The following is a 72,089-nucleotide window of genomic DNA, read 5'->3' as shown; positions in this document are numbered from 1 at the left end:
CGAGGAGGTGGAAGGAGAAACCAGACCAAACCTCAACTTTTTGGGATGTTTTATACCTGTGTTTAAATAACGTAACCTGCATGTTGGAATATGACGTTTTAAAAATACGACCAGGCCAAATGCTAACTGAAGTTTATTATGTTTTATATTAATATATCTCGTCTATGTAAATGTATTATCCACATGTGCGGAATCATGTTGTGCTTAGTCAGTAAGGCCTATTACAGATACTTCTTGACAATTTTTGATGGAATTTAAAAAAAATGCCCTTGGGGTAAATCACAAATATGAAAATATAAATATGTCAAAGCTGATAGAACACTGATGATAGAACGCTTCAGTGTAAATGATATTTACACCCACCAAAAAATATATTTTCCAGATAAGCAACTTTTTACTTAAGGCTTTACAGTATGTCGAGCCCTTGTTGTAATATGTAACATGCATTAATGTAGCTATAATAAAGTATTTCTTTGAGGATAAGATTGTAAAATGGCCTGCTTTGACAGATTTTACATATTATACAGAGACAATTTCTGACACAGAAAGTAGGCCCATTCAGACTGAATATTTTTCCTATTTTTTCTTTCTTTTTTATTTGGTTTCATGTTTTATCTGTTAATGTTATTTTCAGGAGCATGCCTTCAAACTTTCAAGGCTGCAAAGATGCTAGAGTTAAGGCTGATTTATACTTCTGCATCGGACCTACGCCGGAGCCTCTACGCTGTAGGCTACGCATTGGTTTTCAAATACTTCTGAGTCATTGTCCGCGTTGACGCGTAACTACTCATGCAGAGGGAGCATGTGAAAGCTGATGGAGCAGTTCTAGCAGAAAAATCACAGCGCTTGTGTCCGCATAGAATTGATGAGTAGATAAATTTTTGGAGAGGTGCATGTCAGGGTACGCCGAAGGGTACGCGTGCTACACACAGCTTACGACGTAGCTACGGCGTGAGTTCGACGCAGAAGTATAAATTGGGCAATAGAGGGAGAAGTGGCAGTGGAGTTTTTAAAGCATGCCCCATGCCCGTGGAGGACCAAAAAACTCAGGGTACTTATCTGCATGCAATATGACTAAGAAGTAATAGGACAGTAAAACCTGTAGTCACACCTATACGAAAAAAGTACATTACCAGTCTTAACCCCCTGGGGTCGACAATCGCGCCGGCGCGATAGGCTAGCTTTTTTTCTTATCAGTGCAAAAGAGACTCAAAATACTCTGTTGACTTTGATCTTGCATACAAGTTTCATACATCAATCAATCCTGTTAAGTGTGTATTTTTTTGTGTATACTCACAATAAAAACAAAGTGATGTGCTTTTTGCCAAATAAAGAAAAATAAACATATGCAAGTTCTGCTTTCTCTGTCAGTGAATTCCATTCTGAAACGCGTCCGAACAGCGCTCGTGTCCGCATAGAATTGATGAGTAGTTACATTTTTGGAGAGGTGCATGTCAGGGTACACCGAAGGGTACGCGTGCTACACACAGCTTACGACGTAGCTACGGCGTGAGTTCGACGCAGAAGTATAAATTAGGCAACAGAGGGAGAAGTGGCAGTGGAGTTTTTAAAGCATGCCCCATGCCCGTGGAGGACCAAAAAACTCAGGGTACTTATCTGCATGCAATATGACCAAGAAGTAATAGGATACTCACAATAAATACAAAGTGATGTGCTTTTTGCCAAATAAAGAAAAATAAACATATGCGAGTTCTGCTTTCTCTGCCAGTGAATTCCATTCTGAAACGCGTCCGAAAATGAACTGTAACTCAGCGAATACTCAGTAAAACAGGCATACAGACACACAGGCATGAAGCTTGAATTCTCTTCTTTTAAATGAAGTAATTTTTATAAAAAATATTCTCAGTTTATGTAATATGTATGAAAAGAGAGAGATGTCAGTCGTTCTCATCTCAGCTCATTATGTTTTAATGTGACCCCGCCCACGGAGAGCGCGCGCTATTCAAACGCAAATGATCTGAGGCGATCCATGCAAACCTGTGAAACGCCCACATCAGCTGGATAACACACCGTGAGTTCACTTTCAGACTCATGTACTTTACGACGCTGTGAGAAATAATACTATTGTAAGGCGTGGGGTTGAACTGTCCGTGGATTAATCTCAAGAATGACGATGGACTTGAAATATTGACGGCTAACAACTTTTATTGAGCAGAGTGTTAGAACCGGGGAGCAGAGCAACACCACACTTATCTCCCGCACAAAACTCCTCGACTCCCCCAAAACTCCTCCCCTCTCATTTCCCCATCCTCTTTCTCTGAGGACTCAACACCAAAATAAAAGTCGACCTAACGGTCTAGAGTCTAGAACAGCCTGTGGAGCCACAGCAGTAGGACAGCCCCCTTTTGAGGTTACAGTGTCCATATTATCAGACTGAGGGACATGAAACTGTCCAGTGTTTTGAGTTACGCTCAGTGATGACTGTCCCACAAACAATGACCTAGTTGGATTGGGGACTTCTCCAGTAAAGACAACAGAAGGCAAGTTCTATCGGACAGCAAGCATAGAAGAATTAGAAGTGCTAGGGGGTACTTCCTTTTCAACAGTCTGTGTAATGGGAGACGATGCATCTGATGCTGTATGCCCCAGCTTATATGTGGAAGGCAGGTAGGGTTTAAGACGGTTATGATGTACCACTTTTGATGTCTTTTCAGGAAAACCTTTTGGCTGAATAGCATACAGCACAGGATAACCATCGGCAGGCTGGACAGTTTGTGTTACAACGTAGGGTCCTTGCCAGCGTGGGGCCAGTTTACATCAGGAATGAGCAGGATCATTCAGCCAAACCAAGTCTCCCACACTGTACGTGGTGAATTTGGCCTTTTTGTCATATTGAGCTTTTTGCTGTTTTTTTTTTTTTGCTTTTTGCATGTTCCTGATTCTCCTGACGCAACTTGAATGCAAACTGCAGTTTCCTGTAGACCGATGTAGCATACTCTGCCAGGGTGCCAGCAGAGGCAGTAGAAGCTTCAGTAGGACAAGGAAAGAGTAAATGAACAGGCAGTCTGGCTTCACGCCCATGAACAAGGAAAAAAAGGGGTGTATCCAGTTCTGCTGTGCACACTGGTATTGTAAGAGAACTGGATTGACCTCAACATGGTATCCCATGGCTCTGTTTGCTGATACAGACATTTACTCAATTGGTCTTTCAGGGTGCGATTGAATCTTTCAATTAAACCATCTCCCTCAGGATGATAAGGAGAAGTCCTAGTTTTGGTGACAACCAACTTGGAACACAACTCCTTGATTAAATCTGCCTCAAACTGGCGGCCTTGATCTGTATGAAGGCATTCAGGAACACCATGCTCTGTGACGTACTGTTCAAAAATACAGTTTGCCACCGTTACAGCTCTTTGGTCCTTCATGGGGTACAAATTCACGTACTTGGTGAAATAGTCTTGAAGAACAAGGACATATCTATGGCCTGATGGTGTCACCGGAAGCTCAGTAATGTCAGCTGCCACCTTTTCAAAAGGATGATTGTCATGAATAGTCTGTAAGGGAGCTACTCGATGTGGGACTGGCATAGATCTAGACTGGCATGAAACACACTGTTGGCAGTAGTTCTCTATGTCTCTAGCCATATATGGCCAATAGAAATGCTCCCTGCCCCTTGCAAGTGTGTTTTTATAGCCAAGGTGACCTACAGTGGAATGACCATGTAAAAACCGTAATACCTGGGGGACAGCTTTACTGGGAATGACTACATGAAGAGAGGGTGACTCTTTTGGTTTGTTACAGGCAAAACGGTAGATTGTTCCATCTTGCAAATGCAGTCTATCAAACTGTCGGCAGTAAACTTTGAGCTCTGTTGAACCTTTCTTTAGAACCCAGGCTGGGGGTCTCCTTTCTTCCTTCAACCATTCACTCACTGTCCTCAGTGTGACATCATCTTTCTGACACTGTGCAAGATCGACTGACAAAGTCTGAGAAAGGTCTATGACAGCATGAGCTGTCAGAGGGGCGGTGTCTACTGAAGGTTCTGGTTTGTCTGACATTGCAGGAACAGAAGGAAGAGTATCACTGTGACTCGGGCGTCTAGATAGCGAATCTGCATTTGTGTGCTTTACGCCATTCCTGTGTTTTATGACCCAATTGTACACGTCAAGCTCCAATACCCAACGTGCCCTACGTCCTGTTGGATCTCGATCAATAGGCATTGTCTTTAACCCTAACAAGGGGCGATGGTCTGTAACAATCACAAAGGGGCATCCTTGCAAGTAGTGTGAAAAATGTCGAACAGACCAAACAATAGCCCACCATTCTCTGTCAAAGGTGGACCAGTTACGCTCTGTTGTGTTTAGCACATGACTAGCATAGGCTACTACCTTTTCAACACCCTGTTGCTGTTGTGCAAGCAGGGAGCCAATCGCATGGTGAGATGCGTCCGTATAGAGAATAAAAGACTTGCTGAATATATATATATATATACAAGGATAGATGTAAACAAAGGGCCCTATCTTGCACCCAGCGCAATTGACTTTGTACACCGACGCATGTATCATTCCTATTTTGCACCCGCGCAAAGCGCGTTTTTCCCTCCACAGAAGCACGTCGCTAAACTAGGGAATGAACTTGCGCTCATTGGGCGGTTCAGCGCAAAAAAGGAGGTGTGTTCCGGCGCAAATGTTCCTTCATGTTATTTTGCAGGTTTAGAAAACAATTGCGCCACTAACCAGGAAAAAATAGTTTAAAGTCAGTGGCGCGTTGCGCATGTTATTCATATGCTATTTTAAGGGCGCATGCTTGGCCATAATCAATGAAGCGTGTGCACAACGCGCATACACTTTGATTCTCTCATCTACACAGAAGCAGCAGTTTTCATTTCTGCAAATCATACATTATTACGATAGATAGATAGATAGATAGATAGATAGATAGACAATTTATTATAAAAGCATACATCTAGCTTACACATTTACCCAAATTATCATACGCCTTTTTAACCGAAGTTAATTTGGGTGGGTTTCTCCATTCCCATACAATGTCACTTTTTACGGCCGTGACGAGAGCGTTGCTCTCCTTGGCTGTGAACCGCTCTTGGCGCGCGCCTGGCAAATCCGCCGTTATAATAGGAATCCGCTTTAGAACAAACGCGCCTGCTCTTAAAGGGAATGTGAGATGACGCTCTGATTGGTTTATTTCACGTTACGCCCAAACCACACCTATGAATAATGAAGCTGCTTCAGACCAACCCATTTTAGATTTGCGCCTGGCGCAAGAGTCATTTATCCCGCCGGGAAAATAGCAACAGCGCCAAGACCCGCCCACAAAGTTACTTGCGCTTTGCGTTTTGACACTTGCGTTTCAGATCGTTAAAATAGGGCCCAAGATCTTAAAAGGTTAATATAAGCCTTCTCTTTAAATAATTTTAATTGTGTTTTATTAGTGACACATTTGGGTAGAGAATATATTCCAAATCTGAAAATACAGTATGAGAACATTTAACTGCACAATTACTAGAAATGTTTACCTTGGATATTATACAATTTGCAAGCACAATTTGTGAAAAAAAAAAAAACAACAGCTGTGAACCAATTATATATATATATATATATATATATATATATTGTCCTTGCATTCTTTCTTGTGGCTCAGTCACACACCTGAATGAAAGGCTCATCATGCATGCAGCCACATTATATGGGTCGTTGTCTTCTCAGGTGTGAATCACGCCCACTCGCATATTGCCTTTCCAAACAAAAAGTGTCTTACAAAATTTATATCAATGTATTGTTTTATGTGAATGATTAGGCAGGATGATTTTCACATCATTTTGAAGAAAAAACTCTAGGCGACAAAATGCATTATTCAGAAGTCTTGTGGACACATATTTAGTATGTGTTTTGTGGCCTTATTTCAGAAACTTTAATTTTTAGTTTTTTCAATAACCATGCATAAACATTATTTTCTCAAAAATACAAACATGTTGCTCACATATTATGGTAGCCCTGTTTGTGCTAAATAGTGTAATTATACCTTTGCCATTAATATGTTTATAAGCAACTGAAAAAAGCACAAATGTCAGGGCATGTCAGAACATCTCAAGGACCCCAAAAACACCTTAGACCCCAGAGGGTTAAAATCCCTTTAAGACCTTTGCTGTCACGAATACCGTAAAACAGGCGTAATGCTAGATAGTGATTTCAGACAAGGCCTACTTACCCTTACGAAAAAGAAGTATACTTCAGGTTAATTTTATGAAGTATACTTAAGTAATGTTCAAGTTTATTTTTAAGTAAACTTTATGTAGTAAGTATACTAATATCAATGTGTACTTGTAGTAAACTTGTAAGTGTACTATTTTAATACTGCTTGGGACTAAATTGGCCCACTTTTAGTATATAAAAGTATACGTTTAAGTGTACTATAAGTGTAAGAGTAGTAAACTACTAAGTTTACTATTTTAATACAAGTAGTAAATTTTTTTGTTTATGAAAGTACACACTGAAGTGTACTCTCAGTAAACTACTAGTTTAGTTGTTTTACTGCAAGTATACTTGTAAGTTTTCTTTAAGTGAACATAATATTATACTTATAGTTTACTATTTATATGTTATTTTTGCACTTGCGGTATACTACTATATGTTCAAATGTAAATATTATTTTTTATAATAATATAGAAATACCTTTAACTGTACTTTAAATTTAAAAACATTTTATTAGCTTCATGCATCCTTTTTTAATCAACACTTGAATGTCAGTAAGTTTCATAAAGAAAGGCAACATTTTAAATGATGTTTTATTAACAAAGTTTGGGAGAAGCACTTTCGGATAATTAACACGAGTGGAGAGCACTCAGCAATCAATGATAAGAGGTATATATAGATTCAGCAATCTCACCTCAATCCCTTGACAGTTTAGCAGCATCCCTCCACCACCCCTCCTCCACACTTCTAGTCCTAACCACTTACGACCACTTACGGGGGAGTACTCTTACGGGGGAGTACTCTGGGTTCGGGTCGAACTCTGAGCTCGGAGCCCTCCCCCCGGACAGCACGCCAAATACGCTTTAAACTTTACCCCCTCTAATTGTAAGTGTGAATTCGTGAAACAAAAAAGTTGAGAAAATCTTATTTTTGTCAAAGACTACGCCTTGATCAGATTCAGAACGATGATCAAAACAAAGATGGAGTAGATCGAGTCCAACAACCCCAAAGCTTCACAGTCGTTTTCCCTTCATGGGTTATGCTTCATTTCACTTGGTAATATTAAGCAGTTTTTATTTACACGCTGTTTAATGTTTGATGATCACGTTATTTTACATTTGAGTGAGCAATCTTCTATCACTTGTTTCTGCTTCTTCTTCTCCCGTGTTTTGATCCGGAGATTCTGTACTAGAAGATGTGTCAAAGCGCCCCCTACCCGTATAACAGTGAAAACATGGATAGCTGAAAAATTCAGTCAATGGTGGGGAAAATAGTAAATTCCTATATACCACCAGTGGACTAGCCTACACAAAAATTCAGATACGCAGAATTAGAAACATATCTGTTTTATATCAATATTCTAATCAATATTTTCAAACAATGTAAGTTTCATAAGACTGAATATGAAAAACTATGTAAAAAAGTATATTTAAAGGGATGGTTCGAAGTAAAATCAACCTAGGGTCCTTTGCACCATGACCTCAAGCCAGACACCCCCCAGAAGCCTTTTTTCCCTTGGTTGAACATTATTAAAGTTAGAGCTTATTTAGAGAAATCAGCCGGATGGCTTAGTGCAGGTGCTAATGGATCCTATGATGTATCTCATAAATTACCCCACTAATAATGCCCAGAATGGTATCAGACTTATACAGTAGAACAAATAGGTTATGTACTCATAAAATGAGGCATTGGAAAGTTTGTAAGTACATCAGGAGTTTATTTAAATAACACTTGCCTGATGGCTTATGCTACCGCTAACCCGAACGTCGACGTCACTTCAGTGGTTTGGGAAAAGCACAGAAAATTCCTGGCAGAAAGAGATGCATAAGGATGTAGTGTAACGCCCAGTTCCAGGAATGCACTAATATTTTGTTGGTAGTACCAGTTTGCAACAATTATTAGTTAACACTAAGTTGTTAACTGTCACAAGCTGGGCTCGAACTTGGGTCTCAGGTGTGGAGAGTTGAGTGTTCAACCACTTAGCCACAAGGTAATGTTGGACCCAAACGAAACACTCAAGGCAATACTCCAGGCAAAGTAGATTTATATATATAAATATAATATATGATTAATATATAATTTATATAATATATATAAAAAGTACTTTGCAAGTCAAAAAAATCCAACAAAAGTTCTTCTCAGAAAGAGGAATTACTAACAGAGATAATGCAAACAATAACAGGAGAGAAATAAAATAACTCCACGAGGGGAGAAAAACAAAATCAAATAACTTAGAATAGCTTACTTGGGATTGCTTGGATACTTGAAAGGACTTGGGAAAGGACAGCAGGAGACACATAGCCAAGACTCAAAAACCGAGTGATGAACAAGGGGAAAAAACACAGCTAAAATAAAGCGGAGAAGCAAGACAGGTTTTAGCAACGAAACATGAAAAGTGGGGTTAATTCTAAGAGAGCGAGGGAGAAACAAACGATAAGAAACAGGGTTAACTTTTTTTGCTATGCGAAAAGGGCCGATGTATTTCTAGGAAAGCTTCTTGGATTCGACCCGGAGGGGCAGGTTCTTAGTGGCTAACCAAACTCTTTGACCAGCTTGGAAATTAAGGGCCGTCCGGCGGCGGCGATTAGCCTGGCTTTGGTTTCTCTGGGAGGTCCGAAGGAGGGTACGCCTGGCCTTCTTCCAGGTTCGCCTACAGTGTAGTACTGTTCTGCCCTTTGGGTATTGTCCTTGTTAGAGTAATTAGGACCTCTAGCGGTCAAGTATGGTATTGCAGGCTGAATCAGGAAGTTAGTTTAAAAAAGCACATGGTGAAGATTGTTCCAGCTGCAATAATCCTGTTATGTTTCGATTTCTCCTTAGCAAGAACTGCCCGTAAGTTGTTTATATATTTTCTGCTTAACAGTATTTCTAATAATAAATTTGTGCTGATTTCATGTTGATTTAAAACCATATATGTGTATAAATCTTTGATTTCAATTCGTGAACTGATTGTTTACTGAGACATTATATTTAATTGTAATTAAGCTTTATTAGTACGAGTGACAATTTCACCTTAGTGTATTTTTTGTGCTTGTTTTCAGTTTCACTCCTTTGTTCATGTCTTCATGCTCAACAAGAGTCTCTATTAAACGGAGCTAAGAAGCTATATTCTGACTCTCATGTTTTTCATGACGGGAGTTTGGCTGGCTGTCTAATTTTGGTTAAGAACACCAATTGGAGGACAGTACAAGGACAAAGCGCTGGGCCAAGGGAACACCAACTTGCGCCTCTTCCTTGGGAAATAATGGAGGGGTGTGTCCGAACTGGCATTCGAAAGGGGACAATCCGGTGGCTGAGGACTGGTGGAGGGTGTTATACACAGGGTATGATATACACTCACCTAAAGGATTATTAGGAACACCATACTAATACTGTGTTTGACCCCCTTTCGCCTTCAGAACTGCCTTAATTCTATGTGGCATTGATTCAACAAGGTGCTGAAAGCATTCTTTAGAAATGTTGGCCCATATTGATAGGATAGCATCTTGCAGTTGATGGAGATTTGTGGGATGCACATTCAGGGCACGAAAGAAGTAGCCATCAGAGGATGGGTACATGGTGGTCATAAGGGGATGGACATGGTCAGAAACAATGCTCAGGTAGGCCGTGGCATTTAAACAATGTCCAATTGGCACTAAGGGACCTAAAGTGTGCCAAGAAAACATCCCCACACCATTACACCACCACCACCAGCCTGCACAGTGGTAACAAGGCATGATGGATCCATGTTCTCATTCTGTTTACGCCAAATTATGACTCTACCATCTGAATGTCTCAACAGAAATCGAGACTCATCAGACCAGGCAACATTTTTCCAGTCTTCAACTGTCCAATTTTGGTGAGCTCGTGCAAATTGTAGCCTCTTTTTCCTATTTGTAGTGGAGATGAGTGGTACCCGGTGGGGTCTTCTGCTGTTGTAGCCCATCTGCCTCAAGGTTGTGCGTGTTGTGGCTTCACAAATGCTTTGCTGCATACCTCGGTTGTAACGAGTGGTTATTTCAGTCAAAGTTGCTCTTCTATCAGCTTGAATCAGTCGGCCCATTCTCCTCTGACCTCTAGCATCAACAAGGCATTTTGGTAGTGATGTAGTACTCGAGTCCAGTCTCGAGACCGATTTCTGCTTTCTCGGACTCGACTTGGACTTGTTCCTTCAAAGACTCGGTCTTGACTCGGACTCGACCCTTCAAAGACTCGGTCTTGACTCGGACTCGGCATAGGTGGTCTCGTCCCCATCACTAGTCCACTAGAATACATACCACTAGAAAATTTTAATTTGCTCTGCATGTCCTAACTATGATTAAAAAAGTCAGGGTGGGCTTAACATGTTGATGACAGAGCAGCACTGTTGAAGCAGTTTAGAAAAATAGGCAGAAGATGATGCATGTGGTAGGGATTTTTTTAATGATAGTAAAAGCATAGTCCATATTAAGACGTTAAGACTGATCCTCTAAACAATTCCCAATCTAGCTTAGTCTGTAGGCCTAACTGTTGATTATTAACTGGGGTGATATTAAATCATGAATATGAAAACTGAAATGTTTTTATGGTCTTGGTCTCGACTCCTAAAGACTCGGTCTCGACTCGGACTTGCTTCCTCAAAGACTCGGTCTTGACTCGGACTCGACTGAATTTGAAAACCAACGGACTCGGTCTCGACTCGGACTCGACCCTTTAAAGACTCGGTCTTGACTTGAACTCGGCATAGGCGGTCTCGTCCCCATTACTACATTTTGGCCCACAGGACTGCCGCATACTGGATGTTTTTCCCTTTTCACACCATTCTTTGTAAACCCTAGAAATAGTTGTGCGTGAAAATCCCAGTAACTGAGCAGATTGTGAAATACTCAGACCGGCCCATCTGGCACCAAAAACCATGCCACGCTCAAAATTGCTTATCACCTTTCTTTCCCATTTTGACATTCAGTTTGGAGTTCAGGAGATTGTCTTGACCAGGACCACACCCCTAAATGCATTGAAGCAACTGTCATGTGATTGGTTGATTAGATAATTGCATTAATGATAAATTGAACAGGTGCTCCTAATAATCCTTTAGGTGAGTGTAGGTGGCCCAAGACATGGGATTACTGGCCGCCATACACCGCAAGGTGGTCTCCAGATCCTGATTTATCCGTTCCGTCTGGCCATTAGACTCTGGATGGAACCCAGACGATAGGCTGGAGGAAGTCCAGTGTACGAGCGCTTCCTGGATGGCATGTCAAGGGCGACTCATGACCCCTACTGCAAGACCCTTGCCTGAACAGAGAGAGGAACGTACAGGCGTCTGGTGGGACCACCGCCTGGATCGGGCTCATGGACAAGGGCCTCTCGTACCCCTTTTTCTAGTTCCCACTGAAGAGGTGCGACGATCCTAGACCTCGGAATAATCGGTGCCAAGGGCTTCTCTTGTATTTCAGGAGAGTAGGCTCGGAACAGGGCATCCAGCTTGACATTCTTGGTGCCAAGTCTGTAAGATAGGAGAAACTGGAATCGATTAAAAACAGGGACTATCGTGCTTGCCGAGGGTTCAACCGCTTTGCCTGCTGGAGAAATTCCAGGTTCTTGTGGTCTGTGAGAACCTGGAAAGGATGCTGAGCCCCCTCAAGCCAATGCCGCCACTCCTCCAAGGCCAGTTTTACCGCAAGCAACTCTCAATCCCCCACGTGGTAGTTGCGCTCGGTGAATCCCCAGTGAATCTTGGTCCCTCCTCCCTTGGTAAGCGCCATCAAGGGGGCTACCACAGAGCTGAAATTCTTAATAAACTTTCTATAGAAGTTAGAAAAGCCAATGAAACGTTGAACCTCCTTGACTGTGGCAGGTGTGGGCCAGTTGTGGACTGCTTTGGCCTTCTTGGGGTCCATCTCCAGGTGGCCAGGAATGACGATAAACCCGAGAAACTGAGTCTGGGAAACATGAAATTCACACTTCTCAGGTTTTACGTAGAGATGATTGTCAATGAGTCTCTGGAGAACCCTGCTAACATGTCCCTCATGCTCCTTCAGTGACCTCGAGAACATGAGGATATCGTCCAGGTATACGAAGACAAAAAAATTAAGCATGTTCCGGAGAACATCATTAATCAGGGCTTGGAATACTGCGGGGGCATTGGTGAGTCCGAACGGCATCACCAGATATTCATAGTGACCCGTGGGGGTGTTGAAGGCTGTCTTCCATTCATCTCCTTGCCGGATCCGCACGAGATGGTAAGCATTGCAGAGATCCAGTTTAGTAAAAATGGAAGCCCCTTGAAGCAGCTCAAAAGCAGTGGCCATGAGAGGAAGGGGGTATCGATTCCGAACTGTGATCTCGTTGAGGCCCCGGTAATCAATACAAGGCCTAAGACCCCCGTCTTTCTTTTCTACAAAAAAGAAGCCCGCCCCAGCTGGGGAAGTAGAGGCACGGATGATGCCGGCTGCCAAAGACTCCTTAATGTAGGTATCCATAGCTGAGTGCTCGGGGGAGGATAAGGAGAAGATCCGACCCCTAGGAGGGCAGGAACCAGGAGGTAGATCAATGGCACAGTCATAAGTGCGGTGAGGCGGTAAGGAAGTAGCACGGGACTTGCTGAACACTGCCTTGAACCGATGGTAGACACTGGGGACTCGGGAGAGGTCGACAGACTCTTGAAACTCGTTACTATGGGCTAAATCAGTTTTTAATGATTAACGTTATTTTCGTGAATTTTTTGAGTTTCGGGTGAAAGAACGTGGTAAAAAAGTGGTAAAAACGTATTGGCGACGTCAAAGACGAAAGAAGTTTCTGCAACGTTGTGAAAATATGTATTTATAACGTTGAAAAAACGTTGTGAATGTGGATGGACAAAAATGCTGATTTAATCTTTTCGTATAAATCTAATACGACTAAGCACAGTTTTTGCTTAAAATTTTTAAACAATCTAAAGTTTTTGAACAGACGCTGTTTAATAAAAATAATATTTTAGGTTAAATTTAAGCAAAATCATTTCTACCATCAGGCATCAAATGGATACAGTAATGTTCTAGGAAGATAAATTGAAGATAAGGTTTTTATAAAACTTTAAAGATTTAATGAATTAATTTTAATAAAATATAATATAGCGTTTAAGATTATGTTTTGAAATAAATTTAGTACGACCAAAATATTGACTCTGGAAAGGCGTTAGCTGACTAACTTTTTTTTTATTATGCAAGTACAAAGAAAAACAGAAATAGGGCAACATACAACCTGGTCAACCTGGTTTTCCATCCAAGTCCATCCAAGTATTAACCAGTACTAAACAATATCCTCTGTGCAATAGGGGAGAAAAAAAAAAAACCCTAATGCACATTCCCCTTCACTTTATACATACAGCACTCTTTTCTTTTCTTTTTTTTTACACACAAGACAAGGGACAGTAGACAAGACAAACATGACAAACCATTTAGACACATTCCGGACAAGTTACAACACACAGGACAAGTCACACTAACAAAAACAAAACAAACTAATCTACCAAAGTCATAATAATAATAATAATAATAATGATGTCTCATTCACGCACGCCCCCCCCCCCCCCCACACACACACACACACACAAATTACAACAGTTCAACTCTGTGTGGAAACCAATATTTGACGCTCTGTAATTAGCCCAACGCTAGTTCTGCTTAACTCAATTTGTATTTTATTTTATTTGTTTGTAAATCTAACATGGCAATGTTAAATTATTATTTTTTGTTTGTTTTTTTCTCTCAACAGTTCACTCAAGGAGCACCACCAGTGTAATTTGTGTGTGTGTAGGCGTTAGCAGACTAACTTAACATATGCTGTGACATGATTAACAGAGGCTCATCTGGTCTGTAACTCCTCCCATCTCTGTGAGGGTCTGAAGCATTAATTTCACTGTGTAGTTTATCCCTGGGTAGATCTAGGAGTGTGTTGTTTATAATACAACTTAAACTATTTGCATTTTTTTTTTCAGCTCTCTGAAAATGTAAGGTGCTTATATATATATATAATTTTTTTTATATATATATATTCATTTAGCTATATGTTTAAATTGTTTAAATACATTTTAGTAACATATTTGTTTTTGTTCATTGTCTTATATATTTTATTTATAATCATTTAATTTAAAATAGAGTTCCTTGTATAGAACGTCCTTGTTGCGTATGCAACCCACCGTTCCCTGAAGGAGGGAACGGAGGACGTAGTTGACGTCGACTGAATGGGATCACGCTAGGGAGCCAATTGTCTTCGAGCATGCGAGCACGAGCAAATTAAATTTGGCGTGCATGATTTGCATCACACACTCCGCCCCGCGGAGCGGGTATAAATATGGAAGTGGATGCTTTACTAGTTTACTAGTTGCTTTACGCTGAGGAGCCGTGTGAACTCGGTCAGCGGTGGTCCAGCTATAAGTCAAGTCAAGTCAAGTCAACTTTATTTATATAGCGCTTTTCACAATACAGATTGTATCAAAGCAGCTTCACAGTATTAAATAAAATAGTACATCAGTGTTTGTTTCTGGTGTAAAACATCCACGTTTGGTAATGCAGATCAATAGCACTGGTGAATCGATTAATCAATTTAAGCATCCCCAACTGAGCAAGCCAAAGGCAACAGTGGCAAGGAACCGAAAAACTCCATTAGGTGACCTAATGGAGAAAAAAAAACCTTGGGAGAACCCAGGCTCAGTCGGGGGCCAGTTCTCCTCTGGCGTTTATGAAGTAGAGACCGGATTTAACTGTAAGATTAAAATATTATATGAATGCCTGGCTGAAGAGATGCGTCTTTAATCTAGTTTTAAACTGGGAGAGCGAATCTGAGCAACGAACAGTATCAGGAAGGCTATTCCAGAGTTTTGGTGCTAAATGTGAAAATGCTCTCCCTCCTTTGGTGGATCTGGATATCCTAGGTATGACCAGAAGCCTCGAATTTAGTGATCTTAAAGAGCGCGATGGATTATAGGGCGATAGAAGATCCGTTAAATAAACTGGAGCTAAGCCGTTTAGGGCTTTATAAGTCAGTAGCAATACCTTGTAATTAATACGGAACTTTATAGGTAACCAATGTAGTGATGATAAAATTGGTGTTATATGGTCAAACTTTCTTGATCTAGTAAGAACTCTAGCGGCGGCATTTTGGACTAACTGTAGCTTGTTTATTGAGGATGCAGGACAACCAGCTAATAAAGCATTACAGTAATCTAGTCTCGAGGTCATGAATGCATGAACTAGCTTTTCTGCATCAGAAACAGATAGCATGTTACGTAATTTAGCAATATTTCTAAGGTGGAAAAATGCTGTTTTTGTAACATATGAAATATGATTTTCAAAAGACAAGTTACAATCTAATATAACACCCAGGTCTTTTACTGTAGAGGATAAAGTAACAGGACACCCTACTATGTTAAAGTTGTATTGTAAGAGGTTTTGTGGGCGGTTTTTTGAACCGATAAGTATTACCTCTGTCTTATCTGGATTTAATAAAAGAAAATTGTGCGTCATCCAATCTTTTATATCTTTAACACACTCTGTCAATTTGGATAATTTAGCGTTTTCATCCGGCCGTGATGAAATATATAGTTGAGTGTCATCAGCATAACAATGGAAACTAATTCCATGTTTCCTTATAATATTTCCAAGTGGCAGCATATATATTGAGAATAATAGAGGGCCTAACACAGATCCTTGCGGCACTCCATAGTTTACTGGAGTTATGATCGATTTTTCTCCGTTTAAATAGACAAAATGGTAGCGTTCAGATAGGTATGATCTGAACCAGCTTAATGCTTGTCCTTGAACACCGGTATAGTTTTGTAGCCGATCTAAGAGTATTGTGTGATCTATAGTATCGAACGCAGCACTAAGATCAAGTAAAACTAGTATTGAGATACAGCCTTGGTCAGAAGCTAAGAGTAAATCATTTGTGATTTTAACGAGCGCAGTTTCAGTGCTATGATGCGGCCTGAACCCAGACTGAAACTTTTCATAGGTGTCATTTTCTTGCAGGAAAGAGCCCAGTTGGGCAGACACAACTTTTTCTAATATTTTGGACATAAAAGGAAGATTTGAAATGGGTCTATAATTTGCTAGGTTATTTGGGTCTAATTGTGGTTTCTTAATGAGAGGTTTTATAACTGCCAATTTAAATGTTCTTGGAACATGACCTAAAGATAAAGACGAGTTAATAATATTGAGGAGAGGCTCTTCCACTATAGGTAACACTTCTTTCAATAGTTTAGTTGGTATGGGATCTAATAAACATGTTGTTGTTTTAGAGGAAATGATAAATTTATTTAACATTTATTTTGTATTTATTTAACATATATTTCATAAATTTATTTTGTTCTATAGTTGTAAAGCACTGTAATTGTTCTTGCGGGGTGATAATCGAGGCTGAATTATAAGGCGCGATTGAAGATTGAACGTTTACAATTGTGGATCTGATGTTTTCTATTTTCTCAGTGAAAAAATTCATGAAATCATTACTACTAAACTGTAACGGAATATTTTGTTCAGGAGACATCTGTTTATTTGTTAGTCTCGCCACGGTGTTAAATAAGAACCTAGGATTGTTTTGGTTATTTTCTATTAGTTTGCGGAGATGCTCAGCCCTGGCCGCTTTTAGGGCTATAGTGCTATAGTGGCAAAGGGACTACGTCCTCCGTTCCCTCTTTCTGGGAACAGTGGGTTGCATACGCAACCAGGACGTTCCCTTTCAGTCGAGAACGTCAGACGTAGACGACGTCGACTGAATGGGATCTTTAACCCTGGAAAACGCCACTAGAGCTACCACCTTCCAGTGCCTGGGTAAAAGCCTCAAGTCCCCCCGCAACTCTGAGGCGGAGAAGGGCGAGGCTTAGGCCAGGGAAGTCGACTGCTGTTCCACAGGACCACTGAGAAAGCGTACCCTGACAAGGAAGGAAGGGACGCTGCGGAAACCACATCCTGCCGAATATGGCATCGCCGAAGGGATCACAACATATGGACCCAGCCTAACACAGGTTCCACCAGTGCATACGAGTGATAGACCTGGCTTCGGACGCTCCACCACGTCCGAGGCCGAAGGGTATGGAGGAACTCAACAGGGTTCAGTTTAAGAGGGAACTCAACTGGAGCAAAATTGCGCACGTATCCAGTCCATAGGAGGGGAATGGCACAGCAAGCCAACACTTTTCTTACAGTGAAACTGGCTTCATGTGCAGGGAGCCCACGGGAAGCAACAGTTCGACACATGCTAGTTATCTAGCGAATGTGTATAGGTGTCGCCCAGCCCCCAAATCTATTCAACATGTGTTCAGCGAGGCACTGTATGCCAACGCCTAGGAGGGAGCAGTACTCTCATTTAGGAGGAGCTCACCGCCCAGGTGGGCACAAAGGCAACCACTTTGAAGTGGGCCAACCTCTGCTTGGAAACAGCCTTCCCTTCTGCTGTCCCATAACAGATAGAGCTGGTCTAAAGTCTAGGCTTTGCATTCTGATCACGTATAACCACACTGAGGCGGACGGACAGAGAAAGCCAGGGATGGGTCTGCCTCCTCCGGGGCAGCGCTTGCAGGCTCACTACCTGGTCCCATAGGAGAGGTAGGAACCTTGGGCACACATTCAGACCAGGGTCTCAACTTGTGAGAGTTAGCCGACCCGAATTCCAGGCACAACTCGTTGACCGAAAGCTAGCAAGTCCCTACCCTCTAGTGGAGACCATGCGAGCAGGAGAACTGTTTCTTAAAAAACAGATTTTTTTAACTTACTGCCTGCGATGGCTCAGGGGTGGTCTCTGCAGTGCAGTAGCACCAGAGAAGAAGACCCAAGAGGGTAAGGAGGGGACGCAAGGCAGATATATCTCTTGCTCGCCTCAGGGACCTGACGATCAAAACAAACTCCGCTTGGATTTGAATCCACTGCCTCATGATGTGCGCCAATGTAGAAGCCACAACATTTTGAGGTGGAGGGGACAGCCCTCACTCCAACCACAAGCAGTTTTTAAAGGGAGGACTGAAGTGACTGAACACCTTTGGGATCTCCTCACGGAGAGAAGACTCAGTTCAACGAACAGGTTCGACTTCTATTAGAGGAGCAAGTGTCTTTCTAGAGGGTGCTCACAGAAGTGATGGTCTCTACTGCATAACAATTCTTGCGGTAGACCAGACCTGGAACTTTCCAAGGTCTAGACGCGAGTGCCATCGTGCCCCGTCCCTGAGAATGTGCTCAGAGGAAGGTGTCAGGAAGGCTGTCGAGAGGAGGTTGGTTGGCCAATGAGGGGCAACTAACAAAACCTGTTCCATCTCTTCCTGATTTTAGCACCATAGTGCAAGAAGGCTCACTGGGGAACGCATTTCTGCAGGGCCCAGGGCCAGCTGTGGCCAGAGTCTTTGTCGAGGGATACTCAGACAAGAGAAGAAACAACTGGCGTAGGACGAGTCCGCAGGGGCAACAGACGTGGCTGTGCGGCCCCGAAGTGGTCCGAAACAGCTGGAAAGCTGGGTCAAGTCAAGTCATCTTCATTTATATAGCGCTTTTAACAATGTAGATTGTTTCAAAGCAGCTTTACAGAGATAAGCGTATAATTTAAGGTAACAGAGATTGTTTTGGCTTTATAGCAGAGTTAAGTCATTTTCCATCTAAAGTTAGTTTTGATTGATTTGCTTCCGTCGCAACGATCATTTGTTATTAAATTAGGGGCCGCTAAGACGACACCATTCCCTCTACACAGACTTTAAACTCGAACCTGTGAGAAACGCTGATGGCGTTCACATGCGCATTTAGAATGGGTTCTATAGTTATGTGCGTTTGAAAATACGCAGGTTTGGAATTCCCTACAAGCCAAGCCTAAACAAAGTACTTGTCTTTCCTTATAAATTTTGATGAAGAATTTTATTTTCTTTTGTTGCTTTGGGGTAGGAACGTGAAACGAATTTTCCCGACAATGCCTTATCTGTATAGTGGTAGAGGGATCCTCCATAGGGAGAGACTAGTTGGCACTTCAGCACTGCGTTGTCATCAGTCCAGGCGAAGGTCCTTCGTCAGATCTGGATACGGCCTGGATCCGGCAGGTTGCAGGAAAACCTCGGGATAAACACAGACACTAAAATTAGCGTAGATGCCATTCTTCTCATGATGTAACGAGTACATCAGGATTTATGGGAAGTGTTCCCGGTTCCGGCTGACCTAATCTATGCAGCCTAACATTAAATTATAGAAGTCTATAATGTATTATGTGAATGCTAGGTCAAAGAGATGTGTCTTTAATCTGGCTTTGAACTGACAGAGTGTGTCTGCTTCCCGGACAATGGTAGGAAGACTGTTCCAGAGTTTTGGTGCTAAATAGGAAAAGGATCTACCGCCAGCAGTCGATTTTGATATTCTAGGTATTAGTAACTGGCCGGAATTTTGAGATCGCAATAGACGTGACGGACTATAATGCGTTAAGAGCTCGCTCAAGTACTGCGGAGCTAAACCATTTAGTGCTTTGTACGTGATCAGCAATATTTTAAAATTTATGCGATGTTTAATAGGGAGCCAATGCAGTTTTGACAGAACTGGGCTAATATGGTCATACTTCCTGGTTCTAGTAAGAACTCGAGCTGCTGCGTTTTGTACCAGCTGTAGTTTGTTTATTAAGCGTGCAGGGCAACCACCCAGTAGAGCATTACAATAATCTAGCCTTGAGGTCATGAACGCATGAACTAATTGTTCCGGATTTGTCAATGAGAGCATATGATGTAATTTAGATATATTTTTAAGATGGAAAAATGCAGTTTTACAGATACTAGACACGTGACTTTCAAATGAAAGATTGGTATCAAAGAGCACACCCAGGTTCCTAACCGACGACGAAGACTTAACAGAGCAGCCATCGAGTGTTAGACAGTATTCTAGGTTATTACGTGAGGAAGTTTTTTGTCCAATAATTAGAAACTCTGTTTTTGCAGAAGTAGGAAATTACGAGTCATCCAATTTTTTATATCAGCTATGCATTCCGTTAATTTTGTGAATTGGTAAGTTTCGTTAGGTTTTGAAGAAATATACAGCTGAGTATCGTCAGCATAACAGTGAAAGCTAATTCCATGTTTCCTAATGATATCTCCTAATGGTAGCATGTACAGAGTGAACAGCAGCGGTCCTAGTACTGAGCCTTGTGGTACGCCATACTGAACTTGTGATCGATGAGGCATCTCATCATTTACTGCTACAAACTGATAACGGTCAGATAAGTATGATTTAAACCATGCTAGTGCATTTCCCGTAATGCCAACATAATGTTCTAATCTATTTAAAAGAACGTTGTGGTCAATGGTGTCAAATGCAGCACTAAGATCGAGTAACACTAATAGAGAGATACAACCACGATCGGATGATAAGAGCAAATCATTTGTGACTCTAACGAGAGCTGTCTCGGTACTATGGTACGGTCTAAATCCGGACTGGAAATCCTCGCAGATATAATTTCTTTCAAGAAAGGAACACAGTTGTGAGGATACTGCCTTTTCTAATATCTTTGACAGAAAAGGTAGATTTGAGATCGGCCTGTAATTGACTAATTCTGTAGGATCAAGTTGCGTTTTTTTAACAAGCGGTTTAATCATAGCCAGCTTAAAGTTTTTTGGTACGTATCCTAGAGACAAAGATGAATTAATGATATTAAGAAGAGGATCTAGGACCTCTGGAAGCATCTCTTTCAGTAGCTTAGTCGGTATAGGGTCTAACATACATGTTGTAGATTTAGATGATTTAACGAGTTTAGTAAATTCTTCCTCTCCTATAGCAACGAATGAATCAAATTTTTCCTCAGGGAGACTACAATGCACTGCCTGATGCGATACTGTAGTGGGCGGTTGCATAGTTGTAATCTTCTCCCTGATATTATCAATCTTATAAGTGAAGAAGTTCATAAAATCATTACTGCTGTGTTGCTTGGAAACTTCTGGGCTTGAAGCTTTATTTTTCGTTAGTTTAGCCACCGTTTCAAATAAATACCTAGGATTGTTTATTTTCTTCTAATAGGTTTGAAAAATAAGCAGATCTAGCAGCTTTTAAAGCCTCTCTGTACGTAATTGAGCTCTCCTTCCATGAAATGCGAAATACCTCTAGTTTTGTTTTCTTCCATTTGCGCTCCATTTTTCTGGCTGCTCTCTTAAGGGCCAGAGTGTGCTCGTTGTACCACGGCGTTGGACTATTTTCTTTAATCTTCTTTAAGCGTAACGGAGCAACTGTGTCTAAAGTGCTGGAAAAGAGAGAGTTAAATGTTTCTGTTGTAATATCTAGTTCTTCTAAGCTATCTGGAATGCTGAGATGATGAAACTGATCAGGAAGATTATTAATAAAGCAATCTTTAGTAGCAGAAGTGATAGGTCTCACATATTTGAAACACTGAGTCGGCTTTGCAGCCTTGGCTAAATGCAAATTACACTAGACTAGGTAATGATCTGAGATGTCATCGCTCTGCTGCAGAATTTCAACGGCATCAACATCTATTCCGTGTGATAATATTAGATCTAGAGTATGATTACGACGATGAGTAGGTCCTGACACGTGTTGTCTAACTCCAATTGAATTTACAATGTCTTTAAATGCCAATTCCAATGCATCTTTTTCATTATCGATGTGTATATTAAAATCACCAACAATTGGTACTTTATCTGCAGTCAATATTAATTCTGATAGAAAGTCCGCAAATTCTTTGATAAAGTCTGTATGGTGCCCTGGTGGCCTGTATACAGTAGCCAGCACAAATATCAAACGTGATTTATCGTTTACACTATATATTTTTACATTAAGCACCAATGCTTCAAAAGTATTATATTTAAAACTTGATTTCTTAGTGGTTTTGAAACTATTACTATAAATTACAGCAACACCACCCCCTTTGCGTTTCAGACGAGGCTCATGTTTATAACAGTATTCTTGCGGGGTTGATTCATTTAAAGTAATGTAATCGTTTGGTTTTAGCCAGGTTTCTGTCAAACACAGCACATCTAGGTTATTATCTGAAATCATATCGTTAACAACGAGTGCTTTTGAAGTAAGCGATCGAATATTCAGCAACCCAAGCTTTAGCATTTGCTCATCTGTATTATAGCTGTTTTTTATTTGTTGAACATCAATTAAATTTTTAACCTTAGTTGGGTTTAAACGTTTATTGGATTTCCAAATTCGGGGAACAGACACAGTCTCTATATGATGATAGCTAGATGAAAGAGGCTCTATGTGATAGGATTTATCTGACCTTGGTGACGCGAGGCCGCTAGCAGATGGTCGGTTAAGCCAGTCTGTCTGCTTCCTGACCTGAGCCCCAGATTGTCATGTTTGAGCTCTAAGACTATGAGCCATATTACTAGAGAGAAGAGCAGCACCATCCCAGGAGGGATGAATACCATCTCTTTTCAACAGGTCAGGTTTGCCCCAAAAACTTTTCCAATTGTCTATGAATTCTATATTATTAAGCGGACACCACCGAGACAGCCAACCGTTAAGCGAACATAATCTACTAACTATCTCATCACTCCTGCGAACAGGAAGGGGGCCAGAGCAAATTACAGTCCTTGACATTGTACTTGCAAGTTCACACACCTCTTTAATATTAATTTTGGTGATCTCCGACTGGCGGAGTCGAACATCATTAGTGCCGACATGAATAATGATCTTAGAGAATTTACGATTAGCATTAGCCAGCACTTTTAAATTTGCTTTGATGTCAGGCGCTCTGGCTCCCGGCAAACATGTGACTATGGTGGTTGGTGTCTCTATTTTCACGTTCCGTGTAATAGAATCGCCAATAACTAGGGCACAATCATTCTCAGTGGGTGTTTCACTGAGCGGGGCAAATCGATTTGTTATGGTAATCGGAACGGAAGAGTGGTTTTTAGATCCGCGACTAGAGCGATCCCTCACTGTCACCCATTTGCCCGGCTGCACGGGCTCTACTTCAGCCAGAACCGACTCATGTAAAGTGTTCACTATTCTATGCGCATCCAAAACATCTAAAGCACTAGCACTCTTACTATCCTCAATCAAAGTTTGGATGCGTGTTTCTAATTCTGAAATCTTCTCTGTCAACCTAACTGTCTCCTTACATTTATCACATATAAATCCTATATTGTCGACAGAGAAGGCTATACTAAACATGTGACATGAAGTGCAAATGACAATAACAGGACAAGACATTACTCACCGTGTTTGTTGACTGATTCTTACTCACCTGAGCTTTTTATGAACTCAAAGGCGCGGACGCGCGAGAGAAAAATAAATAAATAAAATAGCTGAGCGCACGGGTGGCGCGTTAACAGGCTAGCGAATTACTAGCGTTTTGTGCTAGTAGTACTAATAACAAAAGCTAGCGATGTCAGGTTAATCTGAGATGTTGGGTAAAATGTAGCAGTATAAACAACTAGAAATGGTAGTAAAATGATGGTTCAAAACAAAGAAATATAAGGCTAAGACGGAGCTTACCGCACCGAAGCACACAAACACACTCACAGCAGGCAGCGAGGCAGACAGGAGCAATCGATCAGCGGCAATCGACAGGAGCAATCGACGGCAATCCAAGTGTAAACAGTTTATGTGTGAGTTTCTGCGGGATGACCGTATTGAAGGCGGAGCTATAATCAATAAACAGCATCCGAATATATGTATCCTTATCTTCCAGATGAGAAAGTGAAATATGAAGAGCATCGGAAATTATATCTGAAGTGGATCTGTTTGAGCGATATGCATACTGCATGGGGTCCAATGTCTCCGGCATACTGCTCTGAATGTGGGCCAGCACCACTCTCTCAAAGCACTTCATAATGATTGATGTAAGTGCTACTGGTCTATAGTCATTCGGGCAGGTTGGCGAGCACTTCTTAGAAACGGGGACAATAGTTGTGGTTTTAAAGCAAGTAGGAACAATTCTCTGACAGAGGGAAAAGTTAAAAATTGATTTAAAAACATCCGTCAACTCTGTGGCACAAGCTCTGAGGGTCCGCCCAGGGATGTTGTCCGGTTCTGCTGCCTTGCGAGGATTAATCCTCCTCAGTGCTTTGAGTACCACAGTTGATGAAACCGTAAAAGAGGGAGAGGAGTGTTGAGTTGTCTGGATGTGTGGATGACTCCACTCTGTGTGAACACTAGAAGTCTCAAAACGAGTAAAAAAAAGGTTTAGTTCATCCGGCAAGCTGTCCGTAGAGCTGATAGTACCCGTGATGGTCTTATAGTCTGTGATATGCTGCAGGCCCTGCCACATCCGTCCAGAATCAGCAGTAGAGTAGAAACTATCCAGCTTCTCTATGTAATTTCTTTTGGCTGCTATTGTGGCTCTTCTCAGTCCATACTTTGCAGCTTTATACTCTGTATCATTGCCAGATGCAAATGCAGAAGACCGTGCATGCAGCATGTTTCGTACCTGGCCATTTATCCAAGGCTTCTGATTTGGGAACTTCCTGACTTTTATGGTGGGTATGATGTTATCAGCACAAGTGCTAATATACCCAGTCACATACTCGGTATAATCTTGGATGTTGACAAGCTCATCGAAAGCTCATTGAAAGCTTAGAATCTCAGCTTTTTAAAGCATCCAACCACTTCGACCAACTCTGAACGAGTGCTGACTAGTCGCTCTAAACCGGAGTGTACCGCCCGTGGGCGCCACCTAGCTGTGAAAATATTCATTATCATATTTTTCAAAAATATTGCCTCGATTAACACAAAATTGTTGTCATTTGAAAGCTTAGAGTCTGAACTTTACAGTGAATGTAGCCAATTTGAAAAAACTCCTAAGTACTGCTGAGTTATTTGCTGATAAATAGATTTTTTTTTTCATAATCTATAAAATACTTTTTTGTACTATGTACTGCAATGTGTCAAAAAAAATCATCCATCTCATGAAACATTCAAAAATCGTTGAAAATGGCACTTCATTTTTTACAGCATATTAATACAATTAAAATGAGCCCAAAATTAACTTAATCTATTGCTTTTATGACAAGATATTCTTCATGGTGAAACAATATAAAAAATGCCCATGAGGGGGCATCAAAGACTGAACAATTTGGTTCCAAATGCTGTATCTTTTGATTCCTTTATCCAATCACCAAAACATCTGATCCAAATGCAGCTCATATGTAGAGGGACTTCCCCAAAAAAGAATTTTCCTCCTACTGTATTTCCTTCCTGAGTTATTCCATGTCAAATAAGAAAGATATGCATTATCATTATAAAAATGATATATATTTCCTGTCTTTTATCAGCAGTTTCTCGGCAGGAGAATGTCCAATGTAATGTAATTTATATTTTCAAAAAATTTGAAAAGTGTTCTATCAAACGATACCTACCTTTTGACTCTCCTTGTTATAGTTTTGGAGTTATGAGTCTTTAGTTTTGTGTGTGTGTCACTCAGACAAAACTCTAAAAATGCCTTAGTTTTTTGTTCATAATTGCTGTTGCCAATTTTGAATAAGAGTTACTGTTTATTGAATTGTACAAAAAATAATTTTAATGAAAATGTTTATTATAGAAGGTTAATAAAAAAAATGTTATGACTGAAAGAATTGCATTTTTATTAAGTTAGAATTAAAACAATGGGAAACAAAATGGTTTCCATTTGTTCTCTTTCTAATGCAATGTTCAGGTTTGACTGTATTATAAAGTAAAACTGGCACTTCAAATTACCATTTAAACCAACCAACCAAACAAAAAACTTGACAAAAATAGTCTTTGAGAATCTCTTATTATATATTAAAATCCACAACCTGAAAAAAATAGGCAAATATGTGCAAAAACAACTAGAATTCACAAGCCTTTCTACAGAGAGCTGTAAATCCGTCTAGTGGTTAAAATATGATATTGCACGATAATTATGCTCACTACATCCACCAGATGGCACCAATCTCACTTAAAAAATTGTTTTCTATAGGCCTAGTCTCTACTTTAAACTGAAATACAGCATTAATAATAATAATAATAAAAAAAAATTCTATTATATTCAATGGATCATAATTATTGCATAAATATTAATTATTATCATAAAATTCTCTCAAAACACCACAGAAAAAAAGAAAAAATATTATTGAACAAAAATACATTTCATTGATTTTACTGGCAAAAAAAATATCTGAATCCCGCCCTCTGGGTCATTTTAGACCCGAAGACCCCAAGTGTGACAAAAAAATGAGGAACCCCAGAGGGTTAATAAAACATAAAACATAGAAACACAATGCTCACGTGCGTGCGTGTGTGTGTGTTGATTTTCTTAAAGATACAACTTAAACTAAGATCATTGTTGAGTCTCTGTTTGAGGTGAACAAGGAGCCACTAGAATAAGCCTGTTATGCCTCTCCTGCACTCGTCTCAGGACGGACCAAAGGAGTGGAATTGGGGGAAAAGCATAGAGGAGAAGCTCTGGCCATTCGTGGTGCCCTCCTCCTACTCCTGCGCTGAAAACCATAGAGGACAATGAGTCGCTGTCCTGTTGGCGAAAAGGTCCACGGTCGCTATTCTGTAGCTCCTTCAAATTGACTGAACAACTTCCTTGTTCAGACACCGTTCCCCCGGTCTCGGCTCAGAACTGGAAAGTGCGTCCGCTACACTGTTGCAGCGACCGGGGATGTGAGTTTCTCTGACTGAAAGAAAGTGCTTGTTTGCCCACAACAGAAGCCTTCTTGTCAACTGGAGACAGGGTAGGGACCTGGTGTCCCCTTGTTGATTGATTTAAAATACCACTGTGGTATTGTCCGTCCTTACCAGAACGTGTCTCCCTGAAAGTTCCTGCTTGAAATGTCTCAGGGTGAAAAATGCTGCCCACAGTTCCAGTAGATTGATATGAACTGCCCTCAACTGTGGTTCCCAACTGCCCCGAATACCTTGGTGCTGCCAAAGTCCTCCCCACCCACTGAAGGAGGCATCCGTGGTTACCACCTCCCTGCATGTTGGATGCAGCCCAATTGGCATTCTGAAAAAATTGGTCCCTTCTCCAAAATCTCAGAGAGGCTGCATAACTGGTCGTGACCCTAAACAGCGTGTGTCGATTGTGAACCGGTGACAAACATTTGGGTGAGTAGGGTTAGGGCAAGTTGGAGGCCTGAACTGAGAATGGGGTACTTCTCTTCTTGATGGCAAACAAGGCTGATAACCCTGTTGTGTTGGCCTGTAAGATTACCCTTGTCTACGCTGCTGCGAAATGCAATGACGAACAGACACCCGTTGTGCAGCCAGTGCAGGGTAACTCGCACTGTGCACAAAATGCTTGGATCGGGATTCTGCCACTCGTGCCCTACATTCAAGAGCCTCCTGAGCCCCTGGGCTAGAGACCTGACCAGGTACTAGAGGTAATTGACGAAGGTTGTTGTGACATAGCTTGGACTGAGCTTGCCATCTAGCCTGCGTAACAAGCCCAAGAGCCTTTCCACTAGAGAAGGCTACTGATCCCAATGCCTGCAGAGAAGCATCAAGTTCCAATGCAGTATTATCTGGTGCTGCTGTAGATAGGGTCGAATGAAGTGCCAGCAGAAGATGAGTCACTGAATTTCCAACACGAGTCAAATCTGACACAGTGTTATACACACAAACCAATAGTCACTTTTATTTATATAGCGCTTTTTACAATAATACTATTGTAATAATACTAATATTAGCGTTGACGCCATCCTTCTTATGATGTAACAAGTACATCAGGATTTATGTAGCCTGGCAAGCCAGACCTACATCAAGATGTTAGGTCTGGAAACTCACCATAGTCACGGCTCAATCCGAGGGGCGGGATAAACGGCTGTCTTTCAAATTCCTTCTGCACGCAATAGGACAGCGCTTCAACCAACAAGAGCGTTTTCCCAACAGCGGAGATTAGTTGATAGATTCAACTTTTGCCATATCTGGCCGGCAAAACGACGAACACATCTTCCTTTTTTTAAGAATGACTTAAGTGCCGTTCTTTGCTCTTTTCTCAAAGAAAAACTTAACTCCAAGTCCTCCAGAGTCGCGGCCAAAGCCGATTCGAAAGACCGTTGTTCTCCATCAGCAGCCGCCATTCTTTGTTTTCAAGTAGCAGCAGCCAGGTAACCGTCGCAACTCTGTCGTGTATGTTAAGCCCGCCCCCGCCTACTCTATACACAACGTGATTGGCCTGACCCAATCTGGGTTTTTGCAGCGAGAAGGTTTATTGAGAGTTGCTAGACTACCCTGGCTGCGAAATACATTTTGCTGCCGCTAGGGTGCGTCTAGATTTCTAGGCTAGGATTTATGGGGAGTGTTCCCGGTTCCGGCTGACCTAAACTATGCAACCGAACATTGAATTATAGAAGTCTATAACAATAAATCATCAGTACGCCTGCATCCCGGGTTGGGGCAGCGTAACTGCTGCTTAACCCCCTGGGGTCGGCGGTCACGCCGGCGATACCAGCTCGCTTTTTTTCTTATCAGTGCATAAGAAAAAAAAAACATGATGCGAGTTCTGCCTTCTCTCGGTCTGGAAGAAGGGGCAGAGCGAAATGCTGAGAAAACAACATCAGTAAAGTCAGGACAGCTAGGAATCAGGAAATCCTCTGGTCAGAAAACCGGACGACGCAAGAGGTTTGAAGGCCCCAGTAATGGAGAAGGTAGGTCCAAATTCAACTTAGCAAGGGCCATCTTGATTGTGTCTTGCAATGAAAATGCCACTGAAGAACCAGCAACTTGAATTCATTCATTCATTCATTTTCATTTTATTGTCCACAATGTGGAAATTTGCCTTCGGTCTCATATAAACAACAATCAAACCAACAACAACAAAAACAACAAGAACAACAAGACTAACACACAGACATCTTCAGGGCAAAATGCAGTACAGCAGTAGCAATTACATTACAATACATCAACGGGATGTGTTGTTCAGCGTCCGAATTGCATTAGGAATAAAATAATTTTTAAAAATATTACGATTTGCCCTAGGTACTTTGTAACATCTGCCAGAGGGAAAAAGTTCAAACTCCCTATTGAGTGGATGAGAGGGATCGTTTGCTATTTTAAAAGCTTTTTTCCTGAGAACTTCCTCGTACGTGGAACTTAATTGTTTCTGACTTGTCCCTATGATTTGAACCCTCATGAATGCTTGAACCCTCATCACTATGAGAGTGCTGAGACTGGGCATGCACAGCAGAAGTCTCCTCCAAGGGTGTATAATGGTCCTGCTCATCAGCGACTAATGAATCTGAGGCTGCCAGAGAAAATGTGTCCAGTTCATCCCTAGAACATTCAGCTGCTGGTTCGAACCTGGAGATCTGCAAAAATGAATTAGAATGAATTCCAAATATGTGCTGGTCATAGGTAATTTTCTTCCCCTGGAGGATACCCATGGTCAAAGGTGACACCAGCCTGGGTGGTCAAGGTCGTTGGTAGGGCACGACTTGGGTGGTCCGGGTTGGGGCATGGCAAGGTCAAGAGTCACCATCAATCATTTTGACACATGGTGGACCCTAATCACTACTCAGGAACCATTCATCGAGGCGGCTGTGAACGGGTTCTTCCGGAGCCGACCAACTTACTCACTGCCTTGGTAAGGACGCGGATGAGTTTCGAGTCCTGCTGAGGCCCAGCTGAGTCTGTTTCTTTAAGCGGCGGGTGGGCAGAGTCATTGCTGGAGTCTGCCCAGCCCTCAGCATCAGATGACACCAGAGACATCACATCGTCACAATCCTCCTCAGAGCCGCCGAACCATACCGCTCGCGCCAGAAGAAGGACAAACACCGCTTTACGCTTTTAGAATGGAAATAAGCTCTTTTGGAATCGACTTGTGTGAACCGTATCGAAAGGGAACGCATTATTAGCACTGTAGAAACTAATATTAATTAGCAAGAAACTCAGATTAACGAATTAATAAGTAATATCACTTGAATGAGGTAGTTCACTATTAGCTAGTCAAAAACTACTATTTTTTTCATACCTCCCTGTGGACTAAGTACTACTAGGCTATATAGGCCTACAGGTTTATTGTTAATATGAATAATACATTCTTTTTTACTTATAAGTCAAAAGTTTACAATGACTTTTGTCAATATTAGAGAGTTATCATGCTTTTCATATTAGAATACTGATTCAAATAATTAGTAATTCCTGCTGAAGGATTTGGTAACACTTGAGTAACTACTAGTGGGTTACCATGATCTTTACTTTAGTATTAACTAGATGTACCGCATGGCGGTACAAAATATGACCGCCACTCAGGCCTGCACTGGCTTTCCACAAAAATAAATGACGTGGAGCAATTTGGCTGTATTGCGTGTTTATGTATATAAGTTGTATATTTTAAAAGACTGTCTGGAGTATTCCTGTGGATCATGGATAATTTAGAGTTTTGTAATTATTTGCCATTACTATTTAAGTTTTATATCAAAAGTCATTAGTTTAGACACTTAACATCCATAATGTGAAAACGTCACATCCATAACAGTGGTTTTCCCTACATAATGTATTACAAAAATGAGTTTCAAAAACACACTTATTGTGTTCAAGCAAGTCTTTTTCATGCTACATCGGCAGTTTGTTTAATAATTCACAGACAATTTCTACAAACCTCTACCAAACGGTTGAGGTGCCTGTTGATGGTAAAAGTCAGTTATCTGACTTTGGCATGGGTTTGTTGTGTTTTACTGAAATAAAAAACATTTTTTCCCCAAAAAAGTGGTTTTATCTTGTAGCCCTGGTCCCAATGTTAACAAAATTAAACTCATTCCCACTGTACCTAGTAGAACACTTAAGTAAATGTCCCATTGAAATTAATGGGATTTTATGGATTTAGGTGAAGAAATTAATGGGATTTTATGGATTTAGGTGAAGAAAGTGTACACATAATACATTTTGGTCTGTACCATGAAGAGAAAACTGATTCAACTATATAAACTATGGCTGTGTCCAAATTCAGGGTCTACATCCTCCTTAGGATCCTTCCTACCCGGTTGAAGGAGGAGGGGTCCTCCGACGACCGCAAAGCCCGGAAGTCGGTGTTTGTGAATTTGGACAGCCTACCCTTCTTTCACATATTTTCAGAGGAGAAAGGCCGCGAAATTTAAAAATACTACTGTTACTGTGTCACGAAATGTAGTTTTAAGAGTTTTTCAGTCGACAATGTAGTTGTGTAAAGCTCAAATCTGTGGTTTATTTATAAAGAGAGCGCCATTTTAAAAATGTTATCTGACGGTTTCGGAGTTGTGAGATCCAGGGATCACCGGGCGCTCAGCGCTCATGTACCCCGCCGAGAACAGCCTTGCCTCGGCTAGAGCTTCTAGACGTTCGCCGCTGTCAGTCTAGTGAGAATAATTCGTCTTGTGTTTATCTAACAGGCGATCTTTGGTTTCATTAATCTATAATTTGTTCCTTGGCAGATTGTTGTGGCTGAGGGCAAAGTGAAGTTTCATAACTTTATATATTTAGGCTTATTTAACTTTAACGGTGTAGCCTGCTGTATGTTTGACTGAATCGTTTATTTATTTCTTGACTTGTAGCTTCTTATACCTTTTAAAAACTGAAATTTAACAAAAAGAGACAGGGTTGCGTCATTTTATTTTATATAGCCTATGTAATAATATGTTAAAATGTATAAATTTACATTATTTATTATTGTTATTATAATAATATACCACTTGCGATTATCAATCTATTATAGTTATGCTGTTAAATTATTTTACTATTCATAGTAACTAACTATTTAACTTATTATTTTTATTGTCTATTCTGTAATTGATATTTCATATTCTATTGCTATTATTATAGTATTATAAATAAACTATATGCTATTATCAATATATTATTATTATATTAGTACTTATGATATTATATAATTATACTTTTCATTACTATTTTATTTGCTGTATGTTTGTTTATTTTATTGACTAAACTATTTACTATTAGCCTACCTCTCACTTTATCTTATATTTACTATTTGCATTGCACTGTAGTTGTACCATATCATATGTATTACCATAAAGGATCCCACAATAAGAAAACTTTATTTAATTTAATGTGAAAATTAAATTATATCTCAGTATGGGGGTGTTCACAATTCTTATTCAAGAATGAAGAGTTAAATACATGACAAGCCTGAGCTTTGGCCATTCCTTATTAAAAAAATAAAATAAAAAATTCAACCACTGAAAAAAAATATTTTTTTGAAAAGCCAGTTTTTAAAAAACTTACATCGAAAAGCATACTCCTCTCCCACTCCACTACCGCTCGCTTCGTCCGCCATTACGCTCTGCCGAAAAGAATTATGGGATAGGTACGACGGGAAAGGATCCACCACACCCATCCTTCCAATTCGGGGAAAAGGAGGACGTATTTGTGGGCCGCATTTGAAGGATCCTACGAATTTGGACAGCCTTCGTCGCGGCGCTGTGACGTAACATCCTTCAAATGAGTACTCCGAAGGATGTAGACCCTGAATTTGGACACAGCCTATATATTTTCTGAAAGCGTAGACTCTCAGGATGTGATCTAACATGGCATGAAACATGTCCAACCCACCTCATTAGTATACTGCCCAAGCATAACACATTGGGTATTGGTAAATCGGGTATATGGCTGATACCTAAAAAAAATAGTAGTATGTGCATGTCTGTCTGTGTGTGTGTGTGTGTATGTGTGTGTGTTTGTGTATGTGTGTGTCTGTGTGTGTGTGTGTGTGTGTGTGTGTCTGTGCGTGTATGTATGCGTGCGTACATGTGTGTGCGCGTGTGTGTTTGTGTGTGTGTGCCTGTGCATGTGGATTTGTATGTGTGTGTATGGGTGTGTGTCTGTGCGTGTGGATGTCAGTGTGTGTGCATGCTTGCGTTTGTTTGTATTCCTGCATGTGTGTGTGTGACAGTATCATCCTAAACCAGCAACCCTTCGCTCAACAGTACCATCTACAGGCCGATGAGTGTACAGTCACTAAATGTGCACATAAATGAATTTATTTTATAACCCCCATGGATGAAATTCTACGAAACTTAGCATACCCCCAGAGGATGTCAAGTTAATCATACACATGAAATATGGTGCAGTTCTGAACATCTCAACTGAAGATAGGGGCGATTAAAGCAGAATAATATTGCATTTTCATTTTTTTATGGGAAGGGGCACAAATCACAAATGAGTGATTATGGGCTAGGTTGATGTGGGCCCTTAAGACCAACATACCATAAAAATTTATTCATCCTTGGTGCCACGGTTCAGGTAGTTATTTAGGAAAAACTGCATTTTTTGGGTTTGGGGGGGCCCAGTGCGGGGGGGGGGAGTGGCCCCCGGGGACCAAACGAAATTTTTCCGTAAAAGTCTAGTGGGGCTACATGCCCACCAAATTTCATGTTCCCCGGTGTTTCGGTGTCCCTGGTATCGTTGACGAAAAATTCAGTAGATGACAAAAAAAAAAAAAAACTTTGACAATCCCTATATTATACATTAGGCATTATTCATGTTAATTATGAACCTGTGTATAGTAGTTCTTAGTAGTCCTCTGGAGGTATGCAAAACCAAATAGTAGTTACAGATGATCTAATAGTGAACTACCACATTCAACTGAGCGCTATCACTTTGACTGTACTCATTCGTTAATCAGAGTTTCTTATTAATAGTTACTAGAATGTTAATTTTTCCTGTGTAGTTATAATGACTGAACAGTATTCTAAAGTGTTACAGAATTTTTGATAAGCTCAGTAGAAAAAGTAAAATCTTTTCTATTTGGTATTTCACTCCCACTTCGGTAAGTTTTTACCTTCGCTCACAATAAATGTTGTGGGAGTCTGTAATTATTTACAATTATTTTGTCATCAAAGCACAGTACATCTGGGTTTTCCAAAAGTCTCCACTATCAAACATCACTGCTCTTTACCTTTTAAAATTAATAAATGTAACGCCATTCTCGAACTAAGCTATTGTAATGCGATTTTTACTGTTGGCTATCAAAAAGGTTTTAAGTTAGGACACCAGCGTTATCCTAAAGTTAAGTTTTTTTTTTTTTTTTTTTGAGATAGGTTTCTTCTGTAATCACCTTTTCTTATCTGATAATATTAAACTTGTTGGTCAGTTATATAATAAATATAATATAATATAATATATAAAAATATAATAAATATAAAGTTTCTCTTATATAAAGAATTTCTCTTGTTTTAAAATACCAGTTTCTCAAAAAGAGTTTTCTATTGTTATTGGTTCAATTCCATTGGGTACTCATATGTTATTTAAGGGTGCATTTGAATACTTTTTCTATGAGTTGACCTCATTTGATGTTTTTTAAACCTTTGCTGGCAAAATTTGTTTTTCATTAACCTCCAAAAGTATTAATAGAGTAATTCGCACTCTTTTTTAAAAAAAAGTTGTTACTATACCATGGCCCGTTTTCATAGAAAAGTACCACCACACAACCCTGTACAAAAGTTTACCTTTTTTTTTTTTTTTTAAATGACCTACCCTGTGATTCTTCTTACATTATTATGCTGTCTGGCTTTGCTCATTGCTGATCACCATAGTGATTAAATTGCAGGAAGGAAAAGGCAGAGTACAGCCCTGATAAGCTTTCCTGTATATATATTTTTTTCCAGTTTGTGGACATCCTGCAGTTCTGACCTGAAGCTTTGTCATGTTTAACCAACCTTAAAAATACCAGGCATCTTGAGACGGTGAGTGCTGCCTTTCTCAGTTTCTCTTTGTTTTTTGATAAGCCACTGGGTTTAGGCAGATGTGTCTGACAACATCAATGTACCATGTACAATTTGTGCTTCTTGTTAATTTAGTTTTTTTGGGTGGGAGGGGGGGTGGGGGTGGGGTTGTGCTTTTGTTCTGTCTGTGCTGAAAATAATTGTATTTGATATATATTTGGCAAGCATATATTTACCAACTTTATTTTTTAGCTTGTTGTTCATGTTATTGTCTTTTCCCAGACTTTCCTGTGCACATACGACAACTGATACAATGGGTAGTTTGTGGTTTCCTGCATTTCTCTTGGTGCTCTTGTACACTGTAAGGTCTCCATTGAACATATCCTCACTACTTTAAACTGTTTAACTTGGAGAACTCATCAAACTTTGTGAGGCATAATCTTTGATTTTATTTCTCTCCAAATTTTTTGTGCTTTCAGACTATGGTGCAGATAACTGAAGAGCTGATACACGTGAGCATGTTTCCTGAAGATGCAGATTACTCATTCTACAGTTGTCGGAAAGAGATGCTGCAAATGGTCACAAAAGCTGGAGGTTTGCTGCAGACAGAACTTAACAATAATAAAGATTTTAAGAATATGTGGAAAGGTAAGGCAACATGTGAGAAGGCCATTCCAGAGGCTACACCGGAGCACATGACTGCACTGAAGAGCTATGCTGAAGCTGAACCGGCATTTCATAAAACATTTAATAAGTTGATTCACACCAAAAGCAGGAGCAATTCAACTTACCAAGATATGTTTCCTTTCAAATCTCTTTTCTTCCTGCTGACAGATGCCATGCAACTCTTGAAAAGCAATTGCAATACAGTGTACTCTGCCACAGAGGAGCAATATAGCATCAAAATTGGGGACAAAGTACGTTTTGAGAGTTTTTTTCCAGCATATACGGAATATTCTGATGCAACCGAAGATGCAGCAACTTATAAAACCACTGGGACTGTTTTCAATATCTTTTCCTGTTCTGTGATCAACTTTGATAAAGTGTGTATATCAGATAATATAGACCTGCTAATACCACCCACTGAAGTTTTCACAGTTATGAATATCAAGACTGTTGATAATGATGATGAACATTATATAGAGATCAACTTAACGCATTCAGACATGCACAGCTCATCCAACTGCAGTAGTCTTGTCAGGTAAGAGAGAGAGAGAGAGAGAGAGAGAGAGAGAGAGAGAGCAGTTAAAGGATTAGTTCACTTCAGAATTCAAATTTCCCGATAATTTTCTCACCCCCACGTCATCCAAGATGTTCATGTCTTTCACTCTTCAGTCGAAAAGAAATTAGGGTTTTTGAGGAAAACATTACAGGATTTTTCTCCATGGACTTAAATGGGTTACAATGGTTTCAATACAGCTTTAAAGGGCTCTACACGATCCCAGCTGAGGAATAAGGGTCTTATCTAGCGAAACAATATGTCATTATTTTAGTCTCGAAGTTATAGTCTAGAATTGTACCCCATGAATACATTTTCAACATGGCACAAATAACAAAGTTCACCTGAAGTCATGTGAGGTCAATTGCAATGGTGGCCTAAATATGAAGAACAGCATATATGACACTTGAAAGCAAATTTTGACCAACTCTGCAATACTTTTTAAGACCCTTAATAAGGGTCTTATCTAGCGAAACAATATGTCATTGTCTAAAATAAATAAATATAGATATATATTTTTTAACCACAAATGCTCGTCTTGCACTAATTCTGCAATGTGCCAAGCATTACGTAATCACATTGAGACACATGACATTGTCATACGTGTTTCGGTTAAAAAAAGTAGGGTAAGGCGAAAAACGCCATCTAATTTTCTTCAACTTCAAAATCGTCCCACATAGTTGTTTTACCTGTTATTTATTTATTTATTTTTGTAAATGGCGTTTGACTAAGGCCGTGTGTCCACCAAAGCGTTTTTTCACGTGGCTGAAAAAACGCCATGAGCGTAACGAGGCGCTGATCGTCTTTTTCACGCTGAAGCGCTGAGTGCTCGGCGTTTTTTACAGGTCGCCGAGAGTTGAAGAATGTTCAACTTTGGGTAAAATGCAGCGCTCATCACTGTCACTTTTACACAGCCGTCCAATCACAGTGGAGGAGGGGTGGGACAAATACCACACCGACCAACTGTCACAACATTCTTTCTGTACAACGACATCAACCAGCAGAGCTAACCCAACAAAATGGATGAAAAATATATTTTTAGTATGAAACAAATTATCTGCGTACAAGTGAACTGTGCTGCGGATATTCTGTATCATAGCAACGAAGTGTCTCAACTGAAAAAAAAAAAAAAAACGCTCTCAAGCGCCCACAGCTAGGCGTTTTCAGCAGGGCGTCTAGCGTTTTTAGCTGGCTAAAAACGCTTTGGTGGACACACGGCCTTAGTCTTTGCACGTTTGCTTTGTAAACACTAGGTCCATACTTCTGCCTTTGTCACGCGTGACCTTTCAGCGTGATTACGTAATGCGTGGCACATCGCAGAGTTAGTGCAGGATAAAACGTATAGAAATGTTTATTTTTTTTTTATAAAATGACAGATTGTTTTGCTAGATAAGACCCTTAGTCCTTAGATCGTGTAGAGCCCTTTGAAGCTGCTCTGAAACTGCAATTTGGACCTTCAAACCGTTGTACCCCATTGAAGTCCACTATATGGAGAAAAATCCTGGAATGTTTTCCTCAAAAACCTTAATTTCTTTTTGACTGAAGAAAGAAAGACATGAATATCTTGGATGACATGGGGGTGAGTAAATTATCCGGAAATTTTAATTCCGAAGTGAACTAATCCCTTGATTGAATAAAACTCATGTTGAAATACTCTAATACTCTTTCTAATAAACTGAGCATAACTAAAAAAAAACCTACTGACTTGAATTTTCTCTTTCTGTCTATAGCGTGTCTGAAGAATCCCTGAGTTCCAGTTCACTGAGTCTGATGGCTTCTTTACTCATGATGTACTTCCACATGCCGACTCTGTAAAATACTCTGTATGTTCTCAAAAATGCACAAACTCACGTGGAAAAGTAAAAGCGGCATTCCTTTTTTTAATGAATTTTATAAACACATTCAGTGTTCTTGACTTATAAGGAAGAATTTATCACAATAATAGATTACATTGTTTCAATGCATATTCTCTGTTCTAATCCTTATGCCTATAATTTACACCCATCTAAATGTATATAATAGGCCTATAATCTTTTTAGTAAACCTATTATATGCTTTACTGTTTTTGACATTTCTTTGAAAGTCTTTATTCCATAAACATGTTTTACATGCATAAAAAGTATTGCAGAGTTGGTCAAAATTTGCTTTCAAGTGTCATATATGCTGTTCTTCATATTTAGGCCACCATTGCAATTGACCTCACATGACTTCAGGTGAACTTTGTTATTTGTGCCATGTTGAAAATGTATTCATGGGGTACAATTCTAGACTAGAACTTCGAGACTAAAATATTAAATGTTTCTTGTCTTGGTATGTTGTGTTCTGTGTTCTGTCAATGTCATAAGTTTTACAATTACCAGACCTGATAGTTTTAGGGTTGGTGGAAATCATCAAGTCATCATCAGGAGTCTTTTGTTAATCATTCAGACTTTACTTCAGAAAGTGACATGTTCAAGTTGCGGCGGGCAGTTTTCCTGGAGCACAGTGTCACAGCTAAAAATATGTCCTTAGAATGTTTTGCTAACATTCCCATTAAGTTATGAAAACATTATTTCTGAATGTTTTTTAAATGTTCAAAACTTCCATTTTAATATATTAAGAACTTTCATCCAGGACTTGAACCGTGGACCTTCTTGCTGTGAGGTGACAGTGCTCTGAGCCACTGTCCTGCCCTGTTTATATTTATATGAATTCAAGTGATAAAAATAGATAAAATGTAAGCAATACATTTCTTACAGCCAGAGTGTTTACATTTTTCCAGAGTATATAAGATTCTAAGTGCATTAAATATTTGAATAACAAAAATAACAGATACGACTTAACTTTAAGATTCACATTTTACTGTAGTACACTAAGAGTGTCTGGGAAGTACACAGTCCAAAACATAAATCATAAAGAGCAAAGCTTATATTTTCTAAACCAAAAACACAACCCCACCAAGTTAATCAAGGGAAAAAAGAAAACAAACTCAAACAGCAGACAAGTCAAATCTATCAAAACATGTGGAAAACAAGAAAAAGAAAACACCACAAAATTGTGTCCTGTGTATATGAACTATTCCATTTGGAGTTTTTAACATTGTCATTTTACAAAATGCTACATGATGCTTCAGGCTGAAGAGAGACCTTAGAGTGTGACGCTTGTCTGCAGAGTCTGGATGTTTAAAAATGGAGTTGAATGGAGCTCATGCACAGAGTTGTGAGTAATTGTGAGGAAAGACATTGAGAGAATTTAGTTAAGAATCAGTTGAAATGCTGTTACAGAATGGGAAGTTCAAATGCCTGATTGCTTAGAGTAATGCATAGGTTCAATCCCAGCTAAAAAGGAAAGTTCCAATAACAGTTCCCACAACTTTCACTAATGTTCTTTAAAAGTTATGTAAATGTTAGGACAAATCGTTCTTAAAACGTAAAAAAAAAAAAGATGCTTTGAACGTTCTGAAAACATTCAGAAATAACATTTTCATAACATTTTCAAAATTATAGAATAGGATGTTCCTCTATTGTTCACATAAACCAAGAAAAAACATGGTAACACTTTATTTTACAGTCTCCTTGTTACAAATGTTACATGTAATTACCACAGTAATAAAATAAATTATGCATAATAACATGCAACTAACCCTCAACCAAATCCTAATCCTACCCTATAACCCTATAGTAAGTACATAGTTGCTTAATATTACTCAGTACTTAAATATATAATTACACTTTAACAATGACACCTTAAAATAAAGTGTAACCAAAAATGTGTGATGCAACTCATAACGTGATAAAGCATAATGTAATTACAGCATAATGTAATAAGCATTACATTATTATTGTAATAAAATGTTCACATTTTCTCAAAACGTAATAAAATCGTGAGTTCATATTGTAATAACATTTTTAACATTTAAATTTATTACATTATAAACAGTCATATTGTCATAATTGTAAAAGCTTTTAAAACTTACAACCTATGCAATGCCATAATTGTAATTGCAATGCCCATGCATAATTATTTAACTTATGTGCTGGTATTGCCTTATGAACTGTGATTACATTTTAAGTTGCTACAGTGTGTTCATAATGTAATACATTTCTCATACAATAACCTATTATATTATGTAAAAAAATAGTTACTACATTAAAAAAATCACTATTACATCACAAGCTCAAGATTTTATGAAATCTATTAAATTATTTCATTACAAACATTTTTATTACATTAATAATTTAATTCCCTTATACATTATGCTTTGTTATAACATTACACTTTGTTATTACAATTATGAGTTTCTACAAACGTTTTTAATACATTAAAAAAAGGACGCTTTGAATGTTTAAAAAAAAAATTCAGAAATAACATTTTCAACTTAAAGGGGACATATCATGAAAATCTGACTGTGTCTCTCCATAAGGCTGCACTCCACTACTGGTTATTTCTGAGATTTTGGATGAGTGGGATTATTTGCATGTTTTGTTATTGTATCCGAAGCTCGTGTAAAGGATCAGCAGTCTTCTGAACAGAGGCAGGGAGCAGCAGCTCATTTGCATTTAAAGGGACACACACAAAAACGATGCATTTTTGCTCATGCCTAAAAAGGGGCAAATTTGACAAGCTATAATAAATAATCTGGGGGGGAATTTGAGCTGAAATTTCACAGACACATTCTGGGGACACCATAGATTTATATTACATCTTGTGAAAAGGGGCATAATATGTCACCTTTAATGGGAATGTTAGCAAAATATTCGAAGAATTATTTTAGCTGGGATGAAGTCAGTGTATTATTCCTGCATGCCTGTATATTTAATATACAACTTGCACTCATTGTTTGTTCCTTATGCATGTCTTGTGACTTCATGTTCTCTTCTATTTTCTTTAATGATCAAACAAGTAGTAACCTTTAAAAAATGTTAGATGAATGTCCAACTAAACCATTCCAAAAAATATGTTCCATGAACCATACATAAATAATGTTTTTGTGCTTGCGGCCTAGCATTTTAAGATTTTTTTAAAGACTTTGAATGAATGTTCTATTAAAGTTAGAGTCTGAGTTCTGAGAACGTTCCCTGAGCTGGGAATCTGCGACTATAAGGCATGACAATTAGTATAGTATAAACATTATAACATCATGATTTTCTGTAAAGCTGCTTTGAACAATGTGTATTGTGAAAAGCACTAGGCCTATACAAAAAATGTACTTAGAATTTGACAAATAAAGGACGTTTCATTAAAATTGTTCTCACAACATTTTATGCAAACATTCCAAAAACATTTAGTAAATATTAATAACATTCTAAAGACGTTCCGAGAATGTTCTAAGACATTTTTTTCTTAATGTTACAAGAATGTTCAAGTATAGGCCTAAAAATAACATTGTAAACACATCCCATGAACTTTGTTCTCACGTTTTCTCTCTACAATTCAAAAAGAACATTCAGCAAGTACAAATTACATCATAAGGATTTATGAGAACTTTGTACTCAGAACATTTTATGATAACATTAAAAATAACATAAGGGGGTTCAGAGAATTTTATTCTAAGAATGTTTTCTCTCGACATTACATGAACGTATATTAACTACTGTATTAACCACATTATAAACAAATTCCATAAACATTATTTTAAGTACGATTTGTCCTAACATTTACAAAACTTTTAAAGAACGTTAGTGAAAGATATAGGCCTATGGGAAAGTTCCTTGTTAGAGTACTGAGTAAAATAACCCTCAGTTGTTGACTCTTTGCCTGAGTTGGGCAGCCTAATTTTATATCTATAAAAATAAAGTTCCAGCTTTGACCAAAAACCAAAGTTATTGTAAAATTATAAAATGATTATTCAATATAACAGTTGAATCAGCACATCAGTTTCACATCAGAATTCTTTATGAATGTGGCAAGTCTCAAACCAGCTTTTGTAAAGTTTTAAGATGCAGTCATTGTAGCCTACTTACTAGGCTTCTTTACGAGATGCTTCACTACCGCTTTAACAACCAACATGTTGTCACACAACCCGCTCTATATTTTGTATATAGTAAATTAATGTAACACAACCTTGTTTTTCTAATGATGTATATTGCATAACTGAAGAGGCAGAATAATGCCTTGGTGATCACATTACATGAGCCTGTCCACCAGAGGGAGTTGTAAAACGCAGAGTGTGCCTTTGCCTAAGGATACTGAAATTCAGAACTGCCTCCTTGATGCTTCTAGACTAGAGGTACTACAGTAACTCCTTTAAAATTAAGTTTTCTCACTTACTGAGAAAATGCATGATTTTCATTGGATCTACATAGGCAGAAAGCAAAGGTTTTGTAGACTTTATGAGCTTTTGTTTTATTTATTATTTGTATTGACATTTGTAAAAAAAAAAAAAAAAAAAATAATAATAATAATAATAAACCTTAAGTAGGCTATACAAATGGTCTGATGTAGAGAGACAGTACACCAAAATAATGGTGATCTGTAATTAAATGAAGAAAACCTATGTGTGCGTGCGTGTGTTTGTGTGTGTGTGTGTGTGTGTGTGTGTGTGTGTGTGAGTGAGAGAGAGAGAGAGAGAGAGAGAGAGAGAGAGAGAGAGAGAGAGAGAGAGAGAGAGAGAGAGAGGGGGCGGGGGGGTTATTCGCTCTCAGCGTCACTGTCCATCCATTTAGCCTGCCTGATAGGAAACTGAAACCAGTGAAATCCAACCTGATAGCACATTGGAATAAATCGGAGAACTCGCTTTTGCTTCCATTCTTTCTCTGAAAATGAGCAGCCGACGGCGACGATGCAAGCGTCAGTTGATCAAGTTTACCCAGCATATTGCTCGCTTAATCACAGGAACTCTGAACTCAGGTAACCAGTTTGTAACAATATTTTTCTGGATATAATTTACCGCATTGCACCGAGACTAAAAAGTTTGCATCATTCTGTCGCTTTGTTGTTCTGAACTTCATTTAGCCTGTATCAGCTTTTGTTCCAAAATTGTTTACATTAACTGCTAAATAATTGCTTTACGAGAGTTAAATTATTTCATAGGTCTACATTAGAAATCGGGTACTAGACTACATTAAAATAAATTTAATTAATTGATTAATTAAATCTAATCAGTTCATGAATATTCTAATATGACTACTGTGTGTGAAAATGTATAATTAACGTTCATGACTTTTCTATTTAAATTTACTTTAACAAATTATCTGTTATGCATTACATAATGTAGCTACACAAATGTAAACATTAAAAAGTAACAAACATTTTTTAAAAGAACAAAGACATAAGACATATTTGACATAAGTCTACAATGAAAATACTTTTTTGTAGAAACACTTTTGACTCAGAAATCTTTAGTAAATTTCACAAACACACATATGGCAACACTGAATTAATAATAAAATCTTGTAGTAGAAAAATGTCACGGTTACGTATGTAACCCTCGTTTCCTGAAGGAGGGAACGTGAGATGTTATGTCGTAATAGTACTGTACAGTAAGAAAGACATTTCCCTCCCTCAGAAATTAACATTTCTTAGAATTAATAAACAATAAACAATTAGTGTTCACAGGAATAACAGGTGGATTGATTGTAATATAAATTTTACTACATTAAGTTAATTATATTAACTGATCCAAATATTCATAATCAATTATAAGAAGTTATGATTGATTATTAATATTACTTTAGAGCTAATTTGCTATAACACATTTGGACTGGCCGGTTAGGGGCAGTACAACATATGGAGTGTCACTGGGGTGGCTTCAGCCTGAGAAGGGGGAGACTACACCGGACATTGACGGCAGAGTGGACTCTGCCAAGGGAAAGACACAGGCTCACTGCAGGGAGCTGATCGTGGCAGAATACACGTGGTCACCTAGAACCTCCACATCCCGTCCAGGGACCAGACATGGAGTTTCCAGAGGTCTGGACGCGGGTGCCACAGGGTGCCCCGTCTCTGAGAGAGCAGGTCCTCTCACAGAGGAATGGGCCAGGGAGGGGCTGTTGCGAGGAGCACTACTTTGGGGAACCAGGTCCGGTTGGGCCAATGCGGCGCAACTAGCAAGACCTGCTCCTCGTCCTCCCTGACTTTGCACAGTGTCTGTGTAAAAAGAAGGCTCACTGGGGGAAACGCATACTTGCGTAGGCCCCGGGACAAGCTGTGTGCCAGAGCATCAATGCCAAGGGTGCTCTCGGTCAGGGAGAAGAACAGCTGCCAGTGGGACGTGTCCAGGGCGGCAAACAGATCTACCTGTGCGGTCCCGAAGCACCTCCAAATCAGCTGGACCACCTGGGGATGGAGTCTCCATTCTCCCGGTAGCACCTGCTGCCGTGAGAGCTTGTCGGCTGCACGGTTGAGTAGGCCCGGAATATGAATGGTACGAAGCGACCTCAGATGCTTTTGACTCCAAAGGAGGAAATGGCGAGCGAGTTGTGACATGGGGCGGGAGCGTAGACCACCCTGGTGGTTGATGTACGCAACGGCCGCAGTGCTGTCCGTACGGACCAGTACATGCTTGCCTAGTAGCAGTGTTTTGAAGCAGCCCAGCGCAAGGTGTACTGCTAACAACTCGAGGCAGTTGATGTGCCAAAGCAGTTAGGCCCCCGTCCACAGACCTGAAGCTGTATGCCCGTTGTACGTGTCCCCCCAGGGACACGTACAACGTACTTCATTGTACCCAAGAAAGAGGGACATTGTACCCACTTTCTTGGGTACAATGAAGTATGGGCTGTAGAAGCCGGTCTTCATATCGGCTGGAGGGACCGGCTCAGTCGGGTCCTTCGCCAGTAGGACTGCGATCTCTGCCCGGTGAAGGCCGGGGGACACCGGGCAAACTGAATTGCATAGCCAATTCTGATGGTACGGATGAGCCAGCAAGACAGGCTGGGAAGCGCTAGCTAGGCTCCCAGGAACCGTGCAAGACGTACCTGCAGTGGGGCAGGAAGGGACCCGACTCGGACGGTGTAGTGGCCTGAAGTGGGGTCTGAGTGTGCAGTGCAACACTCCTGACTCCACCGACCAGCAGGGGATGAGTGAGATAGCATAGACGCGAGCGCATCAGGCTGCCGCTGGCGAAGCAAGAGGGGGCAGAGGGTGGCAAGGCATAGTGTCGCAGACCACCAACCTCTCTCTCTTGGGACCCAGAGATAGAGAAGCTGCTTTTGCTGAGAATTTGGTACCACTGGCTGAGACGCCAGTGGTGGAACAAAATGATTCAACGGAAGTTCTCCACCGGGCCCTCCTCCAGGGAAGAGCAGCTATACTAATCTGGGTCGCCCGCAGAAGTAGCCCTTTTCTGTTGTACCAGAAGAAGAACTAGATCGGGGCATAGGCAAGGGGACTCCACCTCGTTTGAGGCACTTGAGTCTCTCATCTAGAACGCCGAACGATGCGCGCTGGGTTGTCGTGACAACCCGCGCTGTCAGCCGGCTGCTTGATGGCACACGGCACGCTGATCGTTTAAACCTTTATGAGAAAGGTAAGACGAACAACGTGCCGACGTGGAGAGAGAACATAAACCACCCACGAGCGCAGTTTCAGCACGCTTAAGCCCAGGCATGTGAAACAGTGATTGTGGTCGTCATATGTGGATAGGAAACGACCTTATCCAGAAACACACGGTTTGAATGACATCTTGATAAAGACGCAGTGTCAAACCGTGTATGCTTTTTCAGGAAAAACTGAATGGGATGACCGGGAGATGACCACGGCACAAGATAGTGCAAGCCTGATGTGAGCACTCACATTCTCATTGAAGGCACAACATTCTGAGCTGTGAAAACAGCTGTTTTGGTGGCTCTCTGTGAGATCGCGGCCAGCACTGTCTGCGCCGTAACACCAACACCAGCTTTGAAGAGGCGTTCTCCTGAAGAAGCAGACTCGTTTCCTTCTTTTGAAGTAGAGCAGAAACAGTACAACCAATCGGCTCCGAAGCAAAAGACAAATTTGCGACTCACCTGCTGCTCATTATATGCTCACGCTGCAAGCAGAGCAGCTGATACAATTATCGCATGCCAATGTGCAGTGGCTCGTTTTAATACACTCGAAGTAGATTGGTCTCAAGGCGATCCCAATTACGTCGTCACGTCGACGAAATGTTGAACGTGAGCGACTGAAAGGGAACTGAAATTGTATTTTCTTGTAAAATTTACTCCAGTAATTTGTTTTATTTTCAAATTTGAAAAATCAAAGTTGTACACACCAGCACACACCAGTAAGACAGACCAGGGGCAGTTGTCATTTACATTTGCTCCTTTTATCCAAAGCAACATTGCACTGAATGTATAGTCTATATTATTAGTCAAACCCATTACCTTGGCAATGCTCTGTGTTTGAGCAAAACAATACATCTTTTGCAGATTAATTAAATAATTGCAATTTATTTTGGTTAATCCAATTGTTTTACTTTTTCCATTTTTCTGACAACCCGCAATATTCTAATACAGATGTCCTTAAAAAAAAAAAAAGGAAATGGAATAAAATCAGCGTGTATCAACAGCATGGTTTCATTGTGAATATACGTGTATTTTTGCTTGTCCTATAACCGTGGAAATGCTCAACAGTGTTTTCTATTTACATGTAAGACTTCCAGGCATCTGTTTAAACTGACTTTCAAAAATACCCCACCATAAGAAATTGCTTGCTGTACACCCCTCCTTAGTTTCCCATATGTCATTTTCCCACGACAACGATTCATATTTCATTTTCAAAAACCGACATCAGGCTAGAAGTAACCATACCAAACTAGAAATGCCCACGAAAACAACATTATACACTTAAATTACAATAGCTCAATTTAAAGTTTTTTTTTAGAATGACACAGATCTAAGACCAATCTCACTACAAAAGTTTTGATGAGGAATGAGTAAAATGGCATCAAAATAATAGCAAGGAACATTTTTTTAACTTTTCAACTCAAACTGTCAGTGCAAGTTTTTTTTTAAACATTTTTATAGATGTTATTAACTATTGAGCAAAGTAATAAACTTTTTGGAAAGTTCTACATTTGTTAATATATGTCAATCTAAATGGAATTTACAATATTCTGATATTTTTACATATCACATTGCAACACTTATGCTAATAGAAAGGTCAATGGGTGTTTAAACCAGGCTGCTTGTAAGTTCATGCCTTACACCTCTTTTTCTCCCTTGACTCTTGAAGGGTGTAATTACACATTTTACTGAAATATTGAAGGGTGTAATTACACATTTTACTGAAATACTTAATATTTAATGTAAGAGTTGTAGATCAAATACCTTGCCAAGGTAATACAGAGCCATGTTTAACTCCTATAGAGGTTGGCTAACTGTCTCTAACATCTTTTAGTCTGAAAATAGCACAGATGTGTATACCATAATAATGTAAATAATAATTAATAATAAATAAATAATAAATCCACCATAGTGTTATTTAAGGTTTTAATATAAACTGGTTTATTACTGAAATTACAGTGCTAATCATTAATGGTCTTAACTTTGTGGATGAGAGTTGTAATTAATTTCATTTTTCCCTTGGCTATGCTTCATATCCTTGTGGGACTAAATATAATTACACACTCCATCATTCCATTGCCAACCATAAGACACTGATGATCCCTTAATAATGCCATAAATTAAGTATTGGAGACACCAGTATCTTTTTCAGGTAATTTTATCCGCCACATTTCTGCTTAATTTTTTTTGCCTTTGAGAAGCTGAGAAGTACCTTCCGTAATTTGAAATTCATGCATTCTGGATGGATACTTACATTTAGTATTTGATTCATTTAATCCAGTTGATTGGTTTCCACTGGGGATTCACTGCTCAGTCTGTATTTATGCCTTAAAAGCATCATGAGACAAAAATAGCTACAAACCATTCAATCTTTTTTCCCTTTCTACTTCAAAAACAGGCCAAAGCAGACATTTATGAAAGTGATACTGTGTCATGTTGCTAATCAGCAGGGAAATAATGATTAACACACTCCTTACAGCACACTTTGGCAATGAGAGGACAATTAATGAATTTACATTCAAATTAAGCTCTTGAAATTAACAAATATGGTTAACTTATGAATATGGAGAAAAATGTGTCATTTTTATATAAATGTTCCAAAAAAGCTATTTTTATAGAAAATGTTTTCTTCTATCAGACACCATTCGATTTGCTCTTTCATCTGAGCCAAAGCATTTTTTTGTTTGTTTGTTAATAATGCTGTTTTGTCTCAGTTTCTTGTGTGTGCAATGATTCATTTTAGGTTTCCTCACAACTGTATTCTCAGTCCTAAAATAGAGTGAAATATTCTGTAATTTGGCTCCAAATCTCCAGTGAAAATGATCATTCTGACCCCCCTCAACAAAATATTGGATTACTCAGTAAATCTTCATCCATAACATCTAATATTTTGGCTTTAATCACTATTTATGTTTGTCTTTCTTCATAAAAAATATTAACAAAATAAAAAAATTGAGCCAGGGAAGTTTCTGAAATTTGGTTGATTTGACACGGAGTGACCATATGGGTAAATCTATATTATGTCTATAACACACGTGATTGATGTTTTATGCATAAAAGTTTCCCTTTAAACACATTGCAGATCCAGAACTAGACTCTCAAATCTGCTCTGGTTATTTGTAGCACACGACCTCTCCAGTGAAATGTGAACAGTTAAGTGGTGGGTGTTGTGACATGATTGATTATGTTTTAGGAGCAACTTGTAAAATCTTGACCAGTCTTTAAGTGGGTCATTCTTGTACCCCAATTTATTAGTCCCATTGTACCCCAATATATTAATCCCCTCATACAAAAACAGTTGTTAAACATGAACATGTTGACCTTCAAATAGTAATTAGCAGTATAGTTCAAATAAGACTGGATGTTTTAATAAAGGTTTTATGCAATTATCATTGTTTTATCAAATTAGCATTGCCTTTTTTTTCTTCTGTATTTCCTCAGAAATGGTATTGGCTATTTCTCATACTTGGACAAGGATAAAGGCTAGAAGTAGAACTTTTTTAAGCACAGGGACTATATCTTGTTAAAACCATTGCTTCTTTAGGGCTGCAAGCATCAACCCGCACCAGGACGTTCTTCATGAGAAACTGGGACAGAGGTATTATGGATGTCCTAAAGGAGACACCACTAGTTACCTGACCTGCTAAGGCACAGTGGTGAATATTTAATAAAATTCATGGAAACAGGCCAGCGGACCTGTTAAGCAGTTTATGCTATGAATATTGAACCTCACATACTGTACGTAATAGCCACTAAACGGTTAAGTATTTTATGAACAGCTTTAAATATCAAAACAGAGTTATACAAAAATAAATAAAAAAACAATAAAAAATAAAAAATACAGTACTGCACTATAAACTAAATACTTGCATGCTACCTAAACACATTTTGTTATGATCCATTATTGAAGTAAAGACACAAAATCTGTTTTGACCCTAATGTAGTTTCTCAAATCAAAGGCAATGTGTAAAAGGGTAAAAGTGTAAATGGGCTTGAAAAAGCCATCAATACATGTCACTCTCTTTTCATTATTCATCAAAAAGGCAAGTGTTTGTGTAATTAGTGTCACTGGACACCTGCTAGTGCCAGGATTCATAATTAAAGATAAAGCTCTAGGTGTCATTGGACAGATTGTGAACAAGGGTGTGTCTGAACACCTGCATATCACAGTAAATAAAAAATAGTTATTCTTTCTTTGATACAGAAGCTGTATTGCCCATAAAAAAATAATAATGGCATCTGTATGTGCTATGTTGTAGATAATGAGGACGAAGAACAAGAGAGCACAACGGTGCGGTATCAACCGGAAAATCTGGAGCAACTGCAGTCGCAGACCCACTTCTCCAGACAAGAGCTGCAGTTACTCTATAGAGGATTCAAGAATGTGAGAGTTCAGTTAAACCTCACCTGCTGGGTGTAGAAATAAAAAATGATGTTGTCATTTTCAAGCTTCTGCTCTCTTTGGAGAAATCACAGTCCCTTAAATATTGCTGTTCTGATCCTGTTTTTACTAGGAATGTCCAAGTGGAGTTGTGAATGAGGACACATTTAAAAACATCTATGCTGTGTTCTTCCCACTGGGAGGTTGGTCCACTTAAAGTTTATATTATTAAATATGTTTAGCAAAAAAAAAAAAAAGAAGTGTGTATGTGTATATATATATATATATTGCCACCTTTAATATAGTTTTTAATAGGAAACTAAAAGCAAATTCTCTATAAAATCAAGTGATCAAGTGTTAAAGATCTATTGTGCAGGCATTAAAGGCTATTAGTAAATTACAGTATTTAAAAATATGTGCAAATCACATGAAAATACTTTGTAATGTGACAGTTGGAAGACCGAGATCTTTTTCTGCACACTGCAGTCAGTGTCTCCTCCTTTTGGTCTGATGTGATATCTTTCACACAATTTTAACAGAAAGTTACAACTCTTAAAGTGACAATATAATATGATAAAAACCAGTATAACTTTTTATCCCCTTGGAAAAGAAAATATATATTAACTGTGCCATTTTATTACCAGATTCAGTTCAAATCCTGATTTTATTAAGCTATGGGACCGGCCAAACCAATTCAAATAAATATATAATAAAAGTAAAACTGGCTGCCATGCCATTATAATACTATTTCTTTGAAAAATGTTTAGATATATACATGTTACAGAAACCTAAAAATCTAAAGCATCAAATTTTTTTTCTGCAGTAATATAATTGTATTTATTATTTTCTCAGATTCATCAAAGTACGCTCAGTTTCTCTTCAATGCATTTGATAAAGATAAGAATGGCTCTCTTAGTTTTGAGGTAAGGATTTTTAACGAAATTTTTTTGTAGATTGGGACAAACATTTATGTAGAAAAAATATGCAAAATATGCAAATATGCACAAAAAGTCAATGTTTTGAATGGCTTTAATAGTTTGGATACAGTATCGCTATTGATTATCCTTTATATTTGACATTAATTTGATTCAGATTTTTGCAATAGATAATGTTTTCAATGTTTTAATGTTTTCAGATGTTTAAATCTTTAACACTGGATAAAAGATTAGAAAGAACGTACAGCTACTTTATTATGTCCATTCTTTAAGACTGCAGTAACTTTAACGTGTTCATATGTGTTAAATGGAAGCATTAAAGGAGGCTTTGACATTTCTGCTTTTTTTTTTTTTTTTTTTTTTGCTTTTAAAGGAGTTAGTCTGTGATCTCTCTGTTTTGTTGAGAGGTACTACTGAAGAGAAGCTGAATTGGGCTTTCAATCTATATGACATCAACAAAGATGGACAGATTACTAAAGAGGTCTGAACACTCTAATGTCAAGGACTAAACACCTTGTGAGGTTTGGTCTGTGATGTACTGAATGCAAAGACTGTGTATTTAATCTTTTTGTTTCAGGAAATGTTGGATATTTTGAAGTCTATTTATGATTTGATGGGGAAATCTATCCATCCACGGCTCAAAGAGGAGGCAGTGAGGCAACACGTCAGCATTTTCTTCCAAGTACTGCAGTTTTACAATATTATAATGGGAAAATGTAACTATGCTTACATTTTTTGAAAATATGTGCAATTTTGCTTTATATAGCAGTGTGCAGATGAAATGTCCACAGGTCATTTGAACTTGTGTTATTTTACTCTTGTCATGAAAATTCCTAATACACTTTACGAAAACTAATCTGACTTTTTCAGTCATGACAATTCAGATAACCTCCAGTTGTCAATACAATACTAAAAATACTTCACTTTGGGTCAACTGGTAAAAGATCAAGCCTAACCCTAACCCTAACCCTCCATATGAAATGTCCACAGGAGTAGCACTAAAAGCACTATGAATTTTAAAGGTGCTGTATGTTGCTTTTTCACTCTACTAAATCATAAAAATACCATAATATCTTTGCAGATATTTAGGAAACATACTACAACATTAGTTCACATACTCGTTTCTCTGAAAAACAATGCTACTGCCAGTTATTTTACTTTGAAATGTGTGTTCCGTGTTGGAATGTCTGTTTTTGTTTTGGTCTGTGTAATCTCGCCCACTGCCAGTTCACCCAATAGTATTTCGACACCCCGGGATGCCAGTTGGCAGGAAACAGCGTTTTGCAGCCAGAAAACAAAATGGGTCAGAGATTGCAGATTCTACCCGAACTAAAAAGCCTCAGTATCCATCTAAAAATCTCTATGAACGAGAGCATATTAAAACATGGTTAAATCAACTCATCAACTTACAGTGTGTAAGTGTCCCCTGCTTTCATTGTCAGTTGCGCTCGTTCCTAGCCTGGCAAGCCAGACCTACGTCAAGATGTTAGGTCTGGCAACTCACCATAGACACGGCTCAATCTGAGGGGTGGGATAAACGGCTGTCTTTCATATTCACTCTGCACGCAATAGGACAGCGCTTCAACCAACCAGAGCGTTTTCCCAACAGCGGAGCTAGTTGATAGATCCCTTTTTTTAAGAATGACTTAAGTGCCGTTCTTTGCTCTTTTCTCAAAGAAAAACCTAACTCCAAGTCCTCCAGACTCGCGGCCAAAGCCGATTCGAAAGACTGTTCTCCAGCAGCAGCTGCCATTCTTTGTTTTCAAGTAACAGGGAACCGTCGCAACTTTGTTGTCATTATGTTAAGCCCGCCCCGCCTACTCTAAACACGACGTGATTGGCCTGACCCAATTTAGGTTTTTGCAGCTCGAAAGTCAATGGAGAGTTGCTAGACTACCCTGGCTGCAAAATACATATTGCTGCTGCTAGGGTGTGTCTAGATTTCTAGGCTAGCTCGTTCCTGTTGCGTGTCCAACCCGCGTGAGTGTTGAGTCTGAGGAGGAGGGGGGCGGGGGAAACAACGATCTCCGATGTTTTGAATTTGGACTAGGGGTGTGCGATATCAAACGATACAAATGTCTCCACGATCTACTTTTGAAGAAATATCGTAATATCGTGCTTCAGTGCTTTTTATCAGTTGCAGTTCTGGCGCCTCCATCTCAACATACATTCTCTACGCAGAGGTAGAGTTACACTCACAGGAGACTGCAATTCACAAAAGTTCATTATTTGCATGTGCTTTGAAGCCTTGCCGGTTAAACATTTCATTCGCATGCTGATGCGCTGTTAAAACGTGCTTTTCTGAGCGGTTACAACCGAAGCGCACTGAAAAGCCTATCAAACAGCGCCTGGTTACTGGACTACGTTATCTTTCGAGTCTTATTGAGCTTATACTGTCAAATACACACAAGGTTTACATAAACACAGTTGGTTATGTCTTAAGTGAAAGCAAACATTTGAGAGAAAATCGTGTGTGTGTGTCATATGCGTGTTTATTAGATGCGTGCCGGTCTTAGGCCGTGTGTCCACCAAAGCGTTTTTAACCAGCTGAAAACGCTAGGCGCTCTGCTGAAAACGCCTAGCTGTGGGCGCTTGAAAGCGTTTTGCCAGCGTTGCATTTTTTTCAGTTGAGACACTTTGCTTGTTATGATACGGAATATCCGCGAAAGTGTTACTAGTATCTCATTTCACACATATTTTGTTTCTGTGTTGATTCTATATTAAAATGTCGATACAATGTAATGTATTTTCTCTGGCTCTTGTTTTAAATGATTTTGTTCCGTTATTATGCTTGTTGTTGTCATCTGTTGACGTACGTTGTACAAGCAGAATGTGGCGGACGCGGTTGGTCGGTGTGGTATTAGTCCCGCCCCTCCTCCACTGTGATTGGACGGTTTGGTAAAAAGTGATGTGATGAGCGCTGCGTTTTACCAAAAGTTGAACATCCTTCAACTCTCGGCGACCTGTAAAAAACGCTGAACGCTCAGTGCTTCAGCGTGAAAAAGACGCTCAGCGCCTTGTTACGCTCATGGCGTTTTAAAAACGCGGCTCTCCCATTGAAAACAATTGAAAAAAACACTCCAGCCGCGTGAAAAAACGCTTTGGTGGACACACCAAAAAAAGTGACAGTATAGCCTAATAGTAAACCTTAAAGTGACAGTATAGCCTAATAGTAAACAAGCTGCCGCTTGTCCTTAAAGGGATAGTTCTCCCAAAAATGAAATTCTGTCATTATTTACTCACTCTAATGTTGTTCCAAACCTTTATTAATTTCTTTCTTGTGCTGAACACAAAAGAATGCGGCTAACCATTAACAAACAGTTGCTGGTCCCCATTGACTTCCATAGTAGGAAAAATATACTAGTCACTGGGGACCAGCTGTTTGGTTAGCCACATTCTTCAAAATAACTTTTATTTTCAACAGTAGAAATAAACTTATTTGAGTTTAAAACAACTTAGAGTAAATGATGACCATTTTCATTTTGGGGGAACTATCCCTTTAAATGTTAATAAAACAACAAAACACAAAGAGAAAATCACTCAGAGCAACACAAGCGTGACCCTGCGTCTTTTTCAAGATGTCATTCCGCTTGTGCGTTTCTGGATGCCGTCGTTCCCTGGCGCCAGCAGATGGCCACAGTAGTTGCCTCTCGTGTTTGGGCATTCAACACGCTGAGGCAGCTTTTGTGGATAGTTCATGTTCCCATTGCGGGAATATGACTATCTCAGCGCTTAGATCGAGACTCGCTTACCTCAAGGGACCAGTCCCCTCGCCTATGCCCCGATCTAGTGTTTATTCTGCCCCGCAGAATAGACCTACTTCGGTGCATGACCAGGGTGAACTGAGGATTACCATGAGGGCTTCCCCGTCGAGTCAATCTCTGTGGGCCCCTCACACCTCACAAGCGCTGCTGCCATTGGAGTCCCTTAGTGAACGTCTTGGTCCTTCTCCTGAACGACCAACCGTTTCCTTTAGGGCTCCTCCTGACGACCAGATGTCGATCGCAGCATCGGAGGGGGAGCTTCAGTCCTCTGGAGATGACGACTCGGCTGCGTTACCCCCCTCGGGGCGTGTAGCGTTGTCCGAGACCGATCCAGAATGGGCGGCCATGCTTTCCCGGGCCGCCGAGAAGGTTGGGCTTGCGTGGAACCCTCCACCACATCCCGAACCTTCTCGGTAGGACGATTGGTTTCTCGGGGCGGGCCGTGCTGGTTCTCAGTGCGCCGCCCCGGTACCTTTCTTTCCGGAGGTGCATGAGGAGCTTTCTAGGACGTGGAAGGCACCGTATAGTGCCCCGAAGCCGTCTTAGTGGCTCCTCCCCCCTCGCCACCCTCGACGACGGGGCAGCTAAGGGGTATGTGGATATCCCCCCAGTGGAGCGGGCCGTCGCGATGCAACTGTGTCCGGCGTCCGCCTCCTCTTGGCGGGGTAATCCACGCCTCCCGTCCAAGGCCTGTAAGTTTTCGTCCGGTTTAACGGCGAAGGCTTACAAGGCCTGTGGACAGGCTGCTTCCGCCCTCCATGCCATGGCGCTCTTACAGGTCCACCAGGCCCAGGCGCTCATGGACATGAACGAGGGTGGTTCTGAACCAGAGCTCCTCCGGGAGCTCCGTGTGGCAACCGACCTCGCCCTCTGGGCGACGAAGGAAACCGCACGTTCAGTCGGTCAGGCGATGTCCACCTTGGTGGTCCAGGAACGCCACCTTTGGCTCAACCTGGCGGATATGAGGGACACCGATAAATATCGGTTCCTGGATGCCCCTCTTTCCCAGGTTGGGTTGTTCGGCGACGTGGTCGAGAGCTTTGCCCAGCAGTTCTCGGCCGCACAGAAGCAGACGGAGGCCATCCGGCACATCCTGCCCCGGCGGACCGCTGCTGCTCCCATCCGTCCGCCGGCCGCAGACCCTCCGTCTACTCGTCGCCGAGGTCTGCCTTCTGCGGCGTCCTCCGCTCCCGCTAAGCCCCATCAGCAGCAACCATCCAGGCCTCAGCGTGAAGCAAGCCGTAGGAAGCCGACCCCGCCCTTCCAGGCCGCAGCCAAACCAGGAGGGAAGCGACGGTGCAAACAACCCTGAGACGGGCGGCCCAGAGGTGGATCAAGTTGCTCTTCAGGAGATGGCGAAGGCGCCACTCCTTCCCCCGGTGGAGGGCCGGGCGGAGAATCTTTTGTTTCCTTTTCTTTGTGTTCCGCCACTGACCCACGGGTAAGTGGTACCCACATTTAAAAAAAAAGAGCAATTTCTGAAACCTCTGGGCCCCAAGAGGGCGCGCTTGGTAGTCGACGACGCCGCCATGCCTTGTCACTCCCGAGCCCCCTCTTTCATCGCCAGCAGGCAGCAGTGGCTGTGTCCCGGACGCACTGACGCCTCCGCACACTCACTCTGCCCTTCAACGGAAGCAGGTATGTGCTGCACCACACACTCAGACCCCACTTCGGGCCGCTGTGCCGTCCGAGTCAGGTCCCTGCATTCCGCCGCGCTGCTCCACCCCGGGTACGTCTGTGGTGCCGTTGGTCCTGCTTGCTCGGTCTCTGGGAGCCTGGTTAACGCTCCCCAGCCCGTCTCGCTGGCTCATCCGTACCATCAGACTCGGCTATGCGATTCAGTTCGCCTGGCGTCCCCCTGCTTTCAAGGGCATTCTGTTCACCCGTGTTCTGGCGGACAATGCCCCTGTGCTCAGGGCAGAGATCGCAGTCCTACTGGCGAAGGACGCGATCGAGCCGGTCCCTCCAGCCGATATGAAGACCGGCTTCTACAGCCCGTACTTCATTGTACCCAAGAAAGGTGGTGGGTTACGACCAATCTTGGACCTGCGCGTCCTGAACCGGTCCCTTCACAGGCTACCATTCAAGATGCTTATGCAGAAACGGATTTTCAAATGCATCCGTCCCCAAGATTGGTTTGCAGCGATCGACCTGAAGGACGCGTACTTTCATGTCTCGATTCTCCCTCGACACAGACCGTTTCTTCGCTTTGCGTTCGAGGGGCGGGCATATCAGTACAAGGTCTTACCCTTCGGGCTGGCCCTGTCGCCCCGCGTCTTCACGAAAGTCGCGGAGGCGGCCATTGCTCCCATGTGCGAGCGTGGTGTTCGCATCCTCAACTACCTCGACGACTGGCTTATTCTGGCCCAGTCGAGAGAGCAGTTGTGTGCACACAGGGACATGGTGCTCAGTCACCTCAGCCACCTAGGGCTTCGGGTCAACTGGGAAAAGAGCAAACTCACCCCCGGGCAGAGGATCTCTTTTCTCGGTATGGAGTTGGACTCGATCAACATGACAGCGTGCCTCACCGAGGCCCGTGTCCAGTCAGTGTTGAACTGCGTGAGCATTCTCAGACGCAGAACAGCGGCACCACTGAAAATTTTTCAGAGGCTCCTGGGGCATATGGCATCTGCAGCCGCGGTTACGCCGCTCGGATTGCTTCATATGAGGCCGCTCCAACACTGGCTCCACGATCAAGTCCCGAGATGGGCGTGGCAGAGCGGCTCGTGCCGGGTCCAAGTGACTCTGCACTGTCACCAAACTCTCAGCTTGTGGTCGGACCTTTCGTTCTTGCGGGCAGGTGTTCCCCTGGAACAAGTGTCCAGGCACTCTGTGGTCTCCACGGATGCCTCTGCCACCGGCTGGGGGGCCACGTACAACGGGCATGCAGCTTCAGGTCTGTGGACGGGGCCTCATAGTCAGGGGGCCAATTCTGAAAAGGGCTTCCGTTAAGACTTTTGCGGACATGTTTTGGTACAAGCTGTCACCCTATTTTTTTAGTTAGAAGACACCCATAGGTAAGATATTAGGGTGGTTGTCAATTGTGAATTTTTTTTTGTGTGACTTGTACAAGCAATTTCAGGCCAATTTTTTGGTTTCCTGCTCAACACGACATGCCAACAGTAAATGTTGAATATCTCCACAACCACAAGGACCATATTCATAAAAATGGTATCAAATGAAAGCCAACACTCATGGGATGTCTGCCGAAGTGTCAGAATGAACATTTATTGTACAGTGTAAGAGACAACAGAACTAGAACATGAAAAAAACTATCTCCGCCTAAAGAGAACCAGTTTTCAAAGTGAATATCAGCTTGGAAACATAACCTAGTATCCCAAAACCTCTATCAATCAGTACCCATATCTATGGGAATGAGTCAAGCAAAGTTTAAAGCTTGTAGGGAGAGACAGTGCAATGCTGCACAAGTTATAATACTTTAATGTCAAGGCGGAAATTTAGAACTGTAGATGATGGTCTATGGTGCTATTTGACTTAATTAGTGTACCAGGTTGTAACACAAATTATATTACATTCACATATCACTATAGTTATTAATTCCATCCTAACAAAACTGCTCTCTCACTTCTTTAGGGTTGGGGGTTAGTAACTAGTTAGTAGTAATAACTATGTAATAGTCCTATGGCAAAGGTATGTTTTTCCCCATCAAAGCAGTGGCTCTCAGGTTGGCAGAGGTTGGCTCTCGGGTTGTCAGTCTCATCCCTTTGAGACTGAATGGATTGAATAAGCAAGGTCAAGCTAAGCGCAATGCAAATAATGGTGTGTGTCTATTATATTGCAAAAATATTGCACAATATTATACTACAATAATCTCAAGAAAGAGCACAAAGACACCACTTCCTGAAAAATCACTTCAATCAAAGGGCTTTATCTTGGCTGTATTTTCCATATTTGTCTTGACAAATGAAACATTGTTCCCAATCAATATCTCTTCCTATTTGTTTTTCTTTGGACGCTAGGCTTACAGCTTCCTCTGGATCCATGTTATCTCATCTGAAGGCAAATACATTTTTCACTACACTAGTCTGATTGGTTTCTGAGTGGATCACTACAATGTCCTCTGACATAAGCTGAGGGCTTTGCTATCTAACAAGCTTATTAACGCTTTTAGCTATAGCAGACTGTAAAATAGGCTGCTGTGAAGCAAATAAATTAAAAACAATATTTCCATTACACATCTGCACAAAACTTAATTTACCTATTAGTAAGTAAGCTAGTAATTATGAAAGTAAATTAGCCTAGCTATACACTCACCTAAAGGATTATTAGGAACACCTGTTCAATTTCTCATTAATGCAATTATCTAATCAACCAATCACATGGCAGTTGCTTCAATGCATTTAGGGGTGTGGTCCTGGTCAAGACAATCTCCTGAACTCCAAACTGAATGTCAGAATGGGAAAGAAAGGTGATAAGCAATTTTGAGCGTGGCATGGTTGTTGGTGCCAGACGGGCCGGTCTGAGTATTTCACAATCTGCTCAGTTACTGGGATTTTCATGCACAACCATTTCTAGGGTTTACAAAGAATGGTGTGAAAAGGGAAAAACATCCAGTATGCGGCAGTCCTGTGGGCGAAAATGCCTTGTTGATGCTAGAGGTCAGAGGAGGATGGGCCGACTGATTCAAGCTGATAGAAGAGCAACTTTGACTGAAATAACCACTTGTTACAACCGAGGTATGCAGCAAAGCATTTGTGAAGCCACAACACGCACAACCTTGAGGCGGATGGGCTACAACAGCAGAAGACCCCACCGGGTACCACTCATCTCCACTACAAATAGGAAAAAGAGGCTACAATTTGCACGAGCTCACCAAAATTGGACAGTTGAAGACTGGAAAAATGTTGCCTGGTCTGATGAGTCTCGATTTCTGTTGAGACATTCAGATGGTAGAGTCAGAATTTGGCGTAAACAGAATGAGAACATGGATCCATCATGCCTTGTTACCACTGTGCAGGGTGGTGGTGGTGGTGGTGTAATGGTGTGGGGGATGTTTTCTTGGCACACTTTAGGCCCCTTAGTGCCAATTGGGCATCGTTTAAATGCCATGGCCTACCTGAGCATTGTTTCTGACCATGTCCATCCCTTTATGACCACCATGTACTCATCCTCTGATGGCTACTTCCAGCAGGATAATGCACCATGTCACAAAGTTCGAATCATTTCAAATTGGTTTCTTGAACATGACAATGAGTTCACTGTACTAAAATGGCCCCCACAGTCACCAGATCTCAACCCAATAGAGCATCTTTGGGATGTGGTGGAACGGGAGCTTCGTGCCCTGGATGTGCATCCCACAAATCTCCATCAACTGCAAGATGCTATCCTATCAATATGGGCCAACATTTCTAAAGAATAAGGGTGTCACAATTTCGATTTTAAATCGAAATCGATCGAAATTAATGCTCAATCTCGATTATCGAATCAAAAAATGGAATCGTCGATGCTGCCACGCCCCCATGTCACGGCAGCCTGGCTTGCCTGTAATAGGTAAAACTCCTTTTCTCGAGAATATTGAAGCCTTTATTTTAAAACACATTGCAGCGAGAGCATCATATCTCGTCTGAGCGAGCTGATTGTCTGTGCTGCGGCAACTGCACGAACCTATGGCGAGTTAGCAGTGGCGTACGGTCCAATGGGAGCGCATGGCGCCCTGCCAAGCTTGAGCGCGCCGATTTGGACGTGGCTGGAGAGTATAATTCACAAAAAACTCGCCAAAGGATTTTAGGTTTAAATCGACTGAAGCGAAGTACCTGATATGAGCGAAATAGCACGGCAAGGCAAAGCAGTACTCGTTCCCTTATCTCTAAGGGAACCGAGGTTACGCAAGTAACCAAGTAGCCTACATTCCCTTACGAGAACGTTCTCTCGTAATGCGTTGCAAACGCTGTGGGAACCCAATTTAAAACGGCGTGCTATTCGCCTGTGACTGCTCTGAGGAGTCCAGGGAGCCCCGGGACTATAATAGCCAGGTAATAGGTTATATTGTTTAAGTTTCCAATTGACTGAAGATATAAGTTATTGTTACATTATGTTGTTAATAAACGTTTTAAATTTGACAATGTAGTGTGTGGTATTGCGAATAAAGGTCAGATATTATTATATTGCATAAAAGTCTTAAAATGGCATAGCTTGTGCTTTCAATTTATTTTTTTAAAATCGAGAATCGAATCGAACCGTGACTTTAGAATCGAAAATGTAATCGAATCGAAGATTTGGAGAATCGTGACACCCTTACTAAAGAATGCTTTCAGCACCTTGTTGAATCAATGCCACGTAGAATTAAGGCAGTTCTGAAGGCGAAAGGGGGTCAAACACAGTATTAGTATGGTGTTCCTAATAATCCTTTAGGTGAGTGTATGTCTGGTAAGTATATAGCTAGTTGGAAAACAGTTTAGCTTACCTGTTTCTGGCAACATTTGATGGTAGAATGGTAGAATCTTGAGGTAAATGTTTGTGTAGACAAATAGATCAAGTTAATCTGTTGTGTGATTGTGTGATTCACTCCTTTATAAAGTTTTGTTCAGACTGTACTGTTGACACCTGCTGTGATCATCTTCTCTGGATCTGCTGCCTCAATCTGCTGCCAAATCACAGCTGCGCTGACACAACAGTGCCCCTTGTGGTGTGATACTCTTGTGGTATTTATTGATTATTATTTTTTAATGATCATGCTTGCACATAAGTTGGATTATATTGCACATTTGCCCAAAATTACAATAGGTAACGGAAGAAAATGGAAGCACTTTAGGGGAAAAAATCCGCTTTTACCACTTTTAAGAATATAGTGTTAAAATGGACAAAAAAACATTTTCTAAGCTGACAACCTGGCTAGAACATATGTTGAGGGGATAAATATTAATATTTGATAGGTTGTATACTTGTACCAAAAAGTGTCCGACAAAGTTTTAATATCAGTTTTGGCCCCCTGACTATCAACTGCATTGGCACATCAACTGCCTCGAGTTGTTAGCAGTACGTCTTGCGCTGAGCCGCTTCAAAATGCTGCTACTAGGCAAGCATGTACTGGTCCGTACGGACAGCACTGCGACCGTTGCGTACATCAACCGCCAAGGTGGTCTACGCTCCCGCCGCATGTCACAACTCGCCCGCCATCTCCTCCTCTGGAGTCAGAAGCATCTGAGGTCGCTTCGTGCCGTTTACATTCCGGGCCTGCTCAACCGTGCAGCCGACGAGCTTTCACGGCATCAGGTGCTACCAGGAGAATGGCGACTCCATCCCCAGGTGGTCCAGCTGATTTTCAGGCGCTTCGGGACCGCACAGGTAGATCTATTTTCCGCCCCGGACATGTCGCACTGCCAGTTGTTCTATTCCCTGACCGAGGGGACCCTCGGCACGGATGCTCTGGCACACAGCTGGCCCCAGGGCCTACACAAGTATGCGTTTCCCCCAGTGAGCCTTCTTGCACAGACCTTGTGCAAAGTCAGGGAGGACGAGGAGCAGGTCTTGCTAGTTGCGCCATATTGGCCCAACCGGACCTGGTTCCCGGAACTAGTGCTCCTCGTGACAGCCCCTCCCTGGCCCATTCCTCTGAGAGAGGACCTGCTCTCTCAGAGACGGGGCACCCTGTGGCACCCGCTTCCAGACCTCTGGAAACTCCATGTCTGGTCCCTGGACGGGACGCGGAGGTTCTAGGTGACCCTGCGGTAGTTGACACCATCACTTCCGCTAGAGCCCCCTCTACAAGGCGCCTCTATGCGTTGAAGTGGAACCTGTACGTTGACTGGTGCTCCTCTCACGAGGAGAACCCCCGATCTTGCTCGATCAGAGCGGTGCTTTCCTTCCTGCAAGAAGGGCTGGAGCGAAGGCTGTCTCCCTCCACCCTTAAAGTGTATGTTGCCGCTATTGCCGCACATCACGATGCTGTTGATGGTAAGTCTTTGGGAAAGCACGACCTGATCGTCAGGTTCCTGAGGGGAGCGAGGAGACTGAATCCTCCTCGCCCACTCTCTATACCCTCTTGGGATTTGTCTCTGGTACTTTCGGCACTTCAGAGACCACCCTTTGAGCCTCTGCAATCAGCTGAGTAAAAATCCTGTCCTGTAAGACAGTACTCCTGGTTGCATTGGCCTCTATCAAGAGGGTAGGGGACCTGCATGCATTTTCGGTCGATGAATCGTGCCTAGAATTCGGCCCGGATAACTTTCACATGATCCTGAGACCCCGGCCCGGATACGTGCCCAAGGTTCCTACCACTCCCTTCCGGGACCAGGTAGTGAACCTGCAAGCGCTGCCTTCGGAGGAGGCAGACACAGCCCTGCCTTTTCTCTGTCCCGTTCGCGCTCTGCGTCTGTACGTGGACAGAACGCAAAGCCTCAGGACCTCAGATCAGCTCTTCGTCTGTTACGGAGGCCAGCAGAAGGGAAAGGCTGTCTCCAAGCAGAGGATGGCCCACTGGATAGTGGATGCCATCGCCTTGGCTTACGAAGCCCAAGGCGTGCCCTGCCCGCCCGGGTTGAGAGCCCACTCCACTAGGGGTGTCGCTTCTTCCTGGGCGCTGGCACTCGGCGCCTCGCTGACAGACATCTGTAGAGCTGCGGGCTGGGCGACACCTAACACGTTCGCTAGGTTTTATAGCCTACATGTTGAGCCGGTGTCTTCCTGTGTGCTCGCTTCAACTAGCCGGTAACACCGAAGTTCCCGCTCTAGTGTCGGCTTGCTGCGCCACTCCCTTCCTAGGAATGGATACGTGCGCTTTTTGCTCCAGTCGAGTTCCCCAATTGGCGAACCCTGTGAGTTCCTCTGCACCCCTTCGGCAGTCGGACGTTGCGGAGCGTCCGACGCCAGGCCTAGTGCTCGTATGCTTGTGTAACTTGTGCTAGGCTGGGTTCCATATGTGGTGATTCCTGCGGCGATCACATATGTGTATTCTTCCACGACCAGCTCCCTGCGGTGAGCCCGTGTCTTTCTGTCGGTGTAGTCTCCCCCTTCGGGTGGAGCCACCCCAGTGACATTCCATATGTTGCACTGCCCCTTCGGCCAGTCCATATGTGTATTCTCCACATATTACCTCCCTTCGGGCAGGATGTGGCTCCGCAGCGTCCTTTCCCCTGGAAAGGTACGCTTTCCCAGTGTTATCCAAGAGTTCCACTGTGTGGGGTATAATGGAACAGCAGCGACTGAAAGGGAACGTCTCGGTTACTAATGTAACCCTCGTTCCCTGAAGGAGGGAACGGGAGACGTAACGTCCCGTCGCCACCGTTGCTGACCATCGCTGCATGGCCGTCACAAATCTCGGCTCCTCAGCGAAAAACAATGTGTGCGTGCGCCCGCTTCCTGTTTATACCCGCGCTGCGGGGCGGGAGCGCGTGACGTGATTCACGCACGCCAACGTTCATTGGCTCGTTCTGTAGACACTCAAAGTTGATAGGGCTCCCTGAAGTGATCCCAATTACGTCGTCACGTCGACGTTACATCTCCCGTTCCCTCCTTCAGGGAACGAGGGTTACATTAGTAACCGAGACGATTTTTATCTTCGCCAATTTGGCCTAAATATCTGCCATTCTTTTTTATTTTATATTTAGACATTAGTTTGGCTGTAATGCTCAGTCACTTGCAAAATAGTAAAAACCAACATGAAAAAGAATCGTGATAAAATCATGAATCGAGATTTTTCTGAAAAAAATCGTGATATGACATTTTTGCCACATCGCCCACATCTAATTTGGACTGCAGTACCTATTTCGACCACTAGCTGTCATTCTTACAGACTGCGCCATTAATCCTGTTTGAACATTGGGTTATTTTACCCTTGTCATAAAAAAAATCCTAATACATGAACAGACACTTCTAAGACAGGCTGGGGCACACGATGCAACGGGCAAGCAGCCTCAGGACTTTGGACAGGGCCCCAGCTGCACTGGCACTTCAACTGCCTCGTGATGTTGGCAGTGTTGCTAGCCCTATGACTTTCAGGCTAAAGTCACTAGTAGTCTAGGATGAGGTCTCTTACTGAGGCTCTTACCAGTGTTTCCTCTACCAGCTTGTGGGGTATCAAGCCATAGTTGTTGGCCAGGTCTCACCACAGTACCCCCTGTTCTCCTTAGCTTCTCTGAGTAGATGTGTGACCACGCCTGTGTGCTCTACAGTGTTGGGAACGTTACTTTAAAAAAGTAATTAGTTACTCACTACTTGTTCCAAAAAGTAACCGAGTTAGTAACTGAATTACTCTATAATAAAAGTAACTCGTTACCAGGGAAAGTAACTATTTGCGTTACTGTTGAAAAAAAAAAAGTTGCTATATGTCAAAGAATTTGGAAACACTTTGCAATTTGAATGTCCTGTATAAACAAAATTACGGAATGTTTTTATGTTTCCACTGTTCGATCGCGTCCGCGCCTCACACACACACACACACACACACACGCACACGCACGCACACAAATGTAAACACTTTGCGACTTTTCGATCGCGCCCGCGCCTCTCTTTCTCTCTCTCTCTCTCTCTCACACACACACAACACATTCCAGCATTCCAATCTTTACATCGCAGCCTGCTCCAGAGACATGTTCAGAGCTAAGGCGGGGCTACAGATTAGGTGTCCCTAAAGAACCCGCGTATAACAGTAGTTCCGCATTACATTAATTAATTTGCACGCGAGTTTTATTTATTTTTATACCGTGTATTCTCCGTGTAAATGTATGCACCAAACCGTGACGGCCGTACGGGTACATGTACCGTTCCACCCTTAGTTCTTGCCTTTGACCTAAATGAATTTGAAGTAGTGCTTATATCTCCACCTTGAAAATGCCAACTTTTTATCGGATTGCTCCTGACTCGTCATCTCTGCTGCTTCATCGAATCTCTGTTTAGCTGGTGTGTGTGTGGCGCGTGTGCTGGTATGTGTGTAAAAACACTGGCTCTGATTGGCTACCATGAAACAAATGACTAGAAGTCATTGACTGGTCAAATGACTGGTCCTAAAGTGTCCTCCTCTTTAAGAATCTACACTCTATCTGCAACCCGCCACTGCTGTACTATTTTACCTCTCCTCCAGATGACCTTGAGAATCTTCCAGAGCCGGTGTAACAGCATAGGGCACTGCTTGTACACCTTTTATGATGCCCCAGGACTGGAGCTGACCTAGACCTTGCTTTCTTTCCTCAACTTCTTTTATGAGTGTCCCCCTCAGGCCAAATGCCTCATCAGGCTTTGGTGGTCTTATCACAACTTCACACTGCCCTAGGTCTTGATCTCTGGTCTTGGCTAGGGGCCTACTGCGTTTCTATCCAAGGAGCTGCTTAATAAACCCAAATGTTTTATTTTTAAAAGCAGTCCACTTCCTAGCCCTCTCCCTCCGCCGCCTCCTATGTTGCTCAGCTCTGTGTAGGATCACCTGACGTTCCCGAACCCAAACGTTCTAAATATCATCCACAACTGACTGCAAACTGGCATTCATATCTGCCTCCATTTAGTTAGCAATTCCCAAGTTCCTACGATCCAATCAATTCCCAAAGGATGAAATCAAGTGCTGCCCTACATTTTTTTTTTCTTGTTTCATAAGTTGTTTCACTCTTATATACCTCACAATAGAGAAGAAAAGACTATCACAACTTCCGGTTCTGTTAATCTGTTCATTGTTCACATTTTTTATTGAGTTCAGGCTGGATATGCAGCAGACATATTTATTAGAATCGCTATGAAAAGTCAGTTTTGAAATGCATCACTAGATTACTCCTCACTGTACAAAAGAAAGAAAAACTGCATTTGAATTACATTTTTTTTCCTCCCCTTAGAAAATGGACATAAACCAGGATGGTGTAGTAACTATTGATGAATTCAGTGACTGCTGCCAAAAAGTAAGGCTCATTTTATCTTTATTAAAACATTTATTACTTTTAGCAGATGCTTAATAATACCACTTTTGTTTTGCAGGATGAAAATATCATGCAGTCTCTTAAGATTTTTGACAATGCAGTCTAGATGTTAGTCAGGAATTCCACCAGTACTTGGACAATTCTATTATCCAATTCTCATTTATACATCTGAATTTATACATACCTAGGTAGAAGTTTGGGGCTCTAGTGAGATGGAAATATAAGGAACATGTTAGTGGTAGAACAGCAACTGCTTTTACTAAACAACATCAGTGTTCTAGTATTGTAATGTGCTTCTGTGGTTACTGACATGGCTCATTTTTGGGTGCACTAACTAGCTGTTTAATACTAATTGTATCACACTTTTTATTTTCCACAGCTGAACTCTAAGTACCCTTACGAAAAAGTTTATTTCAAGTGTTCTATTAATATACTTCTTTTAAACTAAAAATAAGAAAGTATACTTTCAGTCTACATTTTATATACTTAACAAAAATATACTTAAAATTACACTTAAGTGTACTTGACTTGTACTGAGAGAAAAGTCCAAGTATATATAATCTTTTGATCGAGATATACTTAAAAGTATAATTAAGTATTCAAAGTATACTTGGCTTGTAGTTGTGTTAACTCTTTTGATCGAGTAGCCTATTAAATATACTTTTTTACATAGTTTTTCATATACAGTCTTATGAAACTTACATTGTTTGAAAATATTGATTAGAATATTGATATAAAACAGATATTTAGGTTATAGATGTAGAGATATAGGTTTCTAATTCTGCGTATCTGAATTTTTGTGTAGGCTAGTCCACTGGTAGTGTATAGGAATTTAATCTAAATCTACTTTTCCCCTAGTCTGGCTATCACCAGACCAAGCTCAATCTTTTAAGATTGAACATTAGTCTAGAGAGTATGTTCTGTATTTTCTACTGCACAAGAGGCGTGATCAACGGGCATAGTTCAAATGACTCTGATTGTATGCAATTGGATAGTCCTTCAACCAATCAGACCAACAATCCGGGTGACGTACATTGCAGCGAAAACTCCAGGCAGGAAATGTGTCAACAAATGTGTTGGTTTGTAGCATTGATCAGCGGTTTGCAGAAGCAGCAATGGCACTGAGCGATTTTTGCAGGTTGTGCAAAAAAAAAAAAAAACATGAAAGTGAGTGGTATTTACACCCACTCGAGCGAATTGTTTGCTAAAGTAAAGAAGCCATTGAGCATTGTCGAGAGGTTAAAAGGAATTGGATTGGATTAAACCCGCCAATAGTGCGCCAGGTGGATAAGCCAGTTTGTGATTGGTCCCTGCGGATTTGTAAGGAGGATAGAAGAATGTACAGGTTTATAGCCTGAGCTGCAGGGTGAAATCAAATCGCCGGCAGATCAGGCTGGGTTTACCCAGTCTACTTTTCCCCACCATTGACTGAATTTTCCCACTATCCATGTTTGAAACAAGCTGAAACAAGTTATAGAAGATTGCTCACTCAAATGTAAAATAACGTGATCATCAAACACTGCTTAATATTACCAAATGAAATGAAGCATAACCCATGAGGAGAAAATGACTGTGAAGCTTTGGGGGTGTTGGACTTGATCTACTCCATCTGTGTTTTGATCATCGTTCTGAATCTGATCAAGACGTAGTCTTTGACAAAAATGTGATTTTCTCAACTTTTTTGTTTAAAATGTTGCCTTTCTTTATGAAACTTACTGACATTCAAGTGCTGATAAAAAAGGATGCATGAATCTTATAAAATGTTTTTAAAATTAAAGTAGAGTTAAAGGTATATTTCAAGTATTAAAAATAATATCTACATTTGAACAGTAGTATACTGCAAGTGCAAAAATTATATATTAATAGTAAACTATAAGTATAATGTTATGTTCACTTAAAGAAAACTTACAAGTATACTTGCAGTATAAAACTACTAAACTAGTAGTTTACTGAGAGTACACTTCAGTGTGTACTTTCATAAACTAAACATTTTTACTACTTGTATTAAAATAGTAAACTACTAGTATACTTATAAGTTCACTTGTAGTACAGATGCATTACAAATGAGAAACCTAGTTGTGTACTTAAAGTTTACTACTCTTACACGTATAGTACACTTAAACGTATACTTTTATATACTAAAAGTGGGCCAATTTAGTCCCAAGCAGTATTGAAATAGTACACTTACAAGTGTACTACAAGTACACATTGATATTAGTATACTTACTACATAAAGTATACTTAAAAATATACTTGAACATTACTTAAGTATACTTCATAAATGAACTTTAAGTATACTTCTTTTTCGTAAGGGTAGGCCTACTCTTGGTAGGCCTATACTTGGGTAGAGATTCAAAGCATGTTTAACCCTAAACTTTTTAAAATTGAATCCAAAAGATGAATGTTTTTCTTCTAAAGTTGTTAGCATGCACAATGTGCAATGATAATGAAATTTAGCTTCTTTTCTCCTTAATGATGCACTGAGGAGGTTGAAGATGATCAGAGTGTGACAACCCAAATATTATGTTGGTGCTATTTTCTGTTCTCTAAGTGCAGCAATGCTTAAATTCTTTAAATTCTTATTGTCTTTCCTTTTTGTTCATATCATCAAGCTAGCAATTATTTGAAGAACAGATCCCATAAATTAAATTTAAAGGAGTCATAACCTAGTATTACCTTGGATACCCACGCTCTATTATAGTCTTTCAGGCACTTCTAAAAAGAAAAGTGAAAAAAAAAATAAACACAGAGCTCATCTGACCCTTATTTCTGAAGGCATTATTGTCTCGCGAGATCTGATGCGATATTTTGGCTGTCGTGGACGGTCATTTTAATAATGCAAATGAGGGGCGCATTGATTGGTGGCAGGAAGGAGGGGGGTTGACACCGCAGGTAACTTCAGCATATCATTCCAAAATGACATCATGGTGCAAGTTGTGAATGAACCCGACCTGGCCGCGACCTACGGAATTCAACCGTATATGTATGAGCCAGACTCTGAACCTGAGCTGGAAAGGGAAGATGTAGAGTCGATGGATGGACGTCTACATCAAGATGTCTCTGAATGGTAAAGACAATCATTTTGACTGAGACATACATTATACCTTTTATGTAGTATACTTTTTTTATCAGCTTACCGTGGTTATTGAGATCAACGTTTGCTATCATGTGGTGTTTTTGCCTTGTTTCACGTTGTGGTTTTTTAGACATTCAATATTTTTCTTCTACAGACATGTAACGTGATCTTTTTCTTTATGTTTATTATTACTTGACTGTTTATTTTATTTATATATCCTTATCTATTCTATAAAAAAATCAATACAATTATATGTTGTCATAGTTATATAATATACAATTCTTCGCCTGATATTGCCCCAAATTTGTAAGTATCCATCATTCCGGCGTAAAATGATTAGCACAGACACCTAACGTTAAGCCAGTGGGAAGGGTTGTAGGAACCGCGTCATTAAAAATGAATTTAATCCACTGGTCCCTGACAGCTTGGTCCGTTCTTGGGAGAGAAAACACATTTACATGTTGATTCTGGCAGTCAACAACAGAGCAACTCACGTGTGCACTACGTTTCTGCATCTTTCGCGACTGAATATGAGGGGGAGAGGGGCAGGGAGGGCTTTCTGCAGCATAGGTCTGCGGTGTCCATATATGGTATATCCTGCCCCGTCTTGACGTCAAGTCGGGGCAGAAATTAAAATCTCGTATTTGAGTGCGCGTGCACGTGGGCTGGTTTACTAACCCAGGGGTAAACAAACGCTTCACTTTTAAATATAGGCTTCCCGGCCAATGTATAATTGTTAGGCAATCATTACATACATTGATTCTCGTGGAAAAGTGAAAATTACAGGTCATGACTCCTTTAAGTAGTTAGTGAAATTGTATTACTGTTGTTTAGGATGCCTGGACAACGTAACAGTACTAATAATACTATATCTCTAATAGACTATTTTACACATTTAAGATTACACATAAAATAAGGAATTAATGCTAACTTGTAATTATATAGGACTCTCAATATATATTTAACTAACATCTCAGCTTCCCTGAGAAGGAATGAGACACTGCATCATTTAGTTGACGCTATGGGAACACTCTACGTGAGCCGCTTTCTGAAGCACTTGTGTTACAAGCCAGTCTTGATTGGCTATCACAGTTGGGTGTCATCAGACACGTCGGCAGGGTATAAAAGAGGTGCCTTTACTGGACAGGAGACTCTCAAACTGCTCCCTACCAAGTAGCCCTTATCGATTGATGGTTGTCCATTTCTTCAGTTCTAGCGACTTACAGAGAGAGTGGGTCGCTAACTGCTACTAATTCCACTTTTATGCTGTCCCGATACTCCTCACAAACCGTTAGGAAACGTATTAACACTTCCCCACTATGTATCCACGTGATCATCTCCAGGTATAAACTGAAGGGGCGGCAAATAAACAACTAGGAGGGGGTGTCAGATAACAGCCTCTTCCCAACCTAAGCATATCCATGCCTCCATAGTGCAAGCTTCTGGAGAGACAAATAAGGAGTCGATTGTATCAGTCTAGCTTTACTGCTAAGGAAACATATGGATGCAGATAATATCCATTGTGTTTAAAGGCGCGACAGACCATGAAGTGGGGTGCCAACAGCAAAATCTCGCTACTCTATCTGTGTGAAGTCCTTCTTCTTTAATAACAGAGGGGATGTAATATTCCCCTGGGGAATAGGGGTGGTGATAGCGCAGTGGATAAGACACATGCCTTTGGTGTGAGAGACCCGGGTTCGAATCCACTGTGAGACACCAATGTGTCCCTGAGCAAGACACTTAACCCCTAGTTGCTCCAGAGGCGTGCGACCTCTGACATGTATAGCAATTGTAAGTCGCTTTGGATAAAAGCGTCAGCTAAATGAATAAATGTAAAATGTAAATGTAACAGAGGGAACACACTCAATATATAGAAAAGTGGGCCGTGAATGTGAATATGTCCACTTTGCCTATTTGCTTAAAGAATATGATTACAAGGGGAGCACAGTATTTACCATCAAACACAGTATTTAGGCAACTGACTGAAAATGTGGTGCAAACAAATCATTCCCTTTTATTTTTAGACCTATGCAGTTCCCCCCTGGGGAATAAATGTTTCTTTTCCAGAAAAAAAAAAATCCCCTTCAAAAGCCTAATATTGATCTCCTACAGGGAGAGTGCGCTTCTCATCCCTAGGAAATATATTTCTCACTCTTTTTTTCCGGCAAATCCTCAACCTAAAGGCATCCTTGTATAGCTGTGTTCAGTGAGCCCCTTCATGTTAGCATAACTCAGTGGTCATCAGCCTTTTCAAGGCCAAGATCCCTGACCTTGGCCTTGATGAAAGGTAAAATCTACCTATAGATTTTTCATGGCCAATTCCAATACCAGCTGCCGTCTTCTTCTTCTTCTTCTTCTTCTTCTTCTTCTTCTTCTTCTTCTTCTTCTTCTTCTTCTTCTTCTTCTGTTTAAGCAAATTTATTTGTTGTTAATTTGCTCTATAACAGTCCTAACTGGCCTTAAAAAACTGTAGCCATTTGAAATTAGAGTCAACCACTGCATTTTAATCACAATCCAAACAAAGATGTACACATGTAGCATGATCAGTTGTTTTTGCCCCCTCGGAGGGCTGACCGAGCGTGCTCCGCTCCCAAACAAATAACGCAGTCATTAGGTGTTATATATCTATGACATGGCATGATACATCTTCTAAATGTGCTAGACATAGTTTTTCTTTCTCCTAATCAC

General features: G+C 40.9%; 2 protein-coding genes across 3 annotated transcripts; both read left to right on the top strand.

The window, feature by feature from the left end:
* The first annotated feature begins 34,653 nt into the window (after positions 1-34,653).
* LOC308688821 (ecto-ADP-ribosyltransferase 5) lies at positions 34,654-38,237 on the top strand. Of its 2 annotated transcripts, XM_081362222.1 has the most exons (5): positions 34,665-34,728; positions 34,990-35,068; positions 35,187-35,355; positions 35,542-35,908; positions 37,657-38,237. In XM_081362222.1, the coding sequence occupies exons 2-5, from the start codon at positions 35,021-35,023 to the stop codon at positions 37,739-37,741; spliced, it is 669 nt and encodes a 222-aa protein (XP_081218348.1). In that variant the 5' UTR covers positions 34,665-34,728; positions 34,990-35,020; the 3' UTR covers positions 37,742-38,237. The 2 variants fall into 2 exon arrangements, with proteins under 2 accessions (XP_081218347.1, XP_081218348.1); XM_081362221.1 differs by having other exon boundaries at positions 34,654-34,728; positions 35,187-35,908.
* Positions 38,238-42,568: 4,331 nt separating this feature from the next.
* kcnip4b (potassium voltage-gated channel interacting protein 4b) lies at positions 42,569-69,042 on the top strand. The gene is made up of 8 exons (XM_081360890.1): positions 42,569-42,754; positions 49,647-49,771; positions 49,902-49,971; positions 50,621-50,691; positions 51,077-51,184; positions 51,281-51,385; positions 66,245-66,307; positions 66,384-69,042. The coding sequence occupies exons 1-8, from the start codon at positions 42,667-42,669 to the stop codon at positions 66,429-66,431; spliced, it is 678 nt and encodes a 225-aa protein (XP_081217016.1). The 5' UTR covers positions 42,569-42,666; the 3' UTR covers positions 66,432-69,042.
* The last annotated feature ends 3,047 nt before the right edge of the window (positions 69,043-72,089 follow it).

This window comes from Scardinius erythrophthalmus, assembly GCF_964197995.2.
Source record: "Scardinius erythrophthalmus genome assembly, chromosome: 3".
In the NCBI taxonomy this organism is placed as follows: domain Eukaryota; kingdom Metazoa; phylum Chordata; class Actinopteri; order Cypriniformes; family Leuciscidae; genus Scardinius; species Scardinius erythrophthalmus.
The sequence above is the reverse complement of the archived record's forward strand: the minus strand, read 5'-3'. Positions and strand labels throughout refer to the sequence as shown.

What these genes read in the sequence shown, in the direction of transcription:
- LOC308688821 (XM_081362221.1), top strand. Translation starts at nt 35,021, where the DNA reads ATGGGTAGTTTGTGGTTTCCTGCATTTCTCTTGGTGCTCTTGTACACT. An exon ending in TCTTGGTGCTCTTGTACACT is followed by an intron (nt 35,069 to 35,186) that starts GTAAGGTCTCCA and finishes TTGTGCTTTCAG; the next exon opens with ACTATGGTGCAGATAACTGA. An exon ending in AACTGCAGTAGTCTTGTCAG is followed by an intron (nt 35,909 to 37,656) that starts GTAAGAGAGAGA and finishes TTCTGTCTATAG; the next exon opens with CGTGTCTGAAGAATCCCTGA.
- kcnip4b (XM_081360890.1), top strand. Translation starts at nt 42,667, where the DNA reads ATGAGCAGCCGACGGCGACGATGCAAGCGTCAGTTGATCAAGTTTACC. An exon ending in TGTGTTCTTCCCACTGGGAG is followed by an intron (nt 49,972 to 50,620) that starts GTTGGTCCACTT and finishes TTATTTTCTCAG; the next exon opens with ATTCATCAAAGTACGCTCAG. An exon ending in TCAGTGACTGCTGCCAAAAA is followed by an intron (nt 66,308 to 66,383) that starts GTAAGGCTCATT and finishes TTTGTTTTGCAG; the next exon opens with GATGAAAATATCATGCAGTC.